This window comes from Podarcis pityusensis (assembly GCF_964106645.2).
Source record: "Podarcis pityusensis genome assembly, chromosome: 2".
Taxonomy (NCBI): Eukaryota; Metazoa; Chordata; class Lepidosauria; order Squamata; family Lacertidae; genus Podarcis; species Podarcis pityusensis.
This window is the reverse complement of record NC_138029.1, coordinates 90,369,151-90,441,239: the sequence shown is the minus strand read 5'-3', so window position 1 is coordinate 90,441,239 and position 72,089 is coordinate 90,369,151. Positions and strand designations below refer to the sequence as shown.

General features: G+C 43.0%; 1 protein-coding gene and 2 long non-coding RNA genes across 8 annotated transcripts; 1 reads left to right on the top strand and 2 right to left on the bottom strand.

The window, feature by feature from the left end:
• Positions 1 to 26,330: 26,330 nt before the first annotated feature.
• LOC308471675 lies at positions 26,331 to 40,299 on the bottom strand. 2 transcript variants are annotated; one of them, XR_013983063.1, is made up of 3 exons: positions 40,012 to 40,293; positions 37,938 to 38,021; positions 26,331 to 26,763 (listed from the first exon to the last, which is right to left on the bottom strand). It is a non-coding gene; the product is annotated as an uncharacterized lncRNA (long non-coding RNA). The 2 variants fall into 2 exon arrangements; XR_013983062.1 differs by lacking the exon at positions 26,331 to 26,763 and adding an exon at positions 32,507 to 34,444 and having other exon boundaries at positions 40,012 to 40,299.
• Positions 40,300 to 40,328: 29 nt separating this feature from the next.
• Positions 40,329 to 64,578, top strand: THUMPD3 (THUMP domain 3 tRNA guanosine methyltransferase). Of its 5 annotated transcripts, none has more exons than XM_080995781.1 (10): positions 40,329 to 40,459; positions 53,624 to 53,930; positions 54,695 to 54,772; positions 55,296 to 55,796; positions 57,202 to 57,332; positions 57,878 to 57,947; positions 59,312 to 59,427; positions 59,621 to 59,728; positions 62,478 to 62,601; positions 63,094 to 64,578. In XM_080995781.1, exons 2-10 carry the CDS (start codon positions 53,673 to 53,675, stop codon positions 63,202 to 63,204), a joined length of 1,497 nt encoding a protein of 498 aa, XP_080851907.1. In that variant the 5' UTR covers positions 40,329 to 40,459; positions 53,624 to 53,672; the 3' UTR covers positions 63,205 to 64,578. The 5 variants fall into 5 exon arrangements, with proteins under 5 accessions (XP_080851907.1, XP_080851904.1, XP_080851903.1 ...); XM_080995778.1 differs by having other exon boundaries at positions 40,403 to 40,459; positions 53,655 to 53,930; XM_080995777.1 differs by lacking the exon at positions 40,329 to 40,459 and adding an exon at positions 50,716 to 51,064 and having other exon boundaries at positions 53,655 to 53,930.
• On the bottom strand, positions 63,176 to 66,562 carry LOC308471727. Its single transcript, XR_013983126.1, has 2 exons — positions 64,904 to 66,562; positions 63,176 to 64,871 (listed from the first exon to the last, which is right to left on the bottom strand). It is a non-coding gene; the product is annotated as an uncharacterized lncRNA (long non-coding RNA).
• Positions 66,563 to 72,089: the final 5,527 nt, after the last annotated feature.

Below are 72,089 nucleotides of genomic sequence, written 5' to 3'. Positions count from 1 at the left end.
GGGGTGAGAAGGTGAGAAATGGCTTAGTCATGTATAATGGGATAAGAATCCAATGTCTTTGTTCAAACCAGGTCTCTCCATGGTTTTAAGTTTGGTAATGAGTTGCAATTCAGCAGCTTCTCTTTCCAGTCTATTTCTGAAATTCCTTTGTAGTAAAAGGAATTTGCAACTCATTACCAAACTTAAAACCATGGAGAAACCTGGTTTGAACAAAGACATTGGATTCTTATCCCATTATACATGACTAAGCCATTTCTCACCTTCTCACCCCTTGCCTTTTCCTGTAAGACCCATTACAGTCGTTAAGAGTCGTCAGCAGGCTCATCTCAGCTATCTGCCAATCTCCAATTCCCACCACCCTTCTGAGTAATACCCCTCCCCACCTTCTCACTATATAGAAGGATCTGGCAACTTCTGTTTCAGTGCATCTGAAGAAGTGTGCTTGCACACGAAAGCTCATACCAAGAACTAACTTAGTTGGTCTTAAAGGTGCTACTGGAAGGATTTTTTTATTTTGACTATGGCAGACCAACACGGCTACCTATCTGTAACTGGAATCATGCACTTTAGTCTGTGTTAATGAAACTGTTAAAAGTGCAGAATAATGAAACTGGATGTTATCGGGTTTGTATCCAATGCTAGTCCTACTTAGAGTGGACCCATTTAAGTTAGTGGACCAGATGAACTTGGGTTCCTCTGAGACGAACGTAGCTGGATACAACCCATAGACTCTTTAGTGTTTTTGAGGAGTCAGTCAGGCCTAACAAAGGGCCTGCCAACACCACTTCCATTCTCAGTGTGCAAAAGCCAGACAAGAAGGCCAGAAAGCATAAGAAAGGATCCATTCTGCCAATTTCCACCCATGTTAAGGGTGTCCATTGAAGGTGCGTTTCCTGAGAGCTCCCATGCTCAGCAACTGGCAGTACCTCAGCCCCCACTGCTACTGAATACTTGGAATTCTCCATGCTGGAAGAGCCACATTTTAGATGACCACACACACACACACACACACACACACACACTTTTCCCCTCCACACGAGTTCAAAGCAGCTTACAAATATAAAAGCAAAAATTAAAAGAATGATCCAGTTGTTTAATCTCAAATTATCAAGAACACAAAAGAGCAGCACTCACAGACCACTAGATGAAACAGCAACATAATAAAAATTAAGTTTTAAAAGGAATGTTTTCAACCGCTGGTGGAAGACAAATGAAGAGGAAGCTCACCTAACGTCTTGGGGGGGGGGAAGTTCCAAATACAAGGGAGTCACTGCAGAAAAAGCCCTGTAGAGTTTGCCACCGACTGTGCTTCAGAAGGCAATGACACACACAAGAATATATAAGAGTTTATCTTAAAGGATGGGCAGAATTGTATGATGGATGGTATTGGCTAGATGGTCCTGGAGGTTGAGAGGAAGGAAGGGAGCAATTAGGAGTAGAAGATAGCTACATGCTTTTTTTTCTTTAAGGCTTAGTATGATACAGGCATACCAGACTTAACGAAGGCTGTAAAAAAATCAGAAAATATTACTGGACTTCTAGGATGCACAGACAGCCTGATTTGATAAGGATTTGTATGTGTGTGTTTCCAAACAAGTGCATCTGACTATGTTAAGTAGATACAGCATCGTCCATAAAACTGGAAGACTTCAGCTTCAAGTCCCTGAATTGCTATGGACTTTCTTGCTTTGATAAAATCATTGTCTCTCAGTCTTTCTTCAGCATCTGCAAAATGGGGCTATTGCATTACCTACATTATAGGGTTGTTCTGGGGTAAATTACAATGTGTACTGAAAAGTGCTATATCATTATCAGCACTGCGAAAGAAAATATTCCTTTGTAGGAGTAAATTTTAAACTACTAGTTAAAAAGGCAAAATGCTGAAGTTTTCAGTGATAGAGCTCTTGATAAAATGTCACAGCAACTTTAAAAAGAAAGGCAGAAATGTGAGGAAAACAAAACTGGATTAAATTACTAAATACTGAATCTTTCAGCCTTCATGAGAGTCAGAAAAAATGGAAGCATATAACAATAACAGAATTACTGTTTTGTTCTTTCATATCCTTGAAAATATTGGCAGAGGAAAAGCTCACCTACGCAAAATGTAGGATAACAGAAAGAAATCTGTGGAATCAGGAATGCCTCTAGGGTTGCTCTTCTTGAGATTAACAACCCTTTCTTGAAACTACAGAGAGCTTTGTTTCATCATAACAAATGTATGGTTGCATAAGATTTCATGAGCTACAGCCCACTTCTTCAAATTTATTAGACACAATTTATTAGGCATTAAGATCCTACAAGACATTTTGCCATTTTTGCTACAACAGACCATAGCTGTCAACTTACAGATTTGAAAATAAGGGACCAGCAGCCTTGAAAATAAGGGACCAGCAGCCAAAATAAGGGACCTGCAGCCTCACCTGCTCCAGGCACTCCAGTCTTCCTGTCCTCCTGCAGTCTGGTCAAACTCATGCTGGTAGCTTCGAGAACACTGTCCAACCAACTTTGTAACCAGAGGTTCAACTGAATAGAATCTGAATCACATGCACCACAAGGCCTATGCAGCCTCAACTTAAGATGGCTCCCCGGCCTGGCTTTGCACTGCAAAGTTTGCAGCAGCACATGCAACAAAATGGCGTCCAGCATTCAAAAAAACCCTCAGCTTGCATTAACTAGCCACACACAAGGCATGCAAGCTCCACCCCCAGTCGTTCTTAGACTTCTTCTTGGGTGAGCAACACAGCCAAGCAACACAGTTGGAGCCTCCCTCCTCCCTGGCCGGCAGGGAGGGAGGGAGAGAAGCTGCTTCCTTTGAAATTTAAGGGACATCATTAAAGGGACATTTAAGGGACATCCATCAATAAGGGACAGCAGCGGGACATGGCGCTGGAATAAGGGACTGTCCCTTCAAATAAGGGACACTTGACAGCTATGCAACAGACTAACACAGCCACCACATCCCTGTCCCAGAAGCCAGTTATGGTTTACCAATTTATGTACACAACGTGAAACATAAATGTACACTTAACATTTGTGTGTGTGTGTCTGTGTGTCTGTGTGATCATCTGCAAATGGTTTGCATACATTTTCCTATACAGAAATCTTTTGCTACATAATCTTTAGACTCGGAGAATTCAATGTAGTGGGCTTTTCAAACATTCTGCCCTTAAAACAACTTTATGTAACATTTCTAAATTCGAATCTTGACATTGTCACTGATATTTACTGCAGAAATTTCTGAAATACAAGTCACTCAGGTCAAAACACCCAACATCTGTAGAGTCTTAACTTTTAGGCTGCAATCCTATGCCCTATTACCAGGGAGCAAACAATACTTAACACACACACACACATATAGTATTGCACTGTTAATCTCTTTCAAAACTCAGCTATTTGCAATGGCACAGATTAATTTCTACAGTGCTCTAGTCACCGTCTCCAGGTTAACAATAGCCACGTGCGAATGTAAAACTTTCTAACACTTGTTGTAGGAAACCTGGTTTTGTTTTGATGGTAAAATAAACCTTTGGTGGATTCTGAACTGTTGCCTCTAAGAACCTGCAACAAAAGCCAGCAGCTGTGGGAGGGTGAGCATTCTACAATCTGGCTGAAGACCTCAGGATGCCCTCTCAAACTCTTGGAAGGCCTCTCCCTTTTGTCTAACAGTAAATCACTGCAATACACTCCCTCGGTTCCCCTCATTACTAGGCATCTCGGGGCGAGAGAGATAGAGAGAGAGTGGGACGAAGGGAGCCTGGGAAACTGTGACTTCACTGTTTTTATCCTACAAAGCTCTATTGTTCAGGGGCTTCAGCAATTCATTTTAGTAGGCCACAGTGTACCCTTTGCTCACTCCAGCCAATGGGACGCACACAAAACGAAAGGAAGCTACATGCAGGGGTCTTCTGTTAAAGTGACAGCAATTGAAAAATGAAAAGGGGGCTGAATGGAAGACGTGCTATTGAGTAAGAATTTTGCACTCTCATTAGACCTGAATTAAACTGGTGAAAGGGGCCTTCCCATGGCAAAACCCAGAAGCTTCAGTCACTCTATTCACAACTTCATTGTGAATTCAAGCACGATAATGTCATTTCCTGAAACACAAAAATGCAAACTCCCCCCCACCCGCCCAGTAAAACATGCCTGTTTTATTAAGAAGACCTTCGTTTTAACACCCTCCACACAGAGTTCATAGAGAATCAAAATGGGTAAAGTTTTGCCACTTTCTTTTTCAGTATTGATAGTGCATCTCTGCTGCATTTGGCACCAGCTGAAACAGGGATACTGCGAGACACCTGCTGCTATGGCTAACTCCAGCTGGTTTTGTTCCATCTCTCTTTCTAGCAGCCTACAAATTACGAAGCCAAACTGGGGCTCTTCCTTGCAAGCTCCACTCAGTTCCCTGTCAGACTCCAATGCCCCCAAACCATAGACATACCTGAGCCTTTTCTCTCCTCAAAGGTCCTTGCAAGGGAGACAGGTTTGGAGGTCTCCTAAATATATCCCTGCTTTGAAGTGGATTGTCACAAATGATAAAGTTTCTAGCTAATGTATCAGGTGAGTGGGTGATGGGCAAGAGCAGATGCAAGCGCCAAGGTAGATGACCAACTCACTAAGTCATTTACCTGTGTATTACAGACAACTGTTTATGCACTTGAACAAATGCACACAATTCGGATGTTTCTACGCACCCATAGGCACCTCTCCATCTAGGCAAGCAAGAGGCATTATCACAGTTCAAAGACACATTCCATCCAGGCCAAAGCAATTGAGGAGGCCATAGAACAGGGCCAGTGATGTAGGGTGGCCTTGGAGAGTCCTGGGAGCCAGACAGAGAGGCTTTGAAAGCCGCATTCTGCCTCCAGGCCTGAGATTCCCCATCCCTACTGAAATTCTAAGTTAGGGTTACCGTATTTCAAAAAGTGAAAATCCGGACAAACTCACACACACACAAATGCTGTTTTTAAGGAAAATTGGCAAAAACAACACTGCCGACATGGGTTGTCATGCATCCAGATTTCCCCTGATATTTTGCCGATTTCCTCCCGGAAACTGCTTCCGACTGCAGTATTCCAGCTATGTCCAAGAAATTCCGAACATATGGCAACCCTATCTAAATTAACTCACGCCCCATTTCCACTATACATTAGAAGTACTATTATACCACTTTAAACAGTCATGGCTACCTCCAAAGAATTTTGGGAACTATAGTATGTTAAGGGTGCTGAGAGGGTGTTCTCAGCACCCTTGACGTACTATACTTCCCAAAATTCCTATTCCCCTCATACAGCTACAATTCTCAGTTCCCTAGGAAGATGAATTGATTGTTCAACCACTCTGAAAATTGTACCTCTGTGGCATGACAGGCCTTCTTGCATCCCTACTTTACAGCAGGGTTAGAATTACTTTCTTAGACTATGCACAATGTTTGAGGTGCAATAGCAAAAAACAAACAAGATAACTGCAGTACTGAGAGACAGTTACAGAATTCATTAAAGAAGTATTAGGAGATGAATTAAGGAGGAACCCAACTGTGTCATCATTAAATTATTTAAAGTATAGGATTGAACAGTGCAATCTGAAATTTGTCACATTTTTAAAATGAACTACAAGCAGCCAAATGGAAATAGAATGAAGTACCCACAATTTATGACTGTTTGAAAAAGGCTTGGCCCGGCAGATCACAGAAATGTTAAGCTAACAAATTTTGTTAGAGTCTGAACAGCATAAAGATAAATTTCTTGAAAATTTGATAGCCTGTTCTCCATACTGTACAGTCGTACCTTGGATCCTGAACGCCTTGGTACTTGGATGTTTTGGCTCCCGAATGCCACAAATCCAGAAGTGAGTGTTTTGGCGAACATTCTTTGGAATCCGAACATCCGATGGGGCTTCCACAGCTTCCGATTGGCTGCAGGAGCTTCCTGCAGCCAATCAGAGCTGTGCTTTGGTTTCTGAACGTTTTAGAAGTCAAACAGACTTCCGGAAAGGATTCCATTTGACTTCCAAGGTACGACTGTACTAGTATAATGAATCTGTGTATCCTTTTTCTTGTATTACTATATTGCATGCTTCCAGACCTCAGTAACTTCAAATTTCTGATGTTGTGGTTCTAGAATGGTTAAACCGGCTTCAGATAAGAGATCTTTCCCAGTCCTACCTGAACCTTCTAGATGCAAGTACTTGCTCCACCACTGAGCTATGGCCAGTAATAATAATATATAGCCAAAACAGTTACTCCCAATGGTAGACTACATTTTGGGGGCCTTGGAGTTTGAACTGTTATGGGGGCCCCTTCACAATCAGCAATCGGCTTGAGAGCAGTACATGTGAAAAGGATCTAGGAGTCTTGGTTGACCACAAACTTGACATGAGCCAACAGTGTGACGCGGCAGCTAAAAAAGCCAATGCAATTCTGGGCTGCATCAATAGGAGTATAGCATCTAGATCAAGGGAAGTAATAGTGCCACTGTATTCTGCTCTGGTCAGACCTCACCTGGAGTACTCTGTCCAGTTCTGGGCACCACAGTTCAAGAAGGACACTGACAAACTGGAACGTGCCCAGAGGAGGGCAACCAAAATGGTCAAAGGCCTGGAAACGATGCCTTATGAGGAACGGCTAAGGGAGCTGGGCATGTTTAGCCTGGAGAAGAGGAGGTTAAGGGGTGATATGATAGCCATGTTCAAATATATAAAAGGATGTCACATAGAGGAGGGAGAAAGGTTGTTTTCTGCTGCTCCAGAGAAGCGGACACGGAGCAATGGATCCAAACTACAAGAAAGAAGATTCCACCTAAACATTAGGAAGAACTTCCTGACAGTAAGAGCTGTTCGAAAGTGGAATTTGCTGCCAAGGAGTGTGGTGGAGTCTCCTTCTTTGGAGGTCTTTAAGCAGAGGCTTGACAACCATATGTCAGGAGTGCTCTGATGGTGTTTCCTGCTTGGCAGGGGGTTGGACTCGATGGCCCTTGTGGTCTCTTCCAACTCTATGATTCTATGATTCTATGATTCAATAAGTTCTGGGTAAACACTGTTCTCTTCTTCAGTGGGGTTGTTCCATGACAGATCACCACCATTTTTGGGTGGGTTTCTGATATTTGCCATGGAACAACTCCAGTGAAGAAGCTAACAGTGGTTACCCAGACTTCGTTGCTGGTTGTGAAGAGTCCTCCCTAACAGTTCAAGCTTCAGGGCCCCCAAAATGTATGTCCACCACTGTATGTGCTTGAGGGTAGAGTTGCAGAGATTGTGAGGTGGGTCAGTTGCTGAGACGCAAGGCATCTAGATACTTAAAAGAGTATGGACACAAGCCCATTTCATCTCACAACACATGGCAGCTTCCGAATGCACATTCCACTGGCTTCCACCCACAAACGTCCATCAGCTTCCACCAGATCCATTGTCCATCAGCCAGATTCCAGTCATGGATATCTGCTGCCATCAGTCTGCAAATTGGCTGACCACTCTCCTATGCACATTCCAACAGCTTTCATTACCAAACTTGCCTCCAGTGCATGAGACACATCACCCTGCCGAATGATCACCTGCTTACATGCGCCAAATCATCTCCTCCACATTACGGCATCCCTGTAATCTGCCTGAGAGAGATAGGCAGAATGGGTATTTCAATGTGGCTCATAATAAGCTTATCAAGGAAGGCAGGGGTAGCTCTATCTTTGCCATCTGGATAACAGACAGCACACCTATGGAGAAGAGGTTCCCATGGTTTAAGCATTCTTGGAAATCCTTGACTAGGAAGAAGACCTAGTGATGCTGATCAGCACATCCATTGTCCATGGTGTTCTTTTAGGGAAGAGCAAAAGGGGAATAGAAAGAAGACCTAGCAAGGAGAAAGGGAGCTGTCCTTGCATTGCCTAATAAGCCTTGTTGTGGTTCTTTTCATTGCTGGCTTCAGATAACTCTGGAAGGCACACACAAACACACATGGTGACTGGGACAGCTCATCTGCTGCCGCCCTCCAGCATTACCCAACCATATCCACTGGCTTCCATCTGGCAATATCATCCTCTAGCTCCTGCCTGCCAACTTCCACTGGCTTCTGCTCACTAATATCCACTGCTTTCCTTCCATCTACCACATTCCCTCAGCATCTGGAGACTCACCTCTGCCAGTCTCTGAAAACACACATACACCAACATTCCCATTGACTACTTCTGTTGCCTCCCATATATTAACACAAACACACCTCAGAACATTCAGCAGCAACCAACCACTCCATCAGCCGCTCTCCTATCCATTCACATATGTGTTCCAACCTCAATCCATGAATATTCAATGAGCTTCCATCAGCTCAGTTCCGAAGGCAAACTTCCTCTAGCTTAAATCCACAAATATCAGCCAGCTTCAACCTTGGGACATCTTTCAACTTCCAAATACGCACTCCATCAGCTTCTGTCCACTAACATCCACCAGCTTCTCCCAAATCCATCACCCAATATCAGTCAGATTCCAGCTGTGCATTTCTGCTAGTTTCAGCCTGAAACTCACCACTCCTATATGCAATTCCACTGGCTTTCGCTAGTGAACTTTCACCTCCTCTGCCATGAGCCACATGCCACTTCCAGATGATTGCCTGCTACAATCTGACAATTTGTCTCTTCCAAGCGGTGTCACCCCCACACATAGCTGTCAACGTTTCCCTTTTTTTTAAGGGAAATTCCCTTATTCCGAATAGGATTCCTCGCAAGAAAAGGGAAAAGTTGACAGCTATGCCCCCACAATCTGCCTGCAAAAGAAAGGTGGAACAGGCACATTAAAAATAATGCAGGGGCAGCTGTGTTTCTACCTACCAGATAACTTATAGCACACCCAAGAAGAGGTTCTTATGACTTACATGTTCTTAGGAATTCCCACTTTGCCCAACAATGGAAGAAGCTGTTGCTGTCAGAACTCTTCCTCCTTTGTATTCCAAAATGGTACTAGACTATTTTCTGTGCTGGGTAACCTAAACATTATCCCATTGCCTCAAACATTTACTTGACTGCTGGTTTCTGCTGATGATCAGCATTTGATGCCGATCCTGGCCCAACTGCACTGGTGACCGCTTCTGGACCCAATTCAAAGCGCTGGTGCTAACCTATAAAGCCACACACAGCTCAGGACCTCAATACCTTAAGGACTGCCTCTCCCCATACGAACCAACACTTGTCATCCAAAGGCCTTCTCTATGGGAGGTTTGGAGAGCGACAAGAGAATCGGCCTTTTCTGTGATTGCTCCCCATTTGTGGAATGCTCTCCCCAGAGAGGCTCACCTGGTGTCACCATTATATGACTTTAGGTGCCAGGTGAAAATATTCCTCTTTAACCAGGCCTTTGGTCATTAAACAATCAATAGCCTTTTAAAAGTGGGCAGACTGTTACTGTAATTTTTTTCTGTGATTTTTTTATTGTTCTTTATTATCATGCTATATAAGTTAAATGTTTAATGTTGTACACCACCTTGGGAACTTCAGAAAAAGGGTGCTATACAAATTGAATAAATGAATGTATAAATAAATAAATAAATAATGATGCAAAAAAGCTTGTAATTTGATTTTATGTGCTTATTTTCCCCAGACCCAATCTCTCCTTGGCCCTTTCTTTTGTAATGGATTTTCTATCAGATTGCTCTAATCATGGCTTTCATTGTGGACTGCCCTAAAACCTGGCTGAGATCTCATCCATGGCAAAACTATGCTAATAACCCATATAATATCCAGGTTGCCTGTCTCCACAGGAAATCATCCTTTATTAAAATGTTCCACTGGAAACTAATATAAACTTCTACTGAACTATTCTTACATTAAATCCATAGTGGATGATTTAATACTAGCCGGTGCCACTGAGCTGTGAATTCTCTTGCCTCCCCTGTCCCACTTCAGTTCCTTATTCCATACAAAAAAATGTATTATGTATAACTTGTTGTTTAGTCGTTTAGTCGTGTCTGACTCTTCGTGACCCCATGGACCAGAGCACGCCAGGCTCTGGTCCATGTACAACTTAGTTTGCCATTAAACTATTGTATTTGCCATTAAATTATTGCATTTGGTGTCGGAACACGCCTGGGGGGCACATGCAGCCCCCGGAATGAAACAAACCTCTCTGGGCGTCTTTCTGATGCAGCGCAGTCTGGGACTTCCATAAATCTTCAGTCCCAGCATGCACCAGCGACACATATCAGAAGACCATGTGCACACGCTTTCAGCAGAGTATAGCAGAAACAATCGTGGAGTGTGAGTGTAGCATTCTAAGTATTTATTAAGCAATATATATAGGACAAAGCAATAATGGCGACCTCTCAGTTCTTCTCCAAGAGAGACAGAGTAAAGAAAAGTACAAAAGTACAGTACAGCGGAAGAGAGATAAGACTGACTTCCATTCTCACCCTTTCCAAGCCTAGAAAGTAAACACTGACATGTGATGTAACAATCACACATCCAGCAACGGGGGAGTGAAATGCTAACATCTGGTATATTAAAAATATAATTTAGTCAGTCAATAATTACAAAAAGAATTATTATTTTTGTTAGCAATGGAGCTATAAGTTGAACACTTTCATTTTGCCAGTTTATGAGGAGCTGGCAAAAATCAATAAACACAGGAGAAACCATAAACATTATAGAAAAAAAATATTCTGAAAATTATAATGGGTTGTATTTAACCAAGTTTTGCTCAAAGCAGAACCACTGAAATTAATGGACCTAAGTCTGCCATGTCTATTCACTTCTGTGGGTCAAGCCACTGCTTGTGCTCTGTTGGTATGGATCACACACCAATCCAGGTTTAAGCTTTAAAGAGCAGGTTTTCGCAGGGAAAGCTCCAGAGCAAAAAAGGGTGCTTGGACACAGAGCTTTAAATCACAAACCATGCCTGAAAGGTTAAGACAAAATGTAAGTGTGGATAATGTTGTGGAGTGTAGGAGTGATCTTTTTAAAAAATCAATTTTCCGGTCAGACCCTCACTCACCCAAGTTGAGGATATTCCAACATTCTTCAGCAGAGTTTACCGTATTTTTCACTCCATAGGGAGCATCGGACCAAAGGGCACACCTAGCTTTTAGGGGGGGGGGAATAAAGGAGGAAAAAAAATTCCCTCCCCCAGGTCCAGGAGCGGCGGCAAGATTGCGCGCAACCTCTTGCGGGGCTGGGGGCTGGGGGTGGGGAAGCCCAAGCTTCCCCCGACCCCAGCTCCCAGAACAGGCAGCTATCCGCAAGCCTTCCGAGCACAGCAGGAACTCCCGCCATGCTCCGAAGGCTTGCGGATGGCTGCCTGAAGCCCGGCGAGCGCAGCGGGAATTGGCGCTGCGCTCGCCAGGCTTCAGGCTGCAGCCTGCTATCCGCAAGCCTTCGGAGCACTCCGAAGGCTTGAGGATAGCTGCCTGAAGCCTGGAGAGCGAGAGGGGTCGGTGCGCACCGACCCCTCTCGCTCTCCAGGCTTCAGCGAAAGCCTGCATTCGCTCCATAAGACGCACACACATTTTCCCTTCATTTTTGGAGGGGGAAAAGTGCGTCCTATAGAGCGAAAAATATGGTATTTTCTTTCAGCAAAGTGAAACATAATAGCATACTGCCTGAGAGAAACTAAAGCAACATCATGAGGCAAGAATGACAGCTGGCCTCTCTAACTGAACTTAAGTGAACACCCGAGGGGAGGGGCTGATTCTGGAGCACAATGCAAAAGCCCCACCCACCAGATGCCAGACATTCTACTATTCAAATTAGGCCCCAGTGTTTTTCTAACAGATAAGCCCTAACTTGTTCCATTAGTATGAGTTCCACTTGTACAAGGGAACTTCCTCCTCTCTCCTCTCTCCTCCCTCCTCTCTCCGCATGGTGGGAACCAGTTATAAGTCAAAAGAAACAGTTGAGAAGAGAGTCAGGTGATCTGAACCCAAGAAGAAGCTAGACCCAGTAAATGTTATTATAGCCCAAATCAACTCTCAGCCTAGGTGGGTGGAATCACTCTGGTAATTGGAAGCCATCTACTGTCTAGGAGAAATACTCCAAACTTTAGCTCTGGTGGCTTGCCACAACAGTCAGCTGTGCATCAGTTTCCACTACTAGCTTCTCACAAAGGGATATAAGCGTCATTCTGGAACATGTCCCAATTCTTTTGGTAAAACATGGGGGTTTCTTGGCTGACAAATCAATGTGAAAGAGTTCCCTGAGGATAAGAAGCATGAAAATGAATAGTCTAGGTCAGGGGGGTCCAATGCAGCACCCTCCAGACGTTGTTGAACTACAGCTCCCATCAGCCTCAGCCAGTGTTTTTTTTGGGGGGGACGCAGGGGTATGCATACCCCTAAACATTTTGTGAATCTTTGTACTTTTGTTCATTTACTGTATTTATTTTCCCCGATTTGAACTATAAAATGGTGGTTTTCTTGAGTCAAAATGAGAGTACCCCTAAACATTTTTTTTTGGGGGGGAGTACTGGCCTTGGCCAGTATGGCCAATGGTTGGGGGTTATGGGAGTTATGGTCCAACACTATCTGGAGGGCACCTGGCTGACTATCCTAGTCTAGGTGATTGACATAAAATATACATCAGTAGAGAATCAGGCCGGCACATCTCTGATGTATGAAATTAAAGCATTGCCCTAAGTAATAATAGAAAGCTTTAATTATTGTAAATTAGTTGTGGCTGTACTACTGTTGTCTGCCTAGAGCTTCGTAGTTGGGGGTAAGCTAGAAGAACTGAAATGGCCAAATTATTCATTTATGTTTCATGCTGTGGATTAGAATGTGATTAGATTTCTCTCCAAACTAGAGACACTGCTAGTATTGAGTTGCACCCAGGGGTTCTTGGCTTCAGCATTTAATTTGCCAGGCATCGCTCTGTTGAATTTCACCACCCCCACCCCCCATTCAGTCAGATGTGAAATAGTATGCCATAATCACAATTCCATCTTGAGCCATAGACAGTCTTTTGCAAATGAAGAATGCAAGACTGGGTATAGATTATTCACTACACTGCCAAACTGAAGCAAGTCTTGCTTTGAGAGCAAACTTGCTTGCATTCCCCTAAAGACCTTATTTGCTTTCTAAAGCTCAAGTGTCTACCCATTCTTTTATTTTTTGGAATGAAGCAGGGGTCTGCAAAATAAACGTTTTCATTTTGTAATTCATTTAATTTTGCTTCTTAAAGGCTTCATTCATTTTGTTATTAATTCATATCACATTAGTTTTCATTCATATTTTTATTTGTTTGGGTTTTTTGCTGCCCCCGGTAACAGTGACATCAGGATTTTAGGAGGCAACAGTTGATTTTCCTGTCATGACCAGGATACTGCATAATTCTGGGACATTCTACAGAAAAAAATGGTAGTCCTTATTGGTGGCCATCATTATTTTGAGAATGCCTCAGAATTATATGCCATGTGGGAAATTCAGGGGGAGGGAAACATGACTGGGGCCTCTTAAAAGAGTTAAACCCCAGCAGCCCTAAAGGACTGACAAAAGAGATACTGAAAACCAGCATCTGTACACATTTGTTACCCATGGCATTCTTTTATAATAATGGAAATTGAACCAAATTGGGTCCATTCACTTCCATGTTTAATTCATACCTGGTGGAGGTGTCAAGTATTGAACCTTGGGGCATGCTGCGTGCAAAGGAAATGCTCTATCACTGAACTATGACACTCCCTTTACATTTGTCATTGCTGAAGTTCAGTTTCTATCCACTCAGCCCCACAACAGATCATTTTAAATTTTTAGTCTATACCTGGTACAGCAACAAAATCCCTTTGAAGACATTCAGTGTGCTTCTAGCTATTCATACCCGAAGGAGTATACCCTGAAGGAGTGTCTCCACACCCAACGTTCTGCCCGTACACTGAGATCCAGCTGCGAGGGCCTTCTGGCAGTTCCCTCCCTGCAAGAAGCGAAGTTACAGGGAACCAGGCAGAGGGCCTTCTCGGTAGTGGCGCCCGCCCTGTGGCCCTCCCATCAGATGTCAAAGAAATAAACAACTGACTTTTAGAAGACATCTGAAGGAAGCCCTGCTTAGGGAACTTTTTAATGACTGATGTTTTAATGTATTTTTAATCTCCTGTTGGAAGCCGCCCAAAGTGGCTGGGGAAACCCAGCCAGATAGGCGGGGTATAAGTGTTGTTGTTGTTGTTGTTGTTCTTCTTCTTCTTCTTCTTCTTCTTCTTCTTCTTCTTCTTCTTCTTCTTCTTCTTCATGGAGGAGGGTTCTCTATCCCCTGATGGCAAGTCCTGCCTGCTCCATACACCTCACGTTTGGACTTCAATATGTGCATTTATTTCCATGCAAAAGGTTCAGCCAGTATGGTGTAGTGGTTAAGAGCGGTTGACTAGTAATCTGGTGAACCGGGTTTACTTCCCCGTTCCTCCATACGCAGCTGCTGGGTGACCTTGGGCTAGTCACACTTCTCTGAAGTCTCTCAGGCTCACTCACCTCACAGAGTGTTTGTTGTGAGGGAGGAAGGGAAAGGAGAATGTTAGCCGCTTTGAGACTCCTTCGGGTAGTGATAAAGTGTAGCTCTGAAATGTAGTGGGGTGGCTGCTTGCTTTTTTGTACAGGCACCCCATCTCATCTCCACAATTTCCCCCTAACCTTGTGCTACATTTCAGAGGTGCTGCACAGAGTCAAGAACCTGCCTCTTAGGGGAACGGGATTATGGGGAAAGGAGATAGATATTTTGTTGGCCAGAAAGACAGCTGAAAATGGTTGGCCTTTGGTGTAGACCCATGAATTCATAGGCATGTTTTGCACGAGCTGCTCGCTCACTGTGATCTGAAGCACTTTGGAACTTGCTGGCTAACCCTCAGGCCATGTTGTCCTGATATTACTTGTGTACCTGACAAATCATTGATGCCTCTCCAGATTCTTTAGGCTCCCTTTGGCAGCTTCCTCTTGTCATTTATTTAAGCTGAGGGAAGTGAGCTGACACACGGCTTTGGCTTGGAAAGATTACATTATCCAAGTGTTGTCCTTGGCTGAGAGGTGCATTCACGATTTCCTGATAAAACAGTCAGCAATCACGATGCCAGGCCAGTGTTTTGGAATGCTTGGAGCCTAGATAAAAGACTAACAACTAAAACAGTGAAGTCAGAGCCCTTGGAAAGGAAGAGCAGATGGACTAGCTCCCCAGGGAATAAATCTCTGAGGATCCAGGGGCATCTGTGGAAACTGTTTCTTCTTGTGCTTACCCAACAGATCAATGGAGAAGAAAAGCGGGATATGTCTGAAGGATAATCATAAGGAAGGGACTTGGCTCTCCTAGAAGTGCCACACCCAGAAGTGTCCCGTCTAAATCAATGGCCGACAGACACCTTCCTTCTTTGCAATAGCTGCTTGCCTTCTCCCCCCCTCCTGTTTTTAGTGTTGTACTATCATTGTTTTAATTCTGCTTTGATTGGCTGCCTTGAGCTCTGTCAAGGAAAGGTGATTTGTAAATGGCTTGAATAAATAAATAATGGCAAATTGGAGCCTGAAATGAATCAGCTGATTTGCAAGGGGCTAGTGGGCGAAGATTTATGGCGTTGGGCCTTTTCATCTCATCCAACTTGGTGGAGTCCTTTTAGTAGTAGGTGTCTCATTGCAGTGATGACATGAACCAGTGTGGTGTCGTGGTTGGAGTGTTTAAATAGGACCTGGGAGCCCAGGGTTCAAATCCACACTCACCCACACTCACTGGGTGATCATTGGGCCAGCCACCATCTCGTAGCCTGATCTACCTCACAAGGTTTTGTGAGGGGAAAATGGAAAGTGGGAGATGTGTGTATGCCGCCTTGAGCTCCTCGGAGGAAAAGTGGGATATAAATATCAGAGATTAATAAAACAGACAGACAACTAAATAATGCAAGTGGGCCTGAAGTATGAGGCAAACCCAAATACGCTGAGTTTGTTAGCCAGCTTGAGATCAACACATCTCAAAAATTAAGCTGGCCAAATTTAGGTTACTTTCTATATTAAAGGAAGGTAAAGGGACCCCTGACCATTAGGTCCAGTCGTGACCGACTCTGGGGTTGCGGTGCTCATCTCGCTTTATTGGCCGAGGGAGCCGGCGTACAGCTTCCGCGTCATGTGGCCAGCATGACTAAGCCGCTTCTGGCGAACCAGAGCAGCGCACGGAAACGCCGTTTACCTTCCCGCCGGAGCGGTACCTATTTATCTACTTGCACTTTGACGTGCTTTCGAACTGCTAGGTTGGCAGGAGCAGGGACAGAGCAATGGGAGCTCACCCTGTCGCGGGGATTCGAACCACTGACCTTCTGATTGGCAAGCCCTAGGCTCTGTGGTTTAACCCACAGCGCCACCCACTTTTTATATTAATGCATCTTTAATCCGAGCCAGCTCTGGAATGCAAGAAAACTTAGCCATATGAATCGTCACAAAGCCAACTAGCAAATAGCAATGATGTGAGAACTTTCCCACTGTGCTGAGTCACAGGTAAATCAGGTTCTCAGAACCATAAAATAAAATAAACAAAACAAAACCCTCTCAGCATTATTCTAAGCCATTTTTAATGGTGCTCTGTGTCTCACAGTTAGGATCCCCACAGAGAGTGCCTGTCTTGCTTTCCACTGCACTTCTTCACCAGAGGGAACAGCAGTTGGCCCTCTCAACATGCTGTCAGGTTGTATCATGTGTATAAGACTATCACATTTGAAGTGCATAATGCAATAAGAGGCTATTATGATGCACCTAACAAGATCCATAATATGAAAAGTATGTTTATAACCCAGCTGTATTGTCTTCACTTAATATCCTACAGCTACCATAATATCAAGAGAAAACTAAAAGAAAAAAGGACGGCCTCTACTCGGTGTTACAGCAAAGCACAGCAATATATATGCATCACATTAAAAAAAAATTATTCAAAGGCTGCTGGGAAACACTTCTCTTGGTTGGCGTCAAGTGGAGCCTTGCTGTTGTGTTTATGATGTTAGAAACAATTCCTTTAGGAGAAATTGGGCTCAACAGAATTTGTTAAAAATGATCATATTCAAAATTGTGGAAACTGTTATTGAAGGAGAAGACCATAGGATAAGATCCGGTGTCTTACTACCAGAGATTGTTGTCAGAGGTTCTAAGGTTTATCCCTCACAGAACTACTCCAATGTGATTTTTTATAATCAAAAGAATGAGAATTAAAGACCCTGGAGCACCTGGAAAAAACCTTTTAGTTCACCCAGGCTTTTGGCCCTTAATTTGAAAGGTACTTAGGTATTTTAGGCCTCTTTTTCTGCTTGTCTTTTCAGTGGGGTGGCTTGAGTTGGATCTGCCATTTTATATATTGCTATAGGTTTTGAGTGCCTGAGTTTGTGGGTGCAACACACCCTTACTGCCTACATTTAGTAAATGTTAGAATATAAGCAATACTTGTAGTAGTAAGAGAATGTGCCAGACATTGAATTTAGCAGTGTAAAAATACAGGCTAAACTTGTTTTTTCCTGACCAGGGAATTACCTGGAAATAAGCCATTATGAAACAAAGACAGAGTCATGACCCATCAAGATTGGAAGAGACCCAAGGGTCATCTAGTCCAACCCCCTGCAATGCAGGAATCTCAGCTAAAGCATCCATGACAGATGACCATCCAACCTCTGCTTAAAAACCTCCAAGGAAGGAGAGTCCATTACCGCCCAAGGGAGACCATTCCATTGCTGCATCAGATGTAAATGGGGGGTATTTAGTAAGGCAAAAGACCAGTAGTTTCTGTTTAGGACTACAGTTTGCCTGATGTAAGTGAACAGAGGAAAAGTGTCAGTTTTGCAAGCCAGAGGACCAGAGTACAAGGCAGGCTGTCTGTTTTATGCTGCAAAGAGGGTCAGACCCAATATTTGGGGTCTCTTGGAATCTGAGGCTGCAGCAACGGAAGGAACAGGACCCTCCGGGGATGTGAATGCTCTGCACTCTCTCCATCCTGGCTCAGGTTGTAGGTATGTATAAATAAACCATATATCATAAAGACACCACAGACTCTGCTGTGCCTCAGTGTTGCAAAGTGAAACACGTACCCTGGTTAGCGTGCCTGATAACCCTGGAATCCCATACCGCTCAGAGACTGGAGTAGAGTGCATTGTGGATGAGCAGTTTAAGTTCTTATTCTATTTTCATTTTTACACCTGATTTTAATACCTGCTGTTATTTTGTGAGATGCTTTGAGTCACTTTTGTGAAAAAAGTGACAAACGCAATTCTAACTAACTAACTAATGGAGATCAGGAACTGTGTGTAGTGGAAGAGGCAGGCCTCCTTTTATACTCTAGGAGCGGACCTAAATGAAGCCTGCTGCTCAGTTGGGCCCGCCCTCTGGATGAGTGCCTGCCCTTAAGCCTGCTCGCCATTGGCCAATTTGGCGGCAGGCTTGAATTCAAACTTCCCGGCAGCTGGGGAGGCTCGTTTGGCCTTCCACCTCCTGGAAATCCTCCACCACGTCAAGCCTGTGTCAGATCAGCACCAGGGAAGGAGGCAGCCAACTTGCATTGCCACTGCACCTATTATGAGGTAAGCGGGCTTCGGCAGGGATGAGGAACACCTGTGGTTCTCCAGGTGTCTCCACAGTGGCAAAAAGAGAGAAGAGAGACAGAGAGAGATTTGGGAAGGTGGGTAGGCAGAAAGGAAGAAAAGGAAGTGTTTTGCCAACTTTGGCTCTAGCCCTACCAACCACAAGCTCAGGCCTTGCCCACAGAGGACCTCTGAAGGGTATGCAGCCCTTCAGCAAAAAAAGATCCCCCCAGCCATTTGCATGGATATGTTTAGAGCTAATGCAGTGATTCGTGATAAAAGCTAATACATATATTTATCTACTGTATAATATGCAATATAACTGTAGAGCTAATCATCATGAAAGCTCTATCTTACTCAACCCACTGTAGAAAATGACCCCTAAAAAGTGGGTGAGAACAGCCAAGTCTGTAGAAACAGGACCACAGGAAAGATCTCATTATAAACAGATACATTTTCTCCCAGACCTTGAAATCTAATCTGTCGTTTCAAGGAAGAAAGCAAATAGAATGAATGTTCCCATTCTTATAGTCATATAATTCTGAAGAGCTCCTGCAGCATCCATATTTAATGTAGCAACTGGAAAAAAGAAACAGCACATTAGTGTTATGGCTTTGAGCTGCAATTAACCCATTAAGTCCACAGAAACAAGGCCAAAGGTCCCAGAAAAGCCACTAGAAATTTGCAAGAGGAAGAAAGGGTTATAAATCATAAAATAAGTTGGTTTCTGCTCTGACTGACAGATGACCAAGATATTTTAAAATGACATTGGTCTCAAGAACCAAAGTCTCAAAGATGTATTAATACTTCACCTCCCATCAGCCCCAGTCATAATGGCCAATAGTGAGGGAAGATGAGAGTGTAGTTCAGAAATGTCTAGAGGGCCACAAGTTCCTCATCGTTGCTTTAACATGGCAGAGATGTGAGCTAAATTATAGACTGACGGAACTGAGGAAAGAACTTGAAATAATTTAATAAATGCACATCTGTTACCTGATTAAAGAAATTTCAGCTAACTAATTGTGTGAGCTTTAATAGGCTAAATATCCATGCATTTGCATATAAATAAAATACTTATGAAGGGGAAGCTTTTATTATTTCTATATTGTGGTGGTGGTGATTTCATTTATATGCTGCTCTTCATGAAATAACACAGAGCGGTTTACAGAATAAAACCATACAATACAACAACTTCTAAATAATAATTAAAACACAAAACAGCTCAAAAGGATGGGCCATCCACACTTCTGTTTTTTCCATGATTTCAAGTTAGTTGTCTGGGAGTGTTTCTTCTCTCTCTCTCTCAGTGCTTTCCCTTGGAAAACCTGCTGTATACTGAATTGGAACAAATGTCAATCTGCAGAAAATATAAATGACATTTCTTCCAATTCAGCAGTAAACAGTGGGTTTTCTTGGGGAAAGTGATGGGACAAAACAACAACAACAACCCCATCTCAGGTGACTTAAAATCGCTTGAAATCATTGAACAAAAGTGTGGATAGGCCCTAACAGTGGCTTTGCAGAAAAAAGAAATAAAGAAACTCGAAAGAGCAGTGTGTACGATGCTATAATCATCCTATAACAACAAATGTAATACAGACTGCTTAGCAGTCCCCAAAGGTCCTGCTCTGCAAACAGGACAAAGATCCAAGTGTACAGAGATTTCACCAGCAACAGAGGTTTCGTAGATAAAACTGTATGCATGTCACAGCAGGTGCATTGAGCCTCAAGCAACAACAAAGGATCCAGACGCACCGTCAAGCTACATACCAGTTTCCATCAAGAGCAGGCAACCTCCCATTTATCTGGATAACCACCCACTAACAATGCTTCGGTCTTATCTGGATTGAGCTTCAGTTTGTTGGCTCTCATCCACTCTATTACTGAAGCAAGACAACAGTCCAGCACATCCACCGCCTCACCTGCAGATGTAAAGGGAAAGTAGAGTTGTTTGTCATCAGCACATTGCTGACACCATACTCCAAAACTCCAGATGACCCCACTCAGCAGTTTCATGTAGATGTTAAATAGCATAGGAAATAAAATTGAGCCCTGAGGAACTGCATAGGGAAGGCTTGATGGGGCTGAAATGAACTCCCCAAGCATCACAACCATCCAAGTAGGACCGGAACCACTGCAAAGCCTACTACTCCCAACTCAGACAACCACTCCAGAAGGATACTGTGGTTGATGGTATCAAAAGCCACTGACAGGTCAAGGAGAATGAACATGGATATATTTCCCCTCTCTCTCTCCCAACAAAGGAGACCAAAAGCAGGGCGACCAAAGCAGTTTCAGTGCCAAAACCAGGCCTAAACCTCAATTTCATATCCTTTCCCAGATTTGTGGTAACATTAAAATACAAAGAACTAATCAACAGGGACATCAGTCAGCCTTTTGACCAGAAAAATACATTTGTGTACTGAATAAAAATCATATTTTTTAAAAAAATCACGAGTCACGTTCCACGTGGGCCAGTGGTCATAAGAGTGCCAAAAGTTACATTAGTCACAAACATTCTTAGCCAGATTGTGAGCATAATTTGAGAGTACATTCTCCATTTTGACTTAGGGGAAATGATGCAAATCCTTCAGTGTTGTTTAAAGGTCTTTGCATAAAATCAGACTACATTGTATATCAATAGCAGGGACTTTTTGTGCTCATTGCGTCTGTTTTGATTCCTATAAAAAGCTGTCCCAATTTGGTCTCCCTTCTCCACCCCAAACCACAAAAGACATATGAGCAATCATAACAGATGGTTCATTCAAATTTGTTTTGTATTGTTTTGGCAACATCTAGCTTTCTGACACTGCCAGAATGGGGTGGGAGAGGTGGGAGAATCCACACTGGTTTTCAATTAATACAAATTTGGTACAAACGTTTTATGTCTGCATGTGCGTGGTGTGTTTATAGAACTTCCCCCATTCCATTCCAAGTGCCATCCAGGAACAATATGTCTGCAGAATGCAAGTTGTATTTAATTTTATGTGACGGCACATGAATGTTTATCTTTCATTTTTATAAATACTCTAGGGACTGCGCCCCCACTCACTCCACTGCCATTCCAACCACTTTAACCCCCTAGAGTTTCCGCTTCCCACCCCATGCAGCTACTAAGCTTGCTTTTCACCACCCCAAACCCACTTCTGAAGTCTCTTCTCTCTTCTGTTTTGCAGCCCTGCTATGTACCCGGGTATTCACTTTCATCCCTTCATTTTGTGCATCCCCTGCACACAAACCAACTCCTGCTAACCTCCTGCATCTTTTTCCTCCCATACATTCCAAATACAGTGGTACCTTGGGTTAAGTATTTAATTCGTTCCAGAGGTCTATTCTTAACCTGAAACTGTTCTTAACCTGAAGCACCACTTTAGCTAATGGATTTACAGAACAAGCAAAAACAAGCTAGCTGCCTGTCATCCACCCCCAACGGAACTATTCTCATACTGGATATTCATTAACCATTTGGAGGGAAGAGTTAGTCGAGTAATGTTATCCATCAGTGCAGCTGCTATGACAGAAGCAGAAAGTCTGTGAGGCTAATGGGGAAAACCCACACCGAGCATGGGGATAGTAATGGGAAGGAGCCAAAGTGGTGAACCAAGGAAGTAAGGCGGCTTTCTTGGAAAGTCAGGGGGCTGCATTTCACACACTGAGGCAAATAATTGGATGATTTCTTCCCTGCAGGGCATTAACAGGGATATGATATCCAAGATGAAGTGCCACTAATACATCTCTGTTGTATGTATACAGCACCGCCAATGCATGGGGCAGCACTGAGAATGAAAGGATAGGCTCCTGCTTCAAGGGCCTTACCATCTAAAATCTGACACAGGAAAAACAACAGAGGAAAGGGGGTAGGAAATGCATGGTAAATAGGGTAGGAATATGCAACTCTTTCATTTACATATGCTTAGGTTTGGTTCCCTATAGTACAGCATGAGAACTTGGGGGTGAGTGAAGGGCTATAATCTCTATTATCTTCACTACTACCCACTTAATTTCCTAATTTAAAAAACCCTGAGGAGATGGCAGTTTAATAATAATAATAATAATAATAATAATAATAATATACTATTTATCTGCCACCCGTCTAACTGGGTTGCCCCAGCCACTTTGGGTGGCTTCCAACAAATTATAAAACCACCGTAAAACATCAAAATCGCCCACCAGGTTCTTGACGGAAGAAAGAGGCCAAAATGTACAACACCCTCAGATAATTGCATTTTGTTGGGAAGTTTTTCCCACCCATGCTGGTTGTGGTCACTCCACCATGCTTCCCCCCTTGTCTCTTGACCTTCTTCTGCCTTAGCCCCAACAGTCTCCTTCTCTCTTTTGCCTTTGTTCCAGCCCTGCGTGCTTTCCATCTTAATGGTCCACTCCTTCCAACTCTCCTTTCCTCTCCTCCCATTCCTTTCCTTCCCCTCAGCTGGAGCCAATCAGAGCCAGGCTTCTTTCTTCTTCTTCTCTACTCTTGTCTTCTCATTGCTTCATTCACTTGTCTCCTTCACCCTCTATTCCTTGCTTTCACCTCGTTCTCTACCTTCTACTTTAATGTGTTCCTAACATCCTCTTATGTCTTCCATAGCTGTGCTCCCATGGCATCTTTGAGACCTTGCCCACTCTGTAGCCAACGGTTGCTGTCCAATGACATTGTCTTTAGGTGATAGCTGCCACAATCAGGCTGGCCTGCTTCTTCCTTGCTGTATACTAGTGAGGATATCTTGATGCCAATCGAGTGAACTGCATTCTATAGAAATGAGTGCAATGTAGGCCACCAACTGTCTGAACTTTCACTATGCTAACACCTGCAAATATGGTTTCCATTTTTATCCACAACATTTTTAAATGAGCTTCCCTGTAATCTTAAGATCAGCTGATACAGCCCTTCAACTTATTTGCAGACCCTTGTTGGTCTGCACTAGAAATAAGACCTTCTCAATTTCCACCACACTGCTTGGAAAAGCTTTCTGTCCGAGCAAGGCTCTCCTCATCCAATATCCTTATGTCTGTTAGGTTCCTCTTTTTGCTTTGCTTTTGGTTTCATTGTGAATTTGTTGTGTTGTCTTGAGTCTATTCAGAAATCTGGTTTTTAAACCACCCTGAAAACCAGTGTGTGAATGTTGGTATCCAAAGTTTGTCAATTAATTAGATTAAAGAGATTTTTTTCTTCTCATATAACCCAAGTATCATTCAGTCTCTTCCACCCACAGAAAAGTTCCAAAGGATACGTGGCTGCATCTGGTTTTCGCAATGTTACTTTGCACAACTGCTTCAGAAGCACACAATCTGCAATAAATTATCCAAAGATGCAGCATACGTGCGTATTATCTTCCTATGACTTACCTCAGTAAAACTGTACAAATACTTGATAAAAGAACTGCTGGAATTCACAAAATTAAAATCATAGCACACATACCAGCTTAGCCACATTACCGGTTTTAATCAGAACACCCATGTGCACAAAAATGATAACGTACTTAAAGCGTATTCATATTTAACTACCAGGTTCAGGGAGAAAAAGGGGGTTCTTGTGGTCAAAGAGAAAGGTTTAGCAGCAGAGCACACAGAGCCTTACAAGCAATGCATGCCAAAGTTTTCAAATAAAACCTACTGAGAGAATGTAGAGGAAATATATGAGTCAGTTTTTTCTCAACTACTCAAAACGCTTTCCAGCTGGGCATTACAGGCATCTTCCATCTGCTTCAAAGATTTTGGGTCATGTGATTTGGCAGACTGTGGATCTCTCCCCGCCTCCCCCCCCAACCCACCCACACTTTCCACTTTTTGTAAAGACGATGGACTGTTATTACACCCTTGGATGCAACTTCTTCAGGCAAGCATTCTCTTCAATTTACAGTATCATGTACTGCTCAAAAGATAAGCAAGAAGGGTAATCTTGTCACATGAAGGGAAGCAGCTGAGCTGGAGGTCTTTTCTTACTAAGCTCGGAAAGGCACAGTTTACACATTAGCAATGCTAAAGTGTTCTATGAATGCCAGGACAGGATTTGGAATCAGATGAGAGGATGGGACTTCCTCCTCAATCCCTCATTTACTGCCCCGACCCCAATCTTAGTCTTTATCCCAGGTTTATTTCCATCTGCCCCCCATCAAAAATGTATATCCCACCTTTCTCCTATTTATAGAGCCAAAAGCAAAAGGACATGCGATGCTGGAAAAATGAAAGTGTGTTTGTGTCCTTCTTAAACTGACAATTTTTTTCACTCCAAATTACCCTGTAAGTGCTTTCTGGTGATGTGAGTGTTTTATGAGGGTTCAGAGCTCAGTGGGGCTTGATCTCTGCAAAAGGACATATGATTGCAGCAAAGAAAAATTTATTCCCTACACGCACACACTTTTTTCAGACATCTCTTTGATCTTATTGACACATGGATCATATTATTCCCTTTTCATATATAGATGGCTTTCAAGTTTTTAAAAAAACCTCAATTACTTTGGTTGTCTTCCATACGCTATCTATCATTTTTAAATATTAAGATAAAGGTAAAGCTCCCATTGCTCGGTCCCAGCTCCTGCCAACCTAGCAGTTTGAAAGCACGCCAGTGCAAGTAAATAAATAGGTACTGCTGCGGCGGGAAGGTAAACGACGTTTCCGTGTGCTCTGGTTCCCATCACGGTGTTCTGTTGTGGCAGAAGTGGTTTAGTCATACTGGCCACATGATCTGGAAAGCTGTCTGTGGACAAACACTGGCTCCCTCGGCCTGAAAGCAAGATGAGCACCATAACCCCATAGTCATCTTTGACGGGACTTAACCGTCCAGGGGTCCTTTACCTTTTCAATATTAAGATGGTTTGTTAAGAAATGATCTCCCAGCTTTCAGAAGGCTCCTAGTTGGCTTTGTATCATTTATGTTTATTGTGATTAAATGTGAGGTGCATCTCTATTGCATACACAGTTTGCAAATGAATTGCTCTGGAAACATTAGATTTAAATAGTAAACAGGAAATGGAGTCTGTCATTTGCACAGCAATGGTGGTGGACAATCATTCTTATTCCAGGGTGACTTAATGTAGCCCCACAAAAAAATAGGTAAACTGATAGAGTGTTTTGAGCAATGGAGGCTGGTTCATAAGGGCAAATGGGGCTCTACTCCACCAACCTCAGTCTGCCAGTCAGGGCTGGTTCTGCCTGTCACTACCTGTGGTTCAGCTTACTATTGGCCTCCCTGACTTCTGCTCCACCAGTTCCAATGGGCACCAGCCACAACTGATTTTGAGAAAAACCTGGGTAATACAAGACAAATTATACACACTCCTAACTATCACTGGGACGCAGGTGGTGCTGTGAGTTAAACCACAGAGCCTAGGACTTGCTGATCAGAAGGTCGGCGGTTCAAATCCCCGCGATGGGGTGAGCTCCTGTTCCTCGGTCCCTGCTCCTGCCAACCTAGCAGTTCGAAAGCACCTCAAAGTGCAAGTAGATAAATAGGTACTGCTCCGGCAGGAAGGTAAACGGCGTTTCCGTGCGCTGCTCTGGTTCGCCAGAAGCGGCTTAGTCATGCTGGCCACATAACCCAGAATCTGTACGCCGGCTCCCTCAGCCAGTAAAGCGAGATGAGCGCTGCAACCCCAGAGTCGGTCACGATTGGACCTAATGGTCAGGGGTCCCTTTACCTTTAACTATCACTAGCTCCTACCTGTTGATTCCCTTTGTCAGCCCCAGGCCATCAGATTATTTTGAGGAAACTAAGTTGTTAGTGAACTGCACCATAGCTGTCAATGTTTCCCTTTTTTTAAGGGAAATTCCCTTATTCCAATTAGGATTCCTCGCAAGAAAAGGGAAAAGTTGACAGCTATGAACTGCACTGAAGGAGTGTGACTCTAATATTTGAGGAGTGTCAATTGTGGACCCTTGGGTATTTAATGATGTTCACCTATTGCACTGTGTGTGGATTCTGATGTGGCCTCTTAAGAGAAAATAGTTTCCATTTGTCCTGGTTCACTTTTCTTCTTGTTGTTGGTAGTTATAATATTTTCCAGGCAGACTCATAAATGGTTCGGCCTGGTTTCAATACAGGTCTCAAAGTCTTTATATTAACAATAGGGTTGGCATCCATTTGCTTCAGGAGTGCGCCTTTGGGGATGAAGTTAAACCACTGGAGATTTACAGTGCCTGCTGTGGCTGTAGAGACCGATACAGGAGAGACATGTTTTGTTGCAGCTGGGGCAGATGAAGGCGTCTGGTTGTGCTGCTGTAGATGCACCATGGCGTTTCTTCTCTTTGCACTCCTCTCAGCAGTCATTTCTCCTCTGGTCACTGCTATGGATTAAACAGCAACAACAAATTAATATACCACTTACTTTCTCACTTGCCTTTCTGGTACTCAGCTGCAGTACTTCAAGAACAAATTCGAAGGAATCTTTAAGGAACAGTGAAAATGCCAGTGTGTGCTGCCTTATTTACAATCCTAGCTACGTTCTGTGTGATAATTCTTATCCCAACCCTGAGGCCTGAAACACTTGGCCTTTCATGGTTGAAAGGTTTTTCATTGGATGGATAGCACAAGGCTGTAATAAAGAATGAAAGAAATTTAATGTTGAGAAAATGTGCATAAAACTTGATGACTAATGGTTTCATCCAATCATGTAGGAGGCTGCAGCCTTGGCGGTATTAATGAGGGTACCACATAGTTTCCGTTAGAGTTTCCAGATTACTGTGATTACATTCTGGCACAGTAGCTTTCTTGAAGCAGTAAAGCAGGCATAGGCAAACTCGGCCCTCCAGACGTTTTGGGACTACAACTCCCATCATCCCTAGCTAACAGGACCAGTAGTCAGGGATGATGGGAGTTGTAGTCTCAAAAACATCTGGAGGGCCGAGTTTGCCTATGCCTGCAGTAAAGTCTTATTAACCCTAACCCTAACCCTAACCCTAACCGGTCTTATTCAACATCTTTATCAACGACTTGGATGATGGACTCAAGGGCATCCTGATCAAATTTGCAGATGACACCAAATTGGGAGGGGTGGCTAACACCCCAGAGGACAGGATCACACTTCAAAACGACCTTGACAGATTAGAGAACTGGGCCAAAACAAACAAGATGAATTTTAACAGGGAGAAATGTAAAGTATTGCACTTGGGCAAAAAAATGAGAGGCACAAATACAAGATGGGGGACACCTGGCTTGAGAGCAGTACATGTGAAAAGGATCTAGGAGTCTTGGTTGACCACAAACTTGACATGAGCCAACAGTGTGACGCGGCAGCTAAAAAAGCCAATGCAATTCTGGGCTGCATCAATAGGAGTATAGCATCTAGATCAAGGGAAGTAATAGTGCCACTGTATTCTGCTCTGGTCAGACCTCACCTGGAGTACTCTGTCCAGTTCTGGGCACCACAGTTCAAGAAGGACACTGACAAACTGGAACGTGCCCAGAGGAGGGCAACCAAAATGGTCAAAGGCCTGGAAACGATGCCTTATGAGGAACGGCTAAGGGAGCTGGGCATGTTTAGCCTGGAGAAGAGGAGGTTAAGGGGTGATATGATAGCCATGTTCAAATATATAAAAGGATGTCACATAGAGGAGGGAGAAAGGTTGTTTTCTGCTGCTCCAGAGAAGCGGACACGGAGCAATGGATCCAAACTACAAGAAAGAAGATTCCACCTAAACATTAGGAAGAACTTCCTGACAGTAAGAGCTGTTCGAAAGTGGAATTTGCTGCCAAGGAGTGTGGTGGAGTCTCCTTCTTTGGAGGTCTTTAAGCAGAGGCTTGACAACCATATGTCAGGAGTGCTCTGATGGTGTTTCCTGCTTGGCAGGGGGTTGGACTCGATGGCCCTTGTGGTCTCTTCCAACTCTATGATTCTATGATTCTATGATTCTATGATTCTAAGTCCAGAGAAAAACTCCGTGCAAGACAGCTCTGATTAAGATCCCTTTTTATTGGGATCCAAATTTAGATTCATATACAAGCGGGGGCAGGAAGCAGCTCATAAGTTTTTACTTTAAGCCATTTATGATGCATTATACCTGTGCACAGAAAGATTTTACAAACAAAAATATGTTTTGTGTTTTTCTGGACCATCTTAGTTTGCAATCTACATATGAAGCAAAAATCATGCAGTGCTAAGTGCCACCCTGCTCTGCCGCTGGCACCACCACTGTGCCACCCGCAGCTGCTGGCACCACACGCCTCTGCCAGCACTGCCACCAGAGAAGCGGTGCCAGTATTGACAGCGGTTTCCAGCCAAGATCTCATGAGATCGCATCGGAAATCAGCTCCGATGCTGGCACTGCTTCTCCGCCGATGCCAGAGACAAAGGGGCGCCCATGGAGGGACCACTTCAGGGGCTTCCGCCACCTGTGGCAGATGCTTCACCCTGCTTCCTGGTTGGGCTGGTCCTGCATAAGCACTAGTAACCCAGCCAGATGGGCGGGGTGTAAATAATAAATTATTATTATTATTATTATTATTATTATTATTAGAGATACAACGTCAAGACACTAAAGCTTATGCACATTTCTCTAGTCTTCTGTGTTTGAGCACAGCTGTGTCTGAGACAGTTTCAGTCCATGCAGGTCCTTGTCAACACACACAGGCGTGGCCTAGTTTATACATCTGGCTGCAAGTGGTGCTGTAATAATGTGCTGGTGACGTGCAAGCCTGTAGTTTGAGCTGGGCCCTCAAGTGGAGGCCTGCCTATTGACAGGGGGAAGCACCCAAATTGGGCATCTATGTAATTAGGTGCTCGCATGGAAAATTCGGTTCATATTCCAGATCCATCTGCATGATGGATGGAAGGGGCTTCTGCCATTTCTCTACCACACCACTGCAGCGCTGCAACCCTTCACCCAAGCCCACCACTTAGAGCAAGAGGGGACTTGAATTCAAATCACCAATCCCTCTCAGCCCACCTGGCTTCCTCTCCCCCGCCCCCCTTTGCTTTATAGGGTTTCCACCTCTGGGTTCCCAGCTGCCACCATATAGGCACAACTGTCTCTGACTAATTTTTGTCACATCCTTGATAGCTTGACCAAATATGAGACATACCGTATTTTTCTGTGTATAACACACCCCTGTGTATAAGACTATTCAGGGGGACTCAAAAATAGTTGTTGAGCTTTTTGGGGGAAAAGTTGCCCACAGTTGTTGAGCTTTTTGGGGGGATGCCAAAAAAGGCTCACCCGACTGGCCAACGCTTCCGATCGAACGCAACACAGAAGCCTCCATTTCCTCTTTCTGCTCACCACAAGCAGCTGCTAATCACCTGTCCAATTGCTGCAGCAGCGCCCAATGGACAGCAGCCATTGACACAGCCTCCAATCTCCCGCTCATCACAAGCAGCCGCCAATCACCCGCCCAATTACTGCAGCACTGACCAATCGACAGCAGCCATTGACGCAGTCACCAATCTCCCACACTAACGCCAGTGACAATTGACTGCTCGTGGCAGGAAGCAATACACCCTTTGCCACTACCCGTGTATAAGACGCCCCCAATTTTTAACCAGTTTTATCATTAAAAAAACCCTCATATTATACACGGAAAAGTACAGTAGTTTGAATGAACAAACCTTTTTTGTAATCTAACAGCTGAATGTAACACGTTCTTATGCGGTTTGTTTTCAAAAACAGTGTTTGGATTTTTTTGTATTTCATGACATGCGTTCATAACTCTATTCCTAATACAAATTTAAATCCTAATCTTGTCCTATTCCCTGCTTCTCGGCAGCCACACCAGCCCCCTGCCCCCGTCTCCTCCCTCCTGAAATCCAACTCTCCCCTTTCCTCTCGCACCCCTCTTCTAACTGTCACACTCCACCCTCAGCAAATCAACACACGACACACTCCTTCATTCCACCCCCTCTCCCCCACTTGCTCTCACTCCTTACCTTACACCTTATAAATATCTCCTTACCTACATAACATTTTATCATATATCTCTTAGCATGCAAATCTATACAAGTCAGATATCATGAGCGACGCCACACTGCCCTTATCTGAATGTTCGAAGTGGGGCAAGTCTTGTGAGACACATGACATGCTTTCTTTAAGACAATTCTGTTTGGGTTCCTTTTGTAAAGCAGATTTTACACCCTCCCATCAGATGTCAAGGAAATAAACAACTATCTGACTCTTAGAAGACATCTGAAGGCAGCCCTGTTTAGGGAAGTTTTTAATGTTTGATGATTTATTGTATTTTTAATATTTTATTGGAAGCCACCCAGAGTGGCTGGGGAAACCCAGCCAGATGGGCGGGTTATAAATATTATTATTACTACTGCTGCTGCCGCCACCGCCACCGCTGCTCCAGTGGTGCCTTGGTTTAAGAACAGCTTAGTTTATTAACTCCATTCTGAAGGAAATCAGCCCTGAGTGCTCACTGGAAGGACAGATCCTGAAGCTGAGGCTCCAATACTTTGGCCACCTCATGAGAAGAGAAGACTCCCTGGAAAAGACCCTGATGTTGGAAAAGATGGAGGGCACAAGGAGAAGGGGACGACAGAGGACGAGATGGTTGGACAGTGTTCTCGAAGCTACAAACATGAGTCTGACCAAACTGCGGGAGGCAGTGGAAGACAGGAGTGCCTGGCGTGCTCTGGTCCATGGGGTCACGAAGACTCGGACACGACTAAACGACTAAACAACAACAAAAGTTTATGAACAACTTGGATTAAGAACTCTGCAAACCCGGAAGTAGGTGTTTTGGTTTGTGAACTTTGCCTTGGAATAAGAACATGTTTCGCTTCCTGTTGATTGTGTTCCATTTGTAAATTGAGTCCCCCACTGCTATGGGAAAGCAGGGCTTGGTTTTAAAATGCTCTGGTTTAAGAACGGACTTCTGGAACAGATTAAGTTCGTAAACCAAGGTACCACTGTACTTCACTATATATAGAAGCATTTGCCATCACTTCATTCTTGACTCAAAAAGTGTTTTGTCTGGGTGCAGCCGTGGTTGGAAAGTTTAGGTTTGATTGCTATCATATAACCCCTTTAACCATGTATACATAGGATTAACAAATATAATTCCAACAAGCTCTTAAATTAAGAATCAAGAACTTTGCATGAAGGGTTTTAATAGGCCTTGAGTGCTGCTCTTACGGTCTGCCAATCTCATTTTATCTTCACTCAGCATCTAAAAATGCACTTAACCCACGCTCATTTTTCAGTGCTGTATGTAGGAAGTTTTCAACAATGTTGTAAGGTTTTGATTACCTGACAAAGCCAACAGTCGCATGAGTAATAAGAGAGTGGCTTATTAGCGGGCAGTGAACGTGCTCAAAAATTTCCTCAACACAGAACTCTGAATTGAACCTTTCCAGTTTAATACTGAAGGAGCCTTGTTGCAAATAGAAGGAAACTCCCCAGAGAAATATACTGGATGAATGACACCAGGGCATTATTCACAACGTAATTTTTCCTAGTTTATATAGAGAGACTCCCCCATCAATATGGTCTTTATGGGTGCTATCAGCACAAAATATGAAATTTTTAACCATTTCCTGGCCTTGGAACAGGAAATATTAAGGAATTCATAGGACTCATCTGTTTAATTAACATGTGTTGTGCCAATAACCATCAATCACTTCCTGCATGCTGGGCATGGCAGCATTATTAACAGGATACTGTTTTTTCTCTCTCTCCCATTTCCCCAGTTAAGTCTGTTTAGTTGGCTATCTCTCAGTTCAACCTGATGTTCAAAATGTTATAAATAATTTTTATCCTGGTATAAAATTTGTCTTAATTTATTCTTTTCCTCTTTGGAGAGGGCAGATTTTCCAGCCTGTTATTGTATTCTGGCATTTCTATGGGGGAAGATAGATACAGACACGCATTGTGCTGAATCGCTGGTGAAAACTAAGTTTGACTAATTACAAAAAAAGAAGATCTACTCCCTAAATTCCAACCATAATTAATTTATAATTCCAAATTATTATTAACTGTACCTGATGCCCTTCATGCAGCTATAGAGCATGGCAGGATTTTATCAGCCTCCGGCTCATCATAGGACTTTTCTACTGCAGTATCCACAACTTCATGGAAGTCTCTGCCCTTGTTTGAAATATTGTATAAACATGAATTCCCCTTTACTCCCCTTTACTCTTTGTTGCCATTGTTAGGGAAGTGGTTAAATCCTCTATAATGCTTCTTCTTCCTTGTCTGCTAAGAAACTGGAGCTATGATTATTTACCTTGGATCCACACAAAGTGGTTTTAGGATAACACATAGAGAAGGCTATTCTTCCATTCTCTCACCAAAAAATCAGCTCTTATTCTGGAGGCAGTGCCATCAGGTACCACCATGGTTTACAGAGGTAGCAAGCAGGTGGGTGGGTGGGAAACTGGGCAGAGAGTACTAAGCAGAAGGAAACATTGGTCGATCACAGGATGCAAATGGATCACCTGGATTAAAAGCAGCCAGTCCAGCCTGATGGCCTGTTTCTTTTCACAAGGAGTTATGTTAGAGCATGTTGCAGAATGTGTTGAATTTGCCTTATGATTCAGCAGAATACAGCAAGACATAGTGACTGATGTGATAGCCCCAAATCAGCACTTCAGTATAGCTGTACCTACACAGGGATGCGGGTGGCGCTGTGGGTTAAACCACAGAGTCTAGGACTTGCTGATCAGAAGGTTGGCAGTTCGATTCCCCGCAACAGGGTGAGCTCCCGTTGCTCTGTCCCTGCTCCTGCCAACCTAGCAGTTTGAAAGCACGTCAAAGTGCAAGTAGATAAACAGGTACCGCTCCAGCGGGAAGGTAAACGGCGTTTCCGTGCGTTGCTCTGGTTCTCCAGAAGCGGCTTAGTCATGCTGGCTTAGTCATACGCCGGCTCCTTCGGCCAATAAAGCGAGATGAGCGCCACTACCTCAGAATCAGCCACGCCTGGACCTAATGGTCAGGGGTCCCTTTACCTTTACCCTTACACAGCAGCTCTGGTGCCCAACACCCTTCAGGTATGCCCTGCCAAATCAAGTGACTCAGCGGTCCACTCATGGAAATGGGCATGCCTGAACTAGAGGGAAGCATTTGCTGGCCTTGCCTACTTTCACATTCACCAGTCCTATGACCTGTACATTCTTGGAAATTTGGATTCGTCCCCTGAAAACATAGTTCTCCAGATACCTATAGAATTTAACAACTGACTATTCGCCCCCCTCCTCCACCTACCCACCCTGTGTCTCTCATGAGCACACGGCAAATGAAAGCACCCATAGTTTCCCGCTGCAAAGACGCCACACGTTTCTGTTTCCAACGCTTCCGTGTTCTGTCAAACAAAATCTGGATGCCTGGCGGATTTGCAGTTGGTCCCGAGGGAGGAGAAATCAAAGTGGGAGAGGGAGCAATGGAGCCCTGACAAGCGCTGTGTTGCTCGCTTGACTTGCTTTTAAAGGCACTTTTGTGATGCAGATCACAGCAGAGCAGTTATTCAAGTACCACCAGAGATGGATATGAGCCATGATTTTCAGAGCATGGAGGAGGAGGGGGAAAACAAAGGCAAAAATGTGGGGGACGATGACAAAAAGCCTCTTCCCCTTCCTTCTACCTTGCTTTGAAATTAATGGGAGTGCCACCACTTACTTCAATTCGGGGCAAGGCTCCCCCACATAAGATCTTGAAATGTATTTTGGTTCACTGAATGTTGCATTCAAAAAGCTACCGTATTTGATATGGCAGACAAGGCGAGAGAGAGAGAGAGGCAGCCGAGCTTCAGGAAGCCAGATGCCAAACAGCTCTTTCTTCTTACAGACTCTCTGGCCGTGTTACAGTCCTCCCCCGACCCATCCGCACTCATTCACTTTTCCTATCCACTGAGCACAAACAATTCTGCATCTGAGCCTAGCTGCATTCCTCTCCCTCGAATCCTCTAGCAGTTTCCACACAAAGGGAAATCTCCTACTGTAAATGGTTTTTAAAAGCGAACTTCCTGCCAAGCCTCGCAAGGGTGTTGATTTCTGTTTGGAGCCGATAAGTAGCTTTCCAGTCCTGAGGAGTGAAGCTATGGGAGGACAAAAACAGATCTGTATTAATCCTCATCCTCCCTGAGCTTTTAACCGTTTTCTATTTGTAATGAGTAATGGGTGTTCCTAGAATACAGAGAATGCTCTTTACTATCAGCTGGTTCGTATTCTGAGCTTTTAAACTGCAGCTGCTTTTCCTAGGAAGATGCATTTTGGACCTGCCTTGGGCTGGCCCTGCCAGTAGGCAGAATGAGGTGACCAACTCAGGCAGCTGATTTTGGTAGCTCCACCTCAGGCAGCAGAATGGCTTGGGCTCGACCTTCTTCAAAGGGCTTGTTAAAAGGAGTTCCAGACAATGAGACCTTAGCTTTGAACCTACCTTCACACTAAGGTACTCATAATAGACCTTGCTTTGAGGCTCGGTATCTTTAATCAGGGACACAGGTGGCGCTGTGGTCTAAACCACTGAGCCTCTTGGGCTTGCCAGTCAGACGGTCGGCGAGTCGAATCCCTGCGACGGGGTGAGCTCCCATTGCTCGGTCCCAGCTACTGCCAACCTAGCAGTTCGAAAGCATGCCAAAAAGTGCGAGTAGATAAATAGGTACCACTCCGGCAGGAAGGTAAATGGCGTTTCCGTGTGATGCTCTGGCTTCGCCAGAAGCGGCTTAGTCATGCTGGCCACATGACCGAGAAAAACTGTGTGCGGACAAACGCCAGCTCCCTCGGCCTGTAAAGCGAGTTGTCTGCGACTGGACTTAACTGTCAGGTGTCCTTTACCTTTACCTTTTTTATCTTTAATCAACTTCCTAATGTTGGAGATACAACAGTGGAGGATGCCCCAACTCTCTGGAGCCAATGTTTGGGTTTGGGGGAGCTGCAGGGGAGCAGAGAATCGGTAACAATAACCTCCCCTCTACTATTTGTGGAGCCATCCACTGGATCAGATGCCCTTCAGATGCACAAAGACTCCACCCTACATTTACACACTGCTTTGGAGTAAAGATTAGCTCCCAAAAGAAGTTCACCGTTAAAAGCCCACCATAAAAGTTCAGGGTGCTAGGGCAGAGACGGTGTATGGTCGCTGGCATCTGATAACGTAGTACAGATTCCCGCCTATTCCCTTCAGAGGGAGAGGACAGAAGGCACTGTAGACAGGGTTTGTATGTGAAAAATTGGGATTATATCCAGGCAGCAATAATTGTTTGAGCAAATGCCATTCTGACATCAAAGTATGCAAATAATAGTTAAATTAGATGCAAATTAAGTGCCCATCTTTTGGGATTCTGGCAACACTGGCAGTCCAATTTAATGTTTTGTTCTCAAGAGTGAGCGAGTGATTAGGCCTTCTGGAGGAAAAGCAACATAAAACATTCTGGTGCCAACTTTAATGATTCTAGCTATTCAACAGAACATGGGCCATCACAAGTGGAAATTCACGCATATATAAAAAAGAAACAACACAAATCCAGGTTTTATTTTTTAAAAGAATAATAATTGAATTCTCAGGAAAAATTCAACATAGAACTGTTGTATTTTAGTGCCATTGTGTTCCCAGGTAGAGCTCCACCCTAATCAGAAGGTAAGCATAATAATGTTCTGTGCTGAATGGTGACTAAAATGGGTGATTTATCCCTTCACCTCAGTTGCAACTCAGTGGGTCTTCATTTTCTAAGCAAAAAGCCTTCGCTGTGTTGCATCTGCTTCAGCTGCAGAGGTCAGAAAATATTCTCAAGCTCTGATTAATCTAATTGTGATGCAGTCAGGAGGCTTTTTTGGAGAGTAGATCTCTGATTAGACCCTGATTGGACTTCCTTCCCTGTGTTCAATTGCACAGCAGAGCTCAGCACTGTAAATCTGTGATTCATTCAACGGCTCAACCACTGAGCTCAGAAATCAATGCACTTCCAGGGGGGGAGAAATATGGATAGGAAGATGGCAAGAAGGGGGAGAAGGCAAGAAGATCAATGTTCTGCTTTCATATATTGTAAAATCGATATTACCGTGCTCATAAATTATAGTGGCTGATGTAGCAGCCCTAAGTCAACTTGAGCCCCAGCAGTCTTCCATTCTCCAGAACTACGAAGGTACATGAACAAGCCAGTTTAGCCTCTAGTTCAGAGCTTTCCAAACTATGTGTCACGACACATTAGTGTGTCAGCTACAATGTGTAGTAGGTGTGTCACACAAAACGCCCCCTGCGCTCCTCCTGGGACTGGAAAGGGTTAGTTTAACCTCCGGTTTGCTAGTAAAACTGAATTACTGTGTCGCGAAATGATCCATGTCCAAAAAGCGTGTCACCAACTTGAAAAGTTTGGAAAGCTTCGCTCTAGTTCCTTTTGGGCATTTCTTTAGTTAATAATAAAGGGACTCCCCCCCCCCCTCTACTTCTGAGGTAGAAGCTGCTTTGTGTAAACTTAGCAAGTGGAGTGCTCCTGTTCAGGGTTCCACCAACTTTGCCTCTTTTCAGGATACTCTATTCCATTCGCCTTCCTCCTCCCTAGTTTTCTGCCCCGCCTTCAGCCTGTGTTCTGTGACCACAAAGCATGCTCAGTCCAGGTTGTTCCATTTAGGGAATGCAGGTGGCCCACTGAAGTTTTTTCTCCTAACTCTCCCCCCACCCCCTGATTCTGCTGATACCTGCCTCTTGCTTCTCAGTAGTCCTGTCTTGGCTATATCACTGATTCACTACTAGAATACTGTATGTGACAATTAGTTGCCACGTTAAACAGGCACGACATGAATATCTCTTGTCCAAGAGTTAGCAGCAGTCCAAGTAAGCTGGACACAGGCATTTTCATAAGGCATTTTAAAACGCCGTGCTTTTGAACTGCTAGGTTGACAGGAGCAGGGACCGAGCAACAGGCGCTCATCCGTCACAGGGATTCGAACCGCTGACCTTCTGATCGGCAAGTCCTAGGCTCTGTGGTTTAACCCACAGCGCCACCTCTAAACACCAGCAGTGGAAACACACTGGAGTAAACCAGTAGTAAGCTGGTAATGCGTACACAGCCTAATAAAATAGGTTTTGCTGCAGCCAGACTATCTAGTAGGAAGTCTCTACTATATTTTCCCAACTTCTGATGTAAAATGAGAAACATTCATAGATGCTGTCTTAAAACACTGAAAGCAGACGTCTCATATCACCTATTTAAAGGATTAAATGTCAATATTTTTTAGAACTAATAGAGGCCGGAAGCCAAGCCTATGAAACATTACCTGGAATTTCATCATGAACAGATCTGAAGCCACAAACAGCCTAAACATTATATCAAAATACTTTTGAACAGGAGTCTCCAAAGAGCTGATAGCTCTCAAAATAAAATTCCACCCCCAATGTACCTTTGAGTCCCAGAGTTTTGATGCATGGTGCTAATGAACTGGTAAGGGGGAAAAACAACTTTGTTCCTATGAATATGAGGAATTTACGGGCAGAAAAGGTGCCGCCCTCCAACCAGAGTTTGTATCACCCTATCAACATTTAATACTTTTTTGTAAAAAAAAAATTAGTCCAACAATATGATATATGAATACCTGGCATGGTTTTAAATGAAGGCAGGTTCCTTTCACTCCTATAGCATTTCCTCCTGGTTCCGTATCTACTCCTTGAATTCTAGGCTAGTGAAGAAATAAACTGCATTAGATGTGCAAGTACATGTATCTGAAGGTTAACATAAATTTAGGGGTAGGCCATTTGCAGGGATAGCTGTTCCGGTTTGTTCTTCCCTGCAAATGGCTCTAAACTTTCTTTTTCCCATACATGCTTTTTTTTTCACAGAGCCTGTCTGGATAGGAAATGATCAAGGGGCAACATTTAAATCAGCCAATGTGGTACCCTTGAGATGCTGTTGGACTCCAACTTCCATGAAAACCAGCCAGCATGGCCAGAGGCCAGGTGTGCTGGAAGTTGTAGTTCAGCAACATCTGGAGGGCATAATGTTAACTACAGCTGTTTTATTGCCATGCAACCTATTATATCCAACATACTGTCATGAGTTTGTGGGTGCCAGACACTTCTAAATTCCTGGATCCAGTAAGTGTTAGAATTTAATCAAGGCTTGGGGTGTTAAAATGAATGCTAGACACTTCTAATCCCTGGATTTAGCAAGTATTAAGAGCTAATTAAGTCAGGCTAGCCTCCTGGGTGATGGGCTCTTAAGAGAATGAAGCATCAAACAGCTTGTGCAAGTTGGCAAATGGCTGGAGCCCCCATTGCTCAACAGATAAAGGCAGAATTTAGAGTAGAGAGGGGAAGGAGTTATATGACCGAGAAGCAAGGCAGCGAGCGGGAAAGTCAGAAAGGCAGAGAAATGGTAGATCTCAGCTTGAATCCAGGGCTGTGGCTATGGGAGAAACAAGACTCTTTAGGGTGTTGATGCTGTGAACCCCTCCATCATAGGCTCAGGTTGTATATATGTGTAAATAAACCATATATCCTAAAGACATCACAGTCTCCACTGTGCCTCAATTCCCAAGGAAACATGAACTCTGGGTAAGCGCCTGGAACCCCTTGAATCTCATGCTGCTTGGAGATTGGGGTAGTGTGAAACAACACTAAAATGTTTAGAAGAAACTGGTGGTTTGCCACTCTTTTTAAAGTGGGGAGGTATGTTAGAAGCCACCAATGTATACAAAAAGTAACCATCTTATGGTGATGGGTGGAGCTATAGCTCATATAACTTTGTTTCTTTAAGAAAGCTTTTGAGTTACACGGAGCTCTTTGTTCAGTTAGAACAGGTGGAAGAAAGGGGATTCTTCTATTTCTGGTAAGTTCCAGTCTCGTCTCCATTCAAGCTGGCTCATAGAAAATAATTTGTAGGTTCCATAGCTTCATTAAGTATTTTTAAAACCACTATTTTGAGACATTGCAACTTTTATTCTGTAATGTTATATTAATAGATTAATCATTTGATATACTAAATCATTTGATATACTATGATATACTAAAAAAAGGGGGGGGGCTTTGGAAATCAGTTGTCATCAATTTTAAATTATAGATGTCCAAACTGGTTTTCAATTAGCACAGCTATAATGGTGCTCTGTTGTAAATGGCTTCCTTGGTGCCAAATAATATGGCAATAATGGAGCAATTGAAGTTTTTACAATAGAACAGAGGAAAATATAGAGAAATGTGGCACCATCACATTACAGTAGCTGCACACAGTCAGCAGTTGATCCTCTGCATAATTATCATTAACTACATCTCTATTAAAAATGTCCAAGGTATAAATTCTAATTATTTGATGGCGGGTGTGGTTTGAAACGGCATCATGCTTGGGGCATTTAAAAATGCCTGTGTTGCCTATCCAGTGGTATAAACACCAAATTATAAAGAATATTTCAAATCAAATGTTGAATGCCAAATATGCGTCAAGTATACTTGTATTTGTCTGCCTGCAAGGAAAAAAACAACCTAAGAGGGCAGAACAACTTTGACCCAAAAAACAGTATGGAAATGATTACGCATGCCTCCTTCCTTGCTGGAACAGCAATAAGATTTACAGCCCCTGACAGTCATTGGTGCAGTTAGGTAATTTTAGATTCTGTGCTTTGCCTGCAATCATTCCACTCACCTGGAAGTAAACCCATTGAATTGAATAGAACTTACTTCTTACTAGAAAACGGTTAAGGGTTGTGCTGTTAACTGTTTTCCCCGGCCCACCTTCTTTAGATGTTACGGAGAAATCCTGTTCAATTGAATGGGTCTTGTATAATGCATAGTGACATTTGTCTTGTAATGTATTTGTCTGGTCCTTTAAAAATCAGTTTAACTGTCGCTTGGAGCCTTAACAGACTCATGCAAGGAAGGTTTGGTGTCAGAATTCTCAGTATAAAGAAGGGGGGAAAGGAGATTTTGATTGGTGGAGGGCAGTATAGAATTTTCAGTTAGACAGTGGGATTGGCTGGAGCTGAACTAGAGGGACCGGAGGAAGTGTATATATATGAATGGGTGCTGATCAGCAGGGAGTTAGTTAGCGATGTTGGAGCTTGGTGTTCATGAAGTCATCTAGAAGATGAAGATGGAAGAGGACCAGGGAAGAAGGAAGATCTCAGAGGTAGGCAGAGTGGCTTGATGATGATGATGATAATTGGTATTTATTAAATTTGTATACTGCCCTTCATCCAAAGATCACAGGGTGGTTTACAACATAAAAATACAAAATGAGAACACAAAATACATAATAAAATAAAATAAAATAAAATAAACAAATCAATAAGCCAAAGGCCTGGTAACAGAGAAATGTTTTTGCATGGTGCCTAAAGATATGTAATGAAGGCACCGGGGAAGCCACCAATGGGGAGCCACCTCAGAAAAGGCGTATTCTCATGTTATTCCCCTCCAGGCCTCTCATGGTGAGGGCACACAAAGGCAGGCCTCAGATGATGATCACATGAGGAACCCAGCCACCAAATACCACTTCAGTTGAAGTTTACAAACCATTTTCAGAGGCAGTCCTACACATAACGCTTTGCAGTGAACTAACCTAGAGGTTCAAATCACAGGCAACAGAAGTTAGGTGAGGCATCCCCAGCCTGCGGCCCTCCAGATGTTTTGGCCTACAACTCCCATGATCCCTAGCTGACAGGACCAGTGGTCAGGGATGATGGGAATTGTAGTCCAAAACATCTGGAGGGCTGAAGGTTGGGGATGCCTGCGTTAGGCTATCCCTGTCCAGATAAGGGTGCAGCTGGGCACCAGCCAAAGCTGATGGAAAGCACTCTGCAGCACCAAGGTCATCTGCGCCTCAAGCGAAAGCAAAGGATCCAGGAGTACCCTCAAGCTATGTACCCACTCCTTCAAAGGGAATGTAACCCCATCAAGAGCAGGCATCCTCCCAGCCATGTGGTCTAGTGAACCACCCACTAGCTATGCCTCAGTCTTAGCTGGATTGAGTTTCAGCTTGTTGGCCCTCATCCTGTCCATTGCCAAGGCAGCACATCCACTGCTACACCTGCAGATATAATGGAGAAGTAGAGCTGTGTGTCATCAGCATATTGCTGACATGCTCCAAAACTCCAGAAGTTCAGCGGTTTCATGTACAGTGGTACCTCAGGTTACATACGCTCCAGGTTACAGGCTCCACTAACCCAGAAATAGTACCTCGGGTTAAGTACTTTGCTTCAGGATGAGAACAGAAATCGTGCTCCAGCGGCACGGCAGCAGCAGGAGGCCCCATTAGCTAAAGTGGTGCTTCAGGTTAAGAACAGTTTCAGGTTAAGAACGGACCTCCGGAACGAATTAAGTACTTAACCCAAGGTACCACTGTAGCTGTTAAGCAGCATGGTGGATAAAATTGAGTCCTGAGGAACCCCACATTGGAGGCTACAAAGGGCCAGCCCCACCCCAAGCATCACCCCCTGGGAAATGACCATCCAGGACCAGAACCACTGCAAAATCAGTGCCACCCACCCCCAACTCAAACAGCCATTCCAGATGGTGTCAAAAGCTGCTGAGAGATTGAGGAGAATTAACAGTAACACATTTCCTCCATCTTTCTCCTGACAGAGGTTATCATGCAGAGAGTCCAAAGCAGTTTCTGGGCCAAAACTAGGCCAAAACCCCAACTGAAATGGATCGAGATGGCCAGAGACTTGCTGGGGCCAAGTGAATCACTTGGCTTAGATGGGAGAGACAAGGGGAGAAACTGGGGAGAAGTGAGAAACAGCTTGGGATGTTGGTCTCTAGTGGCTGGTAGGAGGACCAGAGGGAAGATTTCCAGGGCAGTAGAGCGAGACCAGCTTGTGGTTTAATAGGCCAGTAAAGGGCTGGTGGGAAAAGGCTTCCAGCCCAGCCCTCAGTGACAGTGTTAGTGAAGCTTAATTGGGGTGCATAAAGGGAGCATTTTGGGTAAGGAGTTTTTATAGGGTAACCACCTGCTTCCTTCAAGCTGTCTTAGTATATCATTAATATGTACTGTAGTTGAATAGAAGCTGTTGGTATTTAAAAGGGCAGTAACAAGTTAACAAAGTGTGTGCTCATTTAAATATGCAGTACTATTTTAAAATAACCAGACAAGCCTGTGCACTTAATGATCTTGTAACAAATAAGCATAAATACATTTGTTAATGGTAACATCTGGATCTAGCTGGCTTTGTACCACTCCTCTACCCCACAATTCCTAGGTTATTGTTAAGTGCTCACAGGCAATAAGTGAGACTGAATAGTAGTAGTAGCCTGGGTCTAGGAGAACCCATTGGAGTGGAATTTGAAGTTTGTTATTACAGAGTAGGTAAGTAAGTAAGTACTACTGCCACTGCCCCATTGCTGTTAGCTACGCTATGGTTTGGCTTTGTGTTCTGTGTGAATCCAGGTTCCTGGTTTATCTCTCCCAGACAAATCAGGTGCATATTTCAAACATTTCAGCGATTTCCGTCCAGACCCTGCTTCCAACTGCAGTATTCTGGTTATGGCTGGTAAATTCTGGATGTATGGCAACCCTAAAACTATAAAACATATTTTGGGTTTTTTTTTTCTTCCCTCCCTCCTACACTGCATCACTTCCTCATACCATAGCTGTCAAGTGTCCCTTATTTGAAGGGACAGTCCCTTATTCCAGCGCCATGTCCCGCTGCTGTCCCTTATTGATGGATGTCCCTTAAATGTCCCTTAAATGATGTCCCTTAAATTTCAAAGGTAGCAGCTCCTCTCCCTCCCTCCCTGCCGGCCAGGGAGGAGGGAGGCTCCAACTGTGTTGCTTGGCTGTGTTGCTCACCCAATAAGAAGTCTAAGAACGACTGGGGGGTGGAGCTTGCATGCCTTGTGCTGATCAAATCGGCTGCCTTGCCTGGGGACTCGCCTTTGCTCAGCGCTTCCCAGCGGAGAGGTGACGGTGGTTTTCCTCGAGGCTTCGTTTGGCTGCTGGCTGGGCTTTCTGCCTTTGGCTCAGAGGGGCTCAGAAGTTGAACATGCCTGTGCTGAGTGCTCGGATCGGAATCGGATGGATACGTCAGCGACGGCCCACTCATCCTTGCCGGCGAAAAGGTCCGTCTGGAGCGGGGGCACATGGTGGGGGGAAAGGAAAGGAGATCTCGTGGGAGGGGGGGGCTTTTGAATTTGTTTGGAGGCTCCTTCGATTGACTTATGGGGGGAAAGAAAGGAGCTGGTTGACTAAAATGGTGGGTGACTGGCGATCTCGTGGCGAGGGGGGGAGACTGTGTGTGTGTGGCTAGTTAATGCAAGCTGAAGGGGTTTTTGAATGCTGGACGCCATTTTGTTGCACGTGCTGCTGCAAACTTTGCAGTGCAAAGCCAGGCCGGGGAGCCATCTTAAGCTGAGGCTGCATAGGCCTTGTGGTGCATGTGATTCAGATTCTATTCAGTTGAACCTCTGGTTACAAAGTTGGTTGGACAGTGTTCTCCAAGCTACCAGCATGAGTTTGACCAGACTGCAGGAGGACAGGAAGACTGGAGTGCCTGGAACAGGTGAGGCTGCAGGTCCCTTATTTTGGCTGCTGGTCCCTTATTTTCAAGGCTGCTGGTCCCTTATTTTCAAATCTGTAAGTTGACAGCTATGCCTTTTAACTATAGCAAGCTTTCTTACCGTTCCAATAAGAAGCAAGTGTTTAGGACCATGGTTGTAAAAACAACAAGTCAAGATGATGATATACCTCTCCTGTTCATCAGCATAATTTTCCTGAACGTAGAGGCCTCGATTGTAGCAACCAAACAGACAGAAAGATCATCATAATTTTTTAAAGAAATAGCTCCAGCAGCAATCTGTTGTCATGGAAACAATTCTTCACCTTAAGGTGCTTGGTATTTGTCTTTCTGTTTAATGACATTGCTTGTGTGCCTCACAGCTTCCATTCTCATTTGTTCTCTAACTCCAACAGGGATTCCTTGAGGCTGTTATAAGTTAGTTCCTAATTGCTGTATTTTATTTCTTAATGTTGACCTTCAATTTTTTTTGTCAATCATAAGTGCTTCATTCTTTTTAGCATGTCTGTGTTTCACAGTGGTAATTTTTTATGCTGAACAGAGAATAATTTAAAATTCTCAAGTGCCCAATTTCCAAAATGAGATGAGGTAAGCTTATGTTCCCATTTTAGTGGTGAATAAAGGATACACAGAGAGATTCATTCATTGGAGCTAGTCTTGCCAGGGCAGAAAAACTGACTAGCAGCTTTGTACCACCATATCTGTTTGACTAACTGGAAGATGAGTTGAAATTACAACAGTTTTACACCATCATTCGTAAACAGACTACTGGAGTATAAGGTTCTTTGATTGCAGAAGTACCTCTAACAGTCTTGGCATTGCAATGTACAGTTTCTTCAAGGCTATATATGCCAGCCCCCTCATCAATGGCACACTGCGAAAGCTGTCTACACAAGCTGCTTGATTAACAATGGCTCTGAGTACACAATCATTTGGATCAGAATGCTAGAAAACCATCTGAAACCAACCGCTTGAGACAATAATTTTTCCTAATATTTGGCTTGGTATAGTTCCTCTTGGCACAGTACGCATTTTCACATTGTTCAAGAGCCAACAAGGGCTGCCATTCCTCTACATCGTCTGAATATTAGAAAGGAGATATTTCCAGTCTGAAACCCTCTGCATTTGAAATAAGAAAAAATGCTATTGAGACCATTACACTGCAAAAGTCGATGAAGAAGCCAGATATATTAAGTGAGTGGAGTCTTTAATTTGATTGCGTTAACAACAGGGATATATTTTCTCATCATGGGCCTGATAAGGACAAGGTAATCCTATGCTTTGCTTTTAAGATAGCATATAGTCAAACCTGAGCACAGAATGTACATCTGATATAGGGCATGGCTTAAAGCAAAAACCGACTGCTGCCATTTTGGAATCTTATCAGACTGCCTTTGATTAAAGTGTGAATAGAAATGCTGAACTTTATTATCTGAAGGTGGTGGCAGAGAGAAAGTGTGATTGTGCTGTAAATTGGCTGAAGACTGAGGCTGCAACATGGGGCAGCCTTGGCAGGGGCCATGGATTAAGAAAAGCCTACTGGCCCCTGATTGGTCCCCAGCATGAGTGAATGTCTCCTAAAAAATTTAAAAAAGGGATCCCCCAACCCAGGCTTAGGGGGTAACACCCTTTGAAAACAGAGAACAGCTAGATTGCACAAGCATGTGGTAATGAGCAAATATAAAATCTGGAAGTCACCGGGCAACCAAACCAAGCCACTTACTTCGAGAGGGTGGGGAGAGATGGCTGACGGGGGTGGAAGTGGGAATAAGCAAGAAACATAAGGTGAAATGAGTGGGGAGATGTGTGAGGACAGTGGGAAGTGAGGGGTACATTTGAGGCATAAAACATTGGTGGTTGTTTTTTTTTTAAGAAAAGCCAGAGGCCAATGAGGAATGTTCAGTGGCCAAGGCATGTTATCAGTTGGCAAAGAAAAACGGAAAACCGAGGAGAGTGGAATGGGGGGATACCTGTAGTCATGAACAGAAGCATTCTACACTGCAGCTTTTATTTTTATTTAGTGGGCCACACTTGTTTTGCAACTGCCAAACTGACCTAACAGACCTATTAGATGGTAAATATCATGGAGAGTTGTCCTCAGTAAGAGTTTTAGATGTTCAAAGCCCTCCAGAATTAAAATCTCAGCCCACTCTGCTGGTTTTACCCTGGGTACTAATTAGCTGGACCTATTGATGTGGTAGTGAGGTTTATGATTGATATATTCATGCAATACTGCCCTCTAGTGAGCCATTCAGTATCATCCACAGAATAAATATCAGCTTTGAGGGAATCAAGCTGAAGTAAAATGAGCATTTCAGACTTGGAGCAATATTTGGAATAATCCTTTAACAAATCGCATGACTCTCAGCTAAAGTCAACACCTTTTTATTTTCCTGGTGGATTTCCAATTGATAAACTAGTCTTCAGACTGTTGGAACATATTCTCAGATTATAATGGCCTCCATTTTGGTACAACCCATTTCTCCCAGACTTCTGAAGATGTGATGAATGCTGACCCTGGACACGCATGTTAAATCATTCAGTGAGCATCCTGAGAGCCAAACCACATATTACACACAGGCACATGAAGCTGCAGCTCAGCTCCCCGTTTCTTGTTTCAACAGCCACTTTGTGAGGGTGCAATTGATAGGGGAGAAAGGCCAGCAGGAGGCATGCTTATCCCTTTCCCCACTCAACATTTCCTCACTGCAAACAGCCACAGGTGGCTGCAATTAAAATGCTTTCTTGGTGCATCACCTTGGTGCAATCACCTTTTGGTGCTATATGACCCTAAAAACCACTGAAAGGAATATATGAAGAAAAGGACTAGAAGAAATAAAACATTTTAGAAATATAGACCAGGACTTGTGAACTATTATATATGTAGCATTACATTACATGCAGCATTTTACTTGTTACTGGGAGTACAGTGTTCTTAAAAATGTTTGGATTTCTGCATCTGAAAGTTGAGACTGCGTATTATTTCCACCTTTAAGTCAGAGGTGAGGGTGCTACCCTTTCTCCCCTTCGATAAACTCACCTGGGCCAGCTGTTGCCTGCTTGCTTGTCTGCCTGTTGTCATGCTGGAAGTTGATGTGTCTTCATATTGGCAGCCGCACAAACTGCAGCATGATGACAGCCTTACATTTTACATATATAGGAAGATAGTTTACAGAGCAACCTTAACCCCCAAATCTGGTGGCTGAAGGCATTAGGCTGCAGCTTAGGTGCCTTTTTGCTGGAGAGGAACATGGCTGCTGGAGGCTCCTACTATGCTCATGCAAGTGGTTCAGAGGGGAGGAATCTGTGGCCCTTCAAATGTTGCTGGACTACAGCTCATATCATTCCTAACCATTGGCCATGCCAACTGGGGCTGATGGGTGTTTGCATCCAACACCAGAAAGACTACTAGTCAGTGGCATAGTGTGGGGGCACCAGGGGGGCCATTGCCCTGGGTACACATTGGGCAAACCAGCCACACACACACAGAGATCAGGTGCGCAAGCGCCCACCATCAGCAGTGGGGGCTGGGGAGTGCAAAGGGTGAAGAACACTCTCCATGCCCCACACCCTCCTGGCAGTGGTGAGGGCTGGATAAATGTGTTCCGCCCACCCTGGCACATATGCACATGCTACACCCCTCCTATAAGTTAGTCAGCTTTAGTGCAGATATACTGCTGGTTTTGTTTTCATTGGGAGTACTTTGCATTAGGCCACAAAACAGGTGTGGCAGAGTCAGCCTTGGATTCGTAGCCATTCTTCCTAGAGGCTCAACCACTAGCTTGGAGCTGGCTTGGTTATATCCCTCCCACCCCATTGTCAGTGCTGTTAATTTTTCAAAATGGAGATCTGCTACGTAAAATGTCACACAGCCCCCCCCCCCACCTGCCATGGCCAGCACAAGCTAGCAGGGCTTTGGAGGACCATATGCCACTTCACTGCCCCCTTTTGGCATTGCTATGCCCATGTATTTTTATTTGTTATATTTTTTTATTTTTCTGCTGGCCACTTTGAACATTGCTTGAAAAGTAGGACACAGATAACTTAAACAAATTTATGTAGGTGAACTTAGTCAGAAGCTTGGACAGAGAAGAAAACAACTTTCAATATGATTTCAATTCAGTTTCATCATCATCAGAACACACAGGCAAGCCCACCAGGCACATTCTGAGAGGGATGGGGCACGTTGCTAGTCCCCATCCAGTCTGGCATGATGTGTGTTGTGGTGCAACAACATCTGTAATACATCAGGAACCGCAACTCCCCATATTAAGTGACCTAGACCAAGCGATCATCATCTGAGGCCCTTCTTTGTGTGCCTCCTCCAGATGAGGTCCGGAGGGCAGCCACAAGAGAATGGGCCTTTCCATGGTGGTTCCCAACCTGTGGCATGCTCTCCCCAGGGAGGCTCACCTGGCACCTTCATTACATATCTTTAGGCACCCAGCAAAAACATCCCCCTTCTCCCAGACCTTTGGCTAATTAGGCTATCTATGGCCTTACAACCTGAGGGGGAAGGGATTATTTTGTTTGTTACTATGTTACACAGTTTTGTGTTTCTATATAATCCAAAGTGATCTTGGGATGAAGGCTGATTTAGAAATTTAATTAATAATAATAACACCTGGAGGGCCAAGCATTCTCCATCCCTGTTGCAACATAGGTTGGGGGACAGATCCACACTGCTGCATCTTGAAGATACGGATGTATTAGATTTAGAAGGTTTTAATAATGCATTTGGATGGCATGCATATTTATGGTATGACAAGGTTAAGACAAACAAGGCCTTTAAGAACCATATTGTCAGGAAAGCAGTATTTAATGTCTGGATAAGATACAAAGACTTATTGGAGAATAAAACTCCGAGGTGGCTGTCACCCCTAGAGGCTAAGGCCCGAAAAAGAGCCAATATGGAGGCCAATTGGCCAAAATATTGGGAGATATTAGAAAGAGATGGTAACAATTGGAAATTGCAGAGTTTAGAGAAAATGAAAGATAAAGTGCGAGACTGGTTACACTATGCTCAGATTAAAGAAGTTTTTAAAAATGACAAAAAGTTAGGATTCCAGGTGGAGAAGTCAAAGTTGGAAACTGAACTGTTAGAACCTAAGACTAAAGTACTTTCAAAGATGTATAATTTGTTGCTGAAATGGAACACACAAGACGAAATGGTCAAATCGGCAATGATAAAATGGGCACAGGATATTGGGCATAATATTATGTTTGAAGACTGGGAAAGGTTATGGACCTCTGGGCTGAACTTCACTGCATGTAATGCTTTGAAGGAAAATGTAATGAAAATGATATATAGATGGTACATGACCCCAGTCAAATTGGCCAAAATATACCATTCGTCTGACAATAAATGTTGGAAATGTAAGGAAAATGAAGGAACTTTTTTTCACCTCTGGTGGACTTGCCCGAGAGTGAAGGCCTTTTGGGAGATGATATATAATGAGTTAAAAAAGGTGTTTAGGTACACCTTTACTAAGAAACCAGAGGCCTTCCTCTTGGGCATTGTCGGCCAGAGTGTGTTAAAGAAGGACAGAACATTTTTCATGTATGCAACAACGGCAGCAAGGATACTGATTGCTAAGAACTGGAAAACTCAAAATCTACCTACGCTGGAAGAATGGCAGATGCAGCTGATGGACTATATGCAATTAGCTGAGATGACCGGCAGAATTCGAGACTTGGGAGAAGAGAGGATGGAAGAAGACTGGAAGAAATTCAAGACTTATCTGCAAAAGTATTGTAATTTGGCTGAATGTTGATTGGGATGTCAGAGTAGAAGTAATTGTCTACCACTAAATTAGACTTAAGTTTAAACTATACGCTAATGATCAAATCCAAGATTATGAACAAAATGATAATTTGTTTGGAAATAATTCTTTAACGATGTAAGTGTGTGCGGGAGGCGTGGGGGAGTCCAAAGTAACGATGAAAAGATGTCAAATAATCAATGTTATTTGTTTAAATATGTTTATGTATTGAAAAACTTGAATAAATATATATTAAAAAAAAAAAAAAAGATCCACACTGCTGCAACGACAGAACCTGGTGACGAAGGTTGTGCAAATATAATGTTTGATTGGGAGCAAACCTTGCCCAGTACAATGGGGCTTGCTCCCCACAGTAAATGCAAATGCGATTGTGCTGTTGTAACGTGACCTCAGCTTATTGTTACAGGGTCATACGCAGGACCGGGTTTAGGTTTGATGAGGCCGTAAGCTACTGAAGGTAATGGGGCCCTTTATATGTCCAGCTGTCCTTTGTCAACAACAAATTGTCGCTGTTTTTTGTTTTGACTATATGCTAAATGGCAATTTATGGACCTAATAGGTATCTAAAGCTATTTGCACATAACAAAATCTGTATTTTATCAAAGTAATTGATGAACTGAAATGCAACCAGTCCATGCAGAATGTAAGCACACTATATATATATATATATATATATATATATACAGAAATGAGCAAACCAGTGTTATTTTAGGGAGCAGGCTAGCAGGCGGGGCCCATTACTTGCATCATAGGAGCCTACACAACACAATACACTGTTGCTGCATGTTGGTTTTATTTTATTTGTTTTTTATCTTATATTTTGGAAATGTACATCCAGGGTTTGTTTTCTTTAAATTTGGGGGGGCCCCCAAGAGAGTGGGGCCCTAAGCTATACAGTACAGCTTGTTTAGCTTCTACGTAAATCCGGCACTCATACGGAAACAAACGAGCACCCCTATAAAAACCAAGGCAGTTGGCAGCAGTTGAGCCAATGCCTTGGTCTCGCGCGAGGTCGGAGCGGTTTCCATAGCAACGCAGGCCGAAGCAGCCGTTGAGCGCGAGCTCTCCTACAGGCTGCAGAGCAGCGGCGCCGTGAGCGGAGCGCGAGAGCAGAGCGGGCGCCTCGCCGTGAGCGCCTCCGACTCAAGTTCGCTCCGCAGGAAGTGCTTGCGAGCGCGCTCCCTTTCTTTTCCCCGGAAGAAATTCCCGGTGCTCCTCGTGCGCAGGCCGGATCGGATGCTTGCTGCCGTTGCGGCTGAGGGGAGAGGAGCGGAAAACGGGCCCGGCCGTTGCCTTACCCGAGAGAAGACCTTGAAATACGGTCTGTGTCTTCCCTTTCGAGCGGCCCCCGTTCTCCCTCTCCGCGGCGCCTGGACCGCCAGGGCGACGCAAAACGGGCTCGGAAGGAAAGGCGCTTCCCTCCCTGCCCCCTCCTTCCTTGTAAGACACGAGAAACTTTTCTTTTTTGCTATTCCATTCGAACTTCGGTACTATTTCAGTAGTTAACTTTTCCGGGTTTGTGGGTGTCACTCTTGGGAAGTTGTGGATATTTCAGTTTTATCGTCGTCGTTCTAAAAAATAAGGTAGCATCATTTCTATCACACACACACACACAAAAAGGTTTGAAAGGAATTCTCCGTGTGTCTCATCTCAAGTTAAACGTACTTTGGCATTACCTCGGGCCAGGATATTTTATATGCCACGATTCATCCACATTTAAGCATTTTAAACCCATTTATTCAAATAGGAACAGACTTAACAATATGCTTACCTTCATTATGAGGAAATCAGTGCTTAGCTTGGATCATTTTTTTTTAGGTATAGTCTTCTGCAAGACTCAGTGGTTCATGTACTGTATATAGTATTAATTTTATTAATGTTTGATTGTTTTTTAATGATTTTAAAATGTTTTTAGTGATTCTTGTTTTTACAGTATCTGTAACCAGCCTTGAGTCCCGTCAGGGTAAACCGTGGGGTATAAATAAATATTTAATGATAATTCATTGTGTTACTTGTTTTTGCTGTCATACTGTGACTAGTAGCTGTAACTGCTTTTAAGTCCCATTAGTATTAGTGAAAGGCTTAAACATATTTTTAAACATTTTATGTGCACACATGAATAGAAGAAGTTCCACTATGTCTAGTGGGACTCACAAAGTTCTAAAGTTCCTCCCAGCCAGAATAGAATGTGGCAGCAGGTTTTTTTTATTTATTTAAACCATTTATAGACTTTCTTCTGTTATAAAAACAACAGGGTGGTTTGCAAAATAAAGCCAAGGCAATAACATTTATAAACAGATTTCCAAAGTTCAATTGTACTGGTACTAGGGATCATTGCCCAGGGATGCTGGCATGAAGTTTTTAGCAGCTGGTGCAACACCTGCACCATAGATGCCTGGCACATCTCTAAAAGTTGGTAGTTACACAGTGTGGAGCCAACCACAGAGAAAGTTCTCCTTTCATTCACCATATGGTGTACTTCCACTGGACATATTACAGCTAGAAGAGCTTCTGATTATAACTTTAGTGAGTGAGCTGGGCAGTATGGAAGGAAGCAGTTCAAAGGTAATCTAGCTAGCACCAAGCTGTGCAAGACCTTGTAAGTCTATGGGAAAACTTTTGAAGTATTTGGTTGTGTTTTTAGTTGTGCCTGGGGCAGCGGTGGACCTGGACTGGGTCCCTCTTTGGGACTTAACTGGCTTAGGATTCAGTAGGGCCTTCGCCAGCCTAGGTTCATCCTAGTAGGGCCCCAATTCAATTACTTTTGCATATTAATTCCATTTATTTGGGTGTGTAACTCAGTGTATATTTCCGCCATGTTGAATGCTACCTCCTCTTAAGTAACTGTACCTAGGAGTGCTGAGTTTGGCTGTAATTTGGCATGAAGCAATATGAAATAGAAAGCTGTTGCCAAATAAAGATTGCTAGTATCCAATATATGTTTTATTGGGCTAGCTATTTATCAGGTTTCACAGAGGTTTATTTTTTGTGCAAGTATCTGAATAAGCAGATAGGTGGGAATAATTAAAATAGAAGTGAAACACAATCCTGTGTTTATAGAGTGCTATTGTCAGAGGAGCCTTATCCTTGTATTAATTTGCAAAGCCCTGAACTACTTGGGTCTAGGATACCTCAGGAATCGCCTGAACCCTTCTATCCTAGCTCGATCACTGAGATAATCTGCAGGAGCATTGTTTCTCATTCCTCGAGTTGGCGAGGCTCACTTTATAACAACATGAAATAGAACCTGTCGTGTCATTGTCCCAGTATTGTGGAATGCCCTGCCAATAGACATTCAGCAGATGCTTGCTGTTTTAACTTTTGAATGCCTGCTGAAAACATCTTTATTCTGCCAGGCCTATGCAAGAAATTAAGAATACACTTTTATACAATGGTTAATTTATACCTGTTACTAACTTTTTAATACAGGCAACTTTCCATTTATGCACATTCAATATGTGTGTGACAGCACTAACAAGCATCAGCCCAAACCCAGAAGTGACCTGAAAATGTCACAAAATAGGGCAGAGGTGGAATGGGTGTTTGCAGGCTTTTTCAGTGGTGTACCTCAGAATGTAACCCCCACATAAATGGGGGGGGGGGGTTGCCTGTATGTTTTTACTGGATGGTTTTATGTATTTTTGTTGTAAACTGCTTTAATCCTTTTAATGAAATAGTGGTCTATAAATATTTTAAAAATAAATAAAAATAAATTATCTTGAGATTATGACAAGTATCTACTTGCTTGAAATTTAGGCAGCAATCCTGTGAATGCAAATTACTTCCAAATTAGTCCATCGAATTCAATGGGATCAGATGGCTCTACTTAAAAAGATGTGCTGTTTGTTACAAAAACACCTTTTAAATCGTAATACGCCTATAAATAGGGAAGAAGTAATGGCTTTGGAATCTGTACTGTTTACTGTTTCAAATACCTCAACATGTGAATTACTTGAATTACATTTGCTGATTTGCTTAAAGACTTATTGTCCTTTACAGAAGTTCTTCTAAAACATAAGCCTCTGTGCAGGCCATATATGCTACCAGAATGTCTGGAGTTGAAGATGCTGCTGCTGTGCTATCTGAAGTGAACATTGGTGATTCATGCAAGCCGTTAGATGAGCACAGAGAAGCCAATCCTGATGCAACCCCTAAAGATATTGTGGTCACTATTGGAGCTACTGTGCCAACTGGCTTTGAGCTAACTGCAGCGGATGAAGTACAAGAGAAGCTAGCATCAAAGTCTACAATTAGCAAGGACCGAGGGAAAATCTATTTTGAAATTCCCGTAACCAGCCTTCCAAAGGTTTGCAGATTTTATTATTTGAATAATATATCCTGTTAACTATTTGATTGATTGAGGGTGTTGTACTCCTTGCAGTTATTGATATATACATTTCCTTCATTGTAGTAAACTGTAGAAGTGCAAACTTTTTTTGTTTTATGCCTTTGTGGAGCAAGGAAACTTTCCTTGTATTTACATGAAAACCAGTAAAAATTATTTGGGGGAAAAATAAAACTGAGGGGAGCGGAAACAGCCAAATACCAGTGCAACCACCACTGTATGTTTTGTTTTCCTGGAATGGGGAGGGGATGCAGCATGTTTCTGTGTGATCACTGACATGCACAATGACCCAGAATGCAACCCCAGAGAAAAAAGGGAGTTGTCTGTATTTTATTTTGAAATAATGGTACTTTTATGCCAATCCTTACACATCTACATTCTGTCCTATGAGGCTTACTCCCAAGTAAGTAGATACAGGACTGAAGCATTTAATACCATATCACACTTAATTCTGAAGAGTGGTGCATGTGCATTATTTATGCATTTCTGCAAATAGAAGCTACAAAAATGAAACAAAAAATTGTATTTAAAGTTTACAGTGATACAACACAAAATGTCCTCAAGACATGAAATGCCCTCAGACACAACACATGTTTTGTTTTACATTTTTAAAGATAAAGACAGCCACTACAAATGGTTGGTCTACTACAGAACTCAAGTACAAGTGACAAATATCAGAAAAGGAGAATACAGCATTAAAAAAGATTGTCTCTAATTTCATTTAGGTTCATCAGTTAAGGTCCGTGGACAACTTATTTGTTGTTGTTAAAGAATTCAAAGATTATCAATTCAAGGAAACGAAGGTAGGTTGTTTCTCTCTCTCTTGCTCCCCACCTTGTATGTATCAGTATGTAAAGAGGTAGCCTAGTTAGTCTCTTGCAGCAAAAAATTGTTCGTCGTTGTTTTTATTTTTGTGTATATGTACCCACCACTTTTGCTGCCTCTTTGACACATCTGATGACATTGATATCCTATGAAAGTATTCTAAAGAACTGCAGAACATTATTTTCCTTCTGAACACACATCTGTGCCACATGTGGGAGTGCTTTTTAAATACGGGATAATTTCAGTAGTTGTCTAATTTCAGTAGTTGTCTATGTGATATGAAGGTGTGTTGAATGGGGTTGAAAGCTTAATGACATACACGAACCATTTCACATACCTAAACTTCCACCATGGTAGGCCCAATCTCTAATGTGCCATATCCGCAGCAGGGCAGCAGCTGCTCCAGATAAACTCAGCTACTCTTCTGAAATTTAGCAAACATAGAAAATAATAGGTTGTATTAAATGACTCTTATGGATACTTTCTCCCGATACGTTTTAGGAAGAAGCTCTAAAGGATTTAGAAGACTTGGTTAAGAAACTGCCATGGACGGACCCTTTGGATGTGTGGAGGTTAAATACAAGCCTTAAGAAAAGAAAAACAAGGCGGAAAAAGGGCAATCAAACCAATGCAAAGAAAGAGAAACAAGAGGATGATGGGAGCAGGGAGCAAGCTGTTGATAAAAAAATGCACGAACCTGTGGAAAATGTTTTTGAGGATACTGATGTCCAAGACCCAGAAAATACAGATGAAATTGTGCAACCAGGTGATGATGAACTGTCTGATTCTAAAGAAGAATTGACATCCAATGGCGAAAGCAAAAATGGATCAGGTGACTGCAAGAAGTGTGAAATGAAAGCTGAGACACTGAAGTTTCGGGTAACGTGCAACAGAGCTGGTGATAACCACAGCTTCAAATCAAATGAGGCGGCGAGAGATTTTGGAGGAGCAGTGCAAGATTTCTTTCAGTGGAAAGCAGACATGACAAATTTTGATGTGGAGGTGCAGCATACTTTTCTCCCCCCCCCCTTCATTAAAATATTATTACTATTACTGCATTAATAGTAAGGGTGGGATAAAATATGACAGAATTTACATGTTTTAGCAATAAGCAGTAGTCTGCTTCTGACATTATGATGAAGTTCATGTGATCAAAGTTTTTGCTTATGTGTGCTATTAACTGCAATTTTAACATTATGCCCTAACCCTAAAGTGGGGTTATCTTAACAATGGCTTATTTGGAACAAGCTAGCTTCAAAATCATTATATTTAAGATTAGCCAGGGCCTATTGTATTTGGACTAAAAGACAAGCTACAGTTAACAAAAAACAACAACAGATCTTGCAGCTGTGTCAAATGAAGAAAGGAGAGTGGGAGAGCATTGAAGCCCAAGGCTTGCTGTGTTCTGTTCCCATCATGGAAAACCATAGCTTTTCTTTATCTTGATGTCTGAACCAGCTCAAACTAAAATGGAGATGGCTATGTTAGTATTAATTTATGTTGAGATTTCATACTGGGACCACTGGTCACATATACTGGCCAGTCTAAAATTACATCTTTTACATTAGATATAACGTAGCCTTCCCAGTTCAAGAGATTTAGGGTTGGAATGACTGACGGTCAAGTACTGACTAATGGTCTCAAGTTTGCCCAACTGCAAGATACCTCATTCTATGTTACAAGGAAACATAGTGGAGGTTGGATATAGTGTTTCCTATCTCACTTCCTTGTAATCTGCAAAAGTGGGGTAGGAAGGATAAATGTTCTAAGAATTAGTTGGATTGCTGTATATTTTAGTGGTTGGCATATGTTTTCCTAGTCCCCCCCCCCCCCCCACCTCAGACTCCACTTCACATAGCAAAAATACACCAGTGGATGGTCATTGCTTTCTTTGCAAGTTCCAACTTGAATAAAATATTGTGGGGGCCCAGGTAAGCCCTGCCCCACATAATCAATCATGTGACACAGTGCACACACACCATTTGAATGGCAATGCCTATCAACTTCGTGGGGGCCCAGCCCCCTCAAATATTTTATTGTGGGGGCCAAAGCCCCCACAGCTCCTAGAAGTTGGCTCCTATGACCTTAGGATTTCTAATTCATAGAATTCCTAGCCTGGGATGTTTCAGCTGTTTACCTGTTTCAGCTATCCTATCATAGCTGTTGGAAGGGACAGGTAGCGAAGGATGAACTAGATCCTGGGAGACTAAACAGATTATGTGGGTCAGATTGTTCATCTCCCAAGTATAGGAGGACTATGGAAGATAGCCCTTTAAAGGATAGAATTTTGGAAAATCCTACATTAGCACTTCAGTGAAGTAGTCTTTTCTGTTTTTTGTGTATATATCATTGTTTACCTACAGTGAAGGGGAATGTCTGTGCTAAATGTAAGGGACTTTTACTCTAGGTTCTCCTCAACATCCACAATAATGAAGTGGTAGTGGGGATTGCCTTAACAGAAGAGAGTCTTCATAGAAGAAATATTACCCATTTTGGACCCACAACTCTTCGATCTACTCTAGCTTATGGTATGCTCAGGTAAGGAAACTGGAACAGTTGCAAGATCTCTTAAACCATATGTTCTCTGTTCAAACTTGTTGTGTAACTGCATGTTCTGCATATTCTGCTACTTTTAAACATTAAACAGAGGGCCGCCTCAATGTACCTTACATTAGTGGGCAATTAAGTATTGTGGTCAGTTCCTGAGTGTGGAACTCCTTTCCTTTAGAAGTAATCCTCCTCAAATGAAATACTCCTGTTCCCCTTTTTATAAAAAAATATATTTTAATGTTTAAGTGTATTATTATTTTTCTATTACGTCCTACAGCCTGTAGGGACCATATTTATGAATTATTAGTTACAGTATGCTTGGGATTTTTAAGATCAGACATGTATTTGGCAGTGTCTTTTGTGTGATTCACTATTTTACACTTTGCCCTTGATTTCTGCCCAGAAATTCAAAAGAGGAACTTGGATGTATTTTTCAAAGAAACAGCATTGTTTTCTTTTTTTATGTGTGTTATAATACTTTTATATTTTGCCTTTGTCTTTATTATACAAACTTTGGTCCTAATTTTGTTTAGGCTTTGTGATCTTCAGCCAGCGGACATCATAATTGATCCAATGTGTGGTACAGGTGCTATACCAATAGAGGTACTGTAGCTTTTTATCTTTTCAGTTTTAAAGTAAAGCATAAAATACCTTACCCAGCTTGGGTTGCAACCCTATACCAACTTATCAGGAAGTAAGTACCATTAAATGCAGTGGTACTAGGTTCTTCTTAGACATACATAGGATTGCACCATGTCTACTGACAATCTGGGGCAAAGCAGTCTGATGGGCAGGGTGCAAATAATAAAATTACTATTATTATTATTTATTAGTAGTGATATCTTCAGATTTGATAGTAAGCTACGAAACAGCCTAATCCCTTGAAGTCCCAGAAATGTCCTGGCATGTTGATGTATTATTGCAACACATTGTACAGTTGAGGCTCAGGTATCAAACATGATCCGTACGGGAGGCATGTTCGCAACCTGCAGTGCCGCGTCTGCACATGCGCGGGTTGCAATTTGGTCTTATGCGCAAAGCGCGATTGCCAAAGCCCGGAAGTAACCCGTTCTGGTACTTCTGGGTTTTGGTGCGCCCATAACCCCAAAACATGCAACCTGAAGTGTCTGTAACCCAAGGTATGACAGTGTAGGATTTGGTGTACTGGAACGTAAGGGTGACAGCAGTCTTAAACATCTCTACATGGAAATCAGACTGGGTTCAAAGGGATTTACTCCCTTGTTTGATTAGGATTGTAGACTTCGATTCCTTATGCTGTGTTGTGTAAACAAGATGACCAAATAAGTTTCACATCCTCAGGATAGCATGATGTATAAACCATTTCTACTTCAACAACTATGATTAAGTATAAGTGCTTGGTCATCTTTAAAGTAGTCTTGGAAATCTTTGTAGCACCCCTAGGAGATAGGCCAGTATTACTGAGGTGCTGGTCCTGTATAAGATCCTACAGCTCAATTTGGGAGGTATTTTCAGCAGGTGTCAGATACAGAATTTTCTCTCTACCTGTTGCAACTCTCTGGCTTAAAGGTGTAAAAGACTTTCCAGAATCTAAGCAAGGTGAAAGAACAATTTGCTCTCCTCTGAGCTGGGATCACAGTGTGGAAACCTCATCTTGGTTAGCTTGGGCTTTTGTCTAACAATCCTCCCTCCCACAAAGGGAATAATGTCTTAGCTGCCATGCAGAGACATAGGGTAAAAATTCCAGTCTAAAGTCATTTTAGGTGGGTGGATCGCTCATCTGCTTTCTGTTTGTTTGACCCTTGGGATTTCCTTGGCACTACAGCAGAGAAATCCCCACCCCCTTACTTGGGGTGGTGGACTAAGGATCAGTTCCCCTTCTGATAATTTGTGCCATATAATGCATTCATAGATGTTATCTCCTAGAATTAGATTGCAGTTGGGTTCTTGCATTGCTGTTAAGTTTGCTGTTTCTTTCTCATTGATAGGGGGCTACTGAATGGCCTAACTGCTACCATATGGCTGGGGATAACAATCCACAGGCTGTGAAGAGAACAGCAAATAATATCGCCTCTTTACTGAAGCAAATTCAAAGTAAAGAAAGGTGGGAATTAAGTACCCAGTGGTGGTTTATGCCATGTATTTGTTTTGCTGTTTGTTCGAGTAACTTTTTCATAGTCACTTAGATATTTTTTAAAAAAATTTCCCAGTTCATTAACTTGGGCTTGTTGGTATGGTATGAAAAATTTCTTCCAAGTAATAACTCCTTAACTTATCTAGTTTTTTGTTCTTAACAGCACACCTGCAGGCAAACCTATAGATAGTATTCAGTGGGATATCTGTAGTCTACCTCTGAGGACTGGCTCTGTGGATGTCATTGTAACAGATATGCCATTTGGAAAGAGGTAAATGATGGGTGTTTTACAGCTGTGCTTCTGATCCAGAGCCTTACAGGTACAATGAAGCTTCCAAACTAGGAAGGAATTGCTGGATTTGAGTGTAGAGAACTGCATTGTAGAGTTACCAAGTTGAAAACGATCGCATTTCTATAGGTCTCCATCTCTGCTCAGCTGATGGTCAACACATCTTTGGGTCTTGATCTTTATTCCTTTTTCTTTCTTTTTACAATTTTTTATTAGCTCCAATAAAGTAAATACATAAATATTTGGACAAACAGTCATAATATTGCAACAGGCTGAAAGCAGCATAACGTTGAACATTATCATTAAGCTTATTATTCCAAAATATTATGAAGAAAACCCACAATTTTTCTATGAACAGATTAGGCTGGTTCATATGTATTCTTTTATAATAAGTTAATGTAATCATTGTTACTATAGACCAGATTTTTTTTCAAACCATGCACATAAAGTAGGAGATAAACATTTTTCCAGATTTTGGCTATAACATTCACAGCAGTTACAAGGTTGAATAATATTTCTCAGCCATTTTCCTGGACAACATCATGCAGATACCCAAGTGACATATTTTAACTTCTAAAGGTATGTGATACCCCAACATACCAGAAATGTAGCCTGTACAAATTTCAAAAAAGTTTGTATTTGAGAGCAGTTTCAAAAGGTGTGTACAGTAGTACCTTGGTTTTCTAACATCTCCGTTGACAAACATTTCAGTTTTCGCCGTAAATCCGGAAGTAAATACATCGGTTTCCGAATATGCCTCGGAGGCCTTGCTGTCGGCTATTGAGTTTTCGGTTTTCGAACGTTTCAGAACTCAAACTGTCTTCTGGAACAGATTATGTTAGAAAACTGAGGTACCAATGTGTATATATACCTTGCTTTGCTCGATCCGCATCACCAGTGTTTATCTGATACCCACTTATATATAAAGTTTCTTTTGTGGGGTGTTAAATAGCACTGATGGGATGCGGGTGGTGCTGTGGGTTAAACCACAGAGCCTAGGACTTGCCGATCGGAAGGTCGGCGGTTCGAATCCCCGCAATGGGGTGAGCTCCCGTTGCTCGGTCCCAGCTCCTGCCAACCTAGCAGTTCAAAAGCACGTCAAAGTGCAAGTAGATAAATAGGTACCGCTCCAGCGGGAAGGTAAACGGTGTTTCCGTGCGCTGCTCTGGTTTGCCAGAAGCGGCTTAGTTCTGCTGGCCACATGACCCGGAAGCTGTACGCCGGCTCCCTCAGCCAGTAAAGCGAGATGAGCGCCGCAACCCCGGAGTCGGCCACGACTGTACCTAATGGTCAGGGGTCCCTTTACTTTTACCTTTAAATAGCACTGATAAATGGTCTTAAAATAATTATTTGGATCTGCTGAAATGCAATTCCATTGTTTCCTAGTTATTCTTTGACCTGAATCTTGTTGCCATTTTCTCATGTATGTAACCTCATTCCAATCTAAACCAAAGGTCATAAAAAAATCCATTTGTTCTCTTCCTGGTTTCCCCATATTTATGTACCGCGGAAGAGGTTGCACCTCTAATTTGAAAGTATTGGAACAATATGACTCTCTTTCCTTCCATAACTCCTGTAACCCCCTCAGTGGTCAAAATGACCTGACCCTGTAACATATTCTTTATACACTAGTGGCCAAAATTGTGGAAACCTTTTGGAGAAAGTGTATTTCCGAGGTTTGATGACTCATAACACCACTTTTTAATTCAGTAATACCATAAAATTATATATCAATGGAAAGATAATTTAATGAAGAATGTAATGCAACAAGGTTTGGTTTGTTCAATTATCTTTATTCTATAAAAAAATATAGCCAAATAACAAAAAAGGAGTGTTTAGAGAGGCAATCAGGTATCTCTTGTAATGAATAATCCTTCACAAAATTTATTGCATTACATTCTTCATTAAATAACTTTCCATTGATAAATAATTTTATGGTATTACTCCAAAAAAAGTGGTGTTATGCGCCATCAGACCTCGGAAATACACTTTCCCAAAAGGTTTCCACAATTTTGGCTACTAGTGTACTTTTTAAACTGGTATTTTGCCATTGCTTTAAATCATTTAAGTACTGCATTCCTATTTCTGGATTTAGAAATTCATTGTAATATTTAATTATTTTATTAATAATACATTCTGCAGTGAAATTGTCTTAGATAGGTTCATAATCTTCTTTAGAAATGTGTGCGGATTTCCAAGACATTGTTGGGCCCATTTCTTCATCGTACATGGCTGATTTTCCAGGATGGTATTTAGTGTTAAAATATCTCCATAATCAATTTCCCTTTTGCACCTTAAGATGGGAGGAACATTCCCTGCAAATATTCAGTATTTGTTCAGGAAATCCCTTGCTTTGAGATGCTTAAAAATTGCTTATAAGGGAGATAGAGGGTAGGAGCAAACAGATTATTCTACCGTCTACAAATCTTTTTTGAAGTTTAGTTAAATCTGAGATTATCAGGGTTCTACATAACCAACCAGATTCCAAACTGGAGACCTTATTCTTCACTTGTATTCATGCAACCCTCTATGCAATGTTCATTCAATAAGTTATTAAAAGCAAGGCAGTATGAAAGGCTTGGATTCTCTCCCCACTCCACCTCATTAATTTGAAAGGAGTTGCCGTTGATTAAATATATGGATAAACTCACTACTATGGGCAAGAAATACTGGACAATAGACTGTTTGTACTTCTAAGTTTCCTTTCTGTTGCTTCTCAATTTCACTCTAGGATAGGGTCTAAGAAAAAGAACTGGGATCTCTACCCATCCTGCCTTATGGAGATGGGCCGGATCTGCAGACCAAGGACTGGCAGAGCTGTGCTGCTGACTCAAGATAGGAAATGCTTTGCCAAGGTAGGTAGTGGCTAGCTAACCCCCAGGCATTTGTTAACAGTGCCTTTTGCTCTTCACTGCTGAAGGCAGGACAATGGTATTGCTGTTATCTAGGATAAATACTGCCAGAACTGAAAATCAAATATTCTTGTTTCAGTATAGAGCAATTTGCTGCCATTTAGAAAAGACTAACACTCTTATAGCATTATCAATTTTCATTGTTCAACTGGGTAATATATATTATTCTAGATCCCAAATTGTGCTTTTAAACTAAGGATAAAGGGCTCCCTCCCCCTCCCCCCCCAAAAAAAAGCCAAGAAGGGGGGTGGACAGAGGGAGAAACTGATTTTCCTGGTACACTATGTGTACTGACTAAAAAAAAGAGAGAGTTTCAGATAGGGGCTGTAGTAAGTGACATAAAGGCGCATTTTCAATAGCAAGTGAAAATGGAAACATATCTGTAACTTTCATATCTGCTTGTCAAGAGAAACTTGCCACTCGTTTGCATTTCAGGCCTTGTCAAAAATGGGACACCTATGGCGAAAGTCTCACACCATCTGGGTGAATGTTGGGGGACTCCATGCTGCTGTGTACCTTTTGAAACGCTCTGCAGAAAAAAATTAGAGAGACAAGATCATACTGGTAACATCTTGCTCAGTTTACTGACCACACACGCACTCTTTCTGAGGGCTATTTGTTTATTGTTTCCCTGTGATTCTGAGTCAACCCATCCTTATGATATTGAATGGAGTAAAAAAAATAGGAGCAAGTGAGCAAGCTTGCTGGTCCAAGGATCAGTTGTGTCATACCTAACTAGAAACTCTTGAAGGCGTTTTCAGGGCTTAAATAGAAAAGTATAGCCAATTTATTAATGAAACTAGTAACTCTTCAATGTGCCTGTGAACCTGAGTTACTGTTTCAGTTTGGGTGCAAATGTATTTTTCGTATTCATAGAGCAAGTTATCCTGTTTCCTACTACAGGACAGCTAATTTAAGATGAAAATATTTTGCCATTGGAGAAGCACCTCCACGTTGTTTTGTTTAGTTGCCAAAAATAGGCAACTAGTTTGTTGCTTCTGTTCATTATAGGATAAGCTGTATCCCAGAATCCATTTGTTCAACAACTTCAGAGCTCAGTAGTGCTGCCTGTTTTCTCACCTGCTACCTCAATTTATGCCTCAGTTCACTTGTTTACTTTGATCTGCCATGTATATTGCTGAGAATGTGTACTATCAGCCTCAGCATATTTCTGTAGTCATGGTTTTGATTTGGAATAAGACTTGAAAAATGCTGTAATAGCCTTCCCCGTGTCCTACTACTGTTGGTTTTAGACACAGGATAGATTTAGATGAGAATATTTAGTGTGGTTGAATTTAACCTGATAATATAGCTAGTTATGTCATCTCTTAACAAATAATATACTCAAAAGTTCCCTAACAGTAACCTATAATAATGCTTATGCACCATCCAGTGACCAAGGTTTATTACAGCTGTGTTCAAGAGATGTTGCCAGTGGGTTGTGTCCATTGTTTATATGTGTACTGAAACTGATTTGTCAAATTTTGGGAGCCTTTTCCTGTGAGCTTGAAAAGAATAGCTAAAATACTACTCTAAAATATATGTTGAATGCACTGTTCTTCAGTCTAGAAAGCATTTAGGGGGATGAAACATAATATTATACATGCTTGAAATTTTTAATTCAGATTTTGAGCTAAATGTTTAGGAGGGCGAGAGGAATTAATGCTTGTTAGATAAGAGATGAGCTACATGCAGCTGTAAAAGGCTATGAATGAAGTTCTTTCATGAGAAATAAAGCACCAGCACTGTTCCAATTACTGTAAAAAGGTAGCTCTTTGTCATTAGAACACTTTTGCCCTCCCAAGTTGCCATTTCTTTCCTATCTATGGGGGTTACTTTGGTGTTTCTCACTGTTGTTGTAGCATTTGAATTTTGATGTTATAATTTTACCTCTGTGTAATAAAGTTTTTACCAGAGCTATCTGCTTTTTGTTCTGCTGCTCACTTGGGTCACATAAAATGAGGTTAGTAGTTTATTTTCAGGAAACTATATTTAATAATTTCTTAAGCCGCAAAGATTATCAGTGGAAGTCTATCATCTATTCATCCATATTTATGACTAGCTCAAGTGACCCTTGAGTCTAAGGCCCAAGCCTGCAATATTTTAAACATAATGATATAATTGTTGAAACCTCCAGGAGGTGACTCTTAAAACTTTCAAGTTAAAAATAAATAAAACCCCTGCTTCTCCCCCCCTCCCCCCGAAAAAACTAACTTGAAGTGACTCACAACAATAAATTAATAACACATACATTAAAACCAGTATAAAAAATCTGAAGCATTCATTTTTTAAAGGCAGAATTTAAAACGTCTCATTAAAATATATTACTGTCAGTTCTGGTGAGTGTTCAAAATTCCCCAGGCGCATTTTACGACTGGCACAGGTCCGATTGTGACCACATGGAGAATTCTGGGTACCAGGTTGGTGACTGATATCTACATGCTGGCCCCTCCAGCTTTCTTAAGCAGGTAAGCAGAAGAGTTTATTTACTGCATTTATATCCCAACTTTTTCTCCAAAGAGTACATGGTTCATCCCCCTTCTCAGTCAGTCCCTACAACAACCCTGTGAGGTAGGTTAAGAGGCTGTGACTGATCAAGGTCATCCTGTGAGCTTCATGACTAATCGAGGATTTGAACCCTGATCTCACAGGTCGTAGTCCGACGCTATAACCAATTTACCACACTAGCTTCCTAGAGTACTTCTGCTATTGGACAGCTATATAAATAAATATGGGGAAAACAAAATGTCACTTAGAGAAGGATCTGAAATATTTTCCTTGGAACTCTGATTTGTTTTATTCTGGACTGTTTTACTTGATGCTTTAATGTGTTATAAACTGCTTTGAGATTTTTTCTTTATAATGCGGTATAGAAATGAAAATAATAAAAAAAAACCCACTGTTGATAAGGCACCTGGACATCCCATTGTGGCGACCATAACCTATGTATAAGGTGCCATTTGACAATTAGCTTATATATCTGAGCTTCTAACATTGGTTCTGGTAGACTTCTGTAAGTATAACGGTGACAGCCACAGCGTAACCACTACAGTGGTACCTTGATTTTTGAACAGCTTAGTTCTCAAACTACTTGGAACCCGAACACTTCAAATCCGGAAATGAGTGTTCTGTTTTTCGAACTTTTTTCAGAAGCTGAACATGCCCCGAATTGAGTGCACACTTCGGTTTTGAGCAAGCGGCTTGACCCCAGCAGTGACTGCCGCTACTTCCTTCCCTTCCCTTCCCTTCCCTTCCCTTCCCTTCCCTTCCCTCCCCTCCCCTCCCCTCCCCTCTGCTGGGAAGCGCTTCTTTTCGGTGCAAAGTGGAGTTGGGGCAGCTCCTTGGAATGTAGGTGACTCCGGAGTAGGGAGACTTGGAAGTTGGCAACTCTCCCGCAGCGCGCAGAGAGACGGGGGGGGAGCATGTGGTCAGTGTGGGTGCCGCATTCCTGAGCGGGGAATCAGGGCGGTCGCACAGGCTCCAGCCCACCCAGCTCAGCGTCAGGTGGCTAGGAGCACAACTGAGCAGCCTCTGCCTCCTCTCCACGCTTTGTTGTTGCTGCTGCTGCTGCTGCTGCTGCGTCCCAGTGCTGCCATGCCAAGGACACGCAGGCAGTGCCGCCCCAACCAGCCTGCGGCTGCCGCTTTGTCATGCTGCCCAAAGTGGAGACGGAAGCCCTGGGACTTGCCCGAGCGAATGGGGAGCGTGGGCAGATGCTGGAAAACATGCAGGGGGAAAAGAGAAAGAGAAAGGAAGGGCTGGCTTGGGTGGGGGGAGAGAACTTTTGCCTCACTTTCCTCCCCCCCAAAACCGCCCCCCCCCCACATCCAGTTAGCCACCTACTGCCCCACATGCGCTCCTCATCCCTCCAGTTTGAGTGTTTTTCCTCCCCACCCCCACTTAAACTCCCCCCTCCCGCCTCATCCCCCCAGTGGCAATGGGTAGATGATTGCCAGTTTTTGATACTGGGTAGTAGATTGCAGCCTGGTTTATTGCTTTCATTTTATGGATCAATGGTCTCATTAGATTTCATGTTAAATTTCATGTTAAATTGCTGTTTTAGGGGTTGTTTTTAATTACGGATTAATCCATTTTGCATTACTTTCTATAGGAAAGCACGCCTTGGTTTTGGAATGCTTTGGTTTTGGAACAGACTTCCAGAACAGAATAAGTTTGAGAACCAAGGTACCGCTCATTCTCTCTCTCTCTCTCTCTCTCTCTCTCTGTCGGTGGGTGGGTTGTGACCAGCAATTGCTCTGGAAGGTCTCAGGGCAGCAGTATTTCCACTCACACAAATTACTTTAGCCATTGAGGTCCCCAGTCCAGGCACGTTTTCCTTGGGAGGAAATCCCATGGAACTGTTGGGATTTATTTCAAAGTAGAAGACAGCCTCCAGATCAGGATTAGAAACAACCATTTTCCCCGCAAATGGTGCCCAAATTGCTTCCTTTGTTTCTTATAGATTGTAGTGTATTTTATTGTAGTACACATTGAATTCCATAAAAAGATGCTCATATTAAGGCTGCATGATACCTCCTGCACTCCTGCATCAATTTTGAGCTTTTCCATCATGCCCACTTTTCCTCCACACTGCACCCCACCCTGTTACTGTGCTTCCCCTCCAGTTTACTCTGAGTAACATTTCTGGGTATTCCCAAATTGTTTTCCCCACACAGTGACATTGTAGGTGGTGCTGATAAAGATATACCTGAATGGCAGCTTTATTTCTTTCCCACAAATGGACCAGGGCTCCTGCCTACCAATTACTGCATCCACACAGTTGCAAGGACGTCCAGGAATCAGCATCCCAGAAGCTGCCTGCTTCTTCTTGCACTGCTTCCCAATCAGCGTCCCTCTCTTTACACACAAGGTGTCTGCTGCAGTGGGCAAGGGCAGCCCTTCCCTGGGCATGCAGCAGCGAGCCATCTTAGCTGTGCTGCCAGGGGAGAGCTGCAGTTTGTTATGGGCTCTGGGAATAGCTCCCATTAGCGGAGTCCTAGGAACTCAGTCATGAGGAGGAACCAGGAAGGTAGGAAGAGCTCAGATTCCAGGTTCTTGAATTGGGGTGGGACCCCCTGCGTTGGAAATGGAAAACCGTTGGGTGTTGAGTGTCCCAGGATTGGGGCTGGGAGAACACCCTACAAGTTGAGTGTCAACAGAACAGGAGAAGAACCTTCCTGCATGAGAGCAGAAAGGAGATGCTCTCATCTTGAAGTGGGTGGGCCAAGCTTTCTTTGGGAGCAATGTCAGGGCAGGGGCACTGGGCATCCATTCCCCACGTCTGCCAGGAGGATACCAAGTCCTCCTTCCTTCACAGGGCCACGCTTCAAGAGAATGGTCTCCGTCGCCAGCACCCAATCTGTTGGACAAGAGCGAGACTCCGTCATCCGTGGCATTCCAGTCTTTCCTTTCTGGATTGTACAGCCCTTCCAAGTCGCTGGAGGAATCCATGCTGCTCAGTGCCTTGCATGTCTTCTGGGATGTCACACATGCTGTCTGAATGTGCCAGTCCCTGACAAGAGGAGAAGGGCATCACTGGCATATGTTAAAACTCAATAAAGAAATTGGAGGAACTGGTTGCTTTCGATATGCCAAAGATTAAATAATATATTGTGATCAAGATTGTTAAAAAGAAAAATTAACAAGCAGTTTTCTTGCCTTCTCTGCCTGCTGCTGGGAGCTCTGCTTAAGAAGGCTGAAGCCAGCTGGTTCTCATCAGCAATTTCTCCTTGGAGTCTTTGAAGCTGCAGGTGAAGTCTCCCCATTCTCCCCCTTGAGGCTGCTGTTCAGCAGGTAAAGCTGATTCCTGCCCCATGACACTACCTCCCTCCCCAAGGTGCACCTCCACCTGCCGGATGGGTGCCACCTTTCAGGGAGCACGACGGTGGAAGTGTTGGACCAACCAGATATTGGGGGAACATGGACATGCAAGGCATCTTCCCATGAGGATTTTCCATTAAGTCCATGTCCATTAAAAAGGCCGTAGCCCCCCAATTTCTATCATCATCTTTGGCGATCACACGTAGCCGAGTAAGATTGTCTTCCATGAACACGATCTTAACAGTGAGTCCATAATGGACTGTGGAGGCCAATTCTGGGTCCACACATCCTTCCACAGTGGGGACATAGGTTTCCTGGCGGGAGTCGATCACAGTGAGGGTTTGCCGAATGTGCCTTCATCTTAGCATGTTTCTCCCTTTCGTCCTGATTTCGAGTGTCTTCAAAGTCCATGACACCTTTGGTAAAGGCAGTTCTCCAATTGGATTGCTTGCAGGCCAGCCTTTCCCGACTGTTTATACTACATTTCTTTTAGATTTGCCTTGAGAGAGTTTTTAAACCTATTTCGTTGACCACCAGCATTACATTTTTAAGTTGCTCGGGAATACGATAATCAGGTATAACCCAGGTTTGTAAAGCAGCTTTCCAAGTAATTGGAGGGGGTGGTGTGAGGCATCTGGGCCTCAGCAGTACAAGCCAAGCCCTAACTCCACGGCTCTCTTAAACTGAGGGAATTCTGTTCCCAGGCAGCTGGCAGAGCCCCTCTTGTCAGGGAACGGCCACATGCCCTGGGCAATGGCGACTGGACTATTGATCCTAAGCTGAATAGCTGACCTGCCCAGCTTCAGGTCCTCCACCAACTGCCCCCCTTCTAGAACCCACCGCTCTCAACTACCTCCCCCCCAACATTCAAACTCCCTTTCCAAGCCTCCAATCTTCCCTCTCCACCCTCTCTCTTCCACCCTCCCTCACTACTTGACATTCCCTTTGGAATTCTAATACCACCTCAATTATCCTATTGCACATTTTTATATATATATATATATATATATATATATATATATATATGGAGAATCTGGAATACAGCTGGGGAAGGCTGGCTGCCCTGCTGTGGAGAACAAGTCCCTCTTGAAAGGACCCTGCTGTATTCTTCCCTAAAGCTACAACAGTCTCCGCCATGTCTCAGTTCTCCAAAGGTGAGAGCCTGGAACCCTTTGGGCTCTTGCCACCACTCAGCAGAGAGAGGGGAGGCACCCAACTTTTGGAGCAATACTTTCTACATCCTGCTCTGTCAAGTCATCCTATTAGATGCACATAAGCTTCCCGTTCCTGCTTCCTAGGAAATTGGGGGAAGTGAGCTGCAGGTTCTCCTCCCTGATCTAAAAAGCAAGTGTCTTCCCCCAAACAATCTTGGGAATTGTAGTTTGTCAGGGGTTCTGGGAATTGTAGTTCTGTGAGAGGGAAGCTACAATGCCCAGGATTATTTGGCGGGCGTCATGTGCTTTAAATGTTCATTGGATGCACTTTTAATCCTAGGATCATAGAATTGTAGAGTTTGGAGGGACCCCGAGCATGGGTTACTGTAGCAAAGCTAGCTTCATCCAAGATTCATCATAGCTGGCATAATGACTGGAGCTGAAAATAGGCACTACTTGCCATGGATGGCATATCGGGCTTCCAGTGATGATGTTGAATCAAGGAGCACTCCCAGGTTACAACCATAATAATTCAGGTGGGAGTGCAATTAAAAGTAACAGAAATGAAGTTCCTCAAACATTCCTACCTTTCCTGAACTATTTTTCAACCAAGTAACTCCCTAAAGCTAATATATGCCCTGACAAATGGCATTTGCTGCAATGGCACTTTGGAGAGTGGTGAATTTTGGTAGTGAAGTAAGCAGGGGTATTCTGATAAACAACAGACAAAGAGAGTTCAAGGAAAATCACCTTTATTTCATAAGTTATGGTCCCCAGTCCAAGCAGACTGAGGCAAAGTATGCAGCTCAGTCCAGGCTTTTATAGCCTGTAGTCACTCTCCCTCCTCCCTCACAGAGTAATCGTGGAAAACTCATTGGTCAAAAGATAAGCCGTATATGATGTGGGAAGTCCCAATTGGTCAAAAATAAGCCGTCTATGACGTAAGAGCAATTAAAACAACCATTCTGATATGATTTATGACACAAGAGGCACATGCTGCAAGTACACAGTGCCAGTTTTCTCACATGGCTTCCATCATTCCTTTTTAGATCCTTTGCCAAGATTCTTGCTTGTTCAAGTGGTCAGGTGGGCTTAGTTCACTCACAGTTCATTCCTCACATGTTTCTAGCCTGGGTCTGCATAACCTTTGCATGAACTTTTTATCTTAAAGTGAACTGTAAGCTACATCAGAGGGAATGTGTCTCGTTTTACATCCCTTTGTTTTATAGGCTTGGGGATCATTTGCACACAAATTGGTGGTTCAAAATAAATTCTGATCGACACCACCTACAGTAGGAAAATAGATCAGGGAAAGAGTCTAATCTTCTTTCCCCATATATTAAAATCTCAATCCAGATTACAATGATCTCTGCTGTTGTTATTTTTAAAGGAAAAACAAACCCAGGATAGATTATCATATGGTAAATGTTTTGTATGTTCTGGATCTTCGTAAACCAGTCTTCTGTGTCATCCAATTCCCACCAAGAAGCGAATTTTTTTTCTGTTCAGGTTTTTGACTTGTGGCAAAATTCTTCTAATTTATCAGGGGCAATACTTACTGTTACACCTATGTCATGGGATCAATTACCATTGATCCCATGCAGACCTATGTCATGGGATCAATTACCATTGATCCCATGCATTACCATTGATCCCATGCAGACAGCATGCAGACCTAGTGGTGGGAGGAAAAAATCCTTAAATAAGAGACACGGGGGAATGATTAATGGACTTCAATGTCTGTACACTAATGCACAAAGCATGGGAAATAAACAAGATGAGCTTGAGCTCTTGGTACAGCAAACTAAATATGACATAATAGGCATCACTGAAACCTGGTGGGATAAGTCCCACGATTGGAATTTAATAATGGGGGGATACAATCTATTTCAGAGAAACAGACCAGACAAGAAAGGAGGAGGAGTGGCGTTATATGTCAGGGATGTGTATACCTGTGAAGAGATCCAAGATTTAGAACCTCAAAGCCAAAGTGAGAGCATTTGGGTCAAAATTAAGGGAGAGAAGAATAACAGTGACCTCATTGTGGGAGTTTACTATAGATCCCCAAGCCAAACGGAGGACATAGATGATGCCTTCCTGGAACAGATGGCTAAGCATGCAAAAGGAAGGGAGATAGTAGTAATGGGGGACTTCAATTACCCGGATATTTGTTGGATGTCAAACTCAGCCAAGAGCATAAGGTCAAACAGATTCCTCACTGGCCTTGCAGACAACTTCATTGTCCAGAAAGTGGGAGAAGCAACAAGAGGAACAGCCATTTTAGATCTGGTCCTAACCAATGTTGATGACCTGGTTAGTGGGGTAGAAGTGGAAGGATCATTAGGCGCGAGTGATCATGCTCTTCTGAAGTTTACTATACAGCGGAAAGGAGCAGCCAAGCATACTAGGACTCAATTTCTTGACTTTAAGAAAGCCGACTTCATAAAACTTAGGGAA

What these genes read in the sequence shown, in the direction of transcription:
- THUMPD3 (XM_080995777.1), top strand. Translation starts at nt 50,861, where the DNA reads ATGCTTGCTGCCGTTGCGGCTGAGGGGAGAGGAGCGGAAAACGGGCCC. An exon ending in CTAGCTTATGGTATGCTCAG is followed by an intron (nt 57,333 to 57,877) that starts GTAAGGAAACTG and finishes AATTTTGTTTAG; the next exon opens with GCTTTGTGATCTTCAGCCAG. An exon ending in CAGGTGCTATACCAATAGAG is followed by an intron (nt 57,948 to 59,311) that starts GTACTGTAGCTT and finishes TCTCATTGATAG; the next exon opens with GGGGCTACTGAATGGCCTAA.